At 43.7% G+C, this 71864-nt stretch overlaps 1 protein-coding gene across 3 annotated transcripts; it reads right to left on the bottom strand.

Moving 5' to 3' along the window:
• Positions 1 to 14641: 14641 nt before the first annotated feature.
• On the bottom strand, positions 14642 to 65512 carry PRKCQ (protein kinase C theta). Of its 3 annotated transcripts, none has more exons than XM_005526073.3 (19): positions 65180 to 65512; positions 51544 to 51937; positions 50268 to 50393; positions 44346 to 44545; positions 43181 to 43241; positions 41421 to 41583; positions 40803 to 40834; positions 40623 to 40708; positions 39427 to 39556; positions 38662 to 38771; positions 38390 to 38507; positions 37197 to 37372; positions 33944 to 34117; positions 24466 to 24557; positions 22951 to 23013; positions 19240 to 19378; positions 16402 to 16590; positions 15729 to 15857; positions 14642 to 15002 (listed from the first exon to the last, which is right to left on the bottom strand). In XM_005526073.3, exons 3-19 carry the CDS (start codon positions 50383 to 50385, stop codon positions 14847 to 14849), a joined length of 2136 nt encoding a protein of 711 aa, XP_005526130.2. In that variant the 5' UTR covers positions 50386 to 50393; positions 51544 to 51937; positions 65180 to 65512; the 3' UTR covers positions 14642 to 14846. The 3 variants fall into 3 exon arrangements, with proteins under 3 accessions (XP_005526130.2, XP_014110682.2, XP_014110683.2); XM_014255207.2 differs by lacking the exon at positions 65180 to 65512 and adding an exon at positions 59057 to 59125; XM_014255208.2 differs by lacking the exons at positions 51544 to 51937; positions 65180 to 65512 and adding an exon at positions 45754 to 45829 and having other exon boundaries at positions 50268 to 50316.
• Between the last annotated feature and the right edge of the window lie 6352 nt (positions 65513 to 71864).

Genomic DNA, 71864 nt, shown 5'->3' with positions numbered 1-71864 from the left:
TTCAATGTTTGGCTGAGCACTGATAGCAGGGAAGAAATGTGTATTTCAGAGAGTGACTCCACAGCGACCAGTCTTTATTTCTTTGTACCATGAAAAAATGCACATTTTCTCCTGCAGTGTCCTTCTGTAGCCTCAGCCTTGAATTCTCCTTGTCACCTTCTCAGCTATGTCTAGATGTAAGACTTTGGAAGGCTTTGGAAGCACAAGATCTTAATCTCCCATATGTTCCTGTGCCCAGAGCTCCATTGGAGACCCTGAATTTGCAACGTGGGAAGTGCTGCAAGGTGGTTGCTGCTCCTAAAAGCAGTGTCTTGAGCTGTTACAGCTGTCTCTTTTTACTGGTTATTCCACATAACTCTCTGCAAGTGTTGCTGATTCTCAACAAGGCATTTAATTGAAATATTAAGGCACTTAGTCCTCATTTCAGAAAGTTCAAGCCCTGCTTTTTTGCTTTTTTTCAGCCAAAGCTGCTGTGGTCTTTTGTGGAGGTTTTCTATTTATTCCTTTCTTTTCAGTACACCAAAGAATAAGAAGCAAGTCTCTGATTTGGTGTAGAGACAGCTCAGCACAAAGGGAAAAACTAGCATTCCTCTTCCCATCTGAATTCCAGTGTCACTGGATCTCCTGAAGAACCAAACCACATTATTAAGCTTTAACATCTTTATGAGAAAGGTCACTTGGTGTCACTGCTGACCTCTACCTCACTATCTCAAAAATGCCACTGTGCCCAGGGATTTATTATCCCTATGATGAGTGTGTGCTCCATTTCCCCCATTTTGTCAGGTTTTTTCACTCTTTTCATTCTGCCCAGAATTACCAGAACTGAGTTGATTTGCTGGGTGGATTATTGTTCCTTTTCAATGAGCATTGTTATTCTGTGCCTTTTTCTCCACTGCTTTGGCCCCATGACATTTTCTGGGCAGGAAGAGGGGAGGCAATGAGAGGTTATATCTTGAAAAATTTCACCCTGGTGGAAAATACCAATAACTTAAAATAAATATGCTCACTGAGATATCACATTATCCTTCTGAGCTCATGTACAGCAGAGATAAAATGGCTTTTTTAGAACTGATTTTCCTTTCTCCACCAACTGAATGGAATATGAAAATACACAATTTAAAGTAACTGTTAGAAAAAGGTTACACACGATGCTATGAACAGAAGGGAGCTGAAAATTAAATGGAAATGATTACTGAAGAACTCATTCCCTTTGCTACTGGGAGGCTAACAACAATAATAAAATAGAATTTAGAACTGAAAGCTAAGATTCTTCCTTTGATGTCTGAATATTTTCGGTTTATGTTCCTTTAAAATAAAAGGCCACATCATAAATTAAATGTGATACTTAATTTTTATTTTCTCTCCACTCAAGCAGCATGTTTTCCTCTAGGTGATTATTAAAATAATGATTCACCTCCCCAGCTGCTGTGCACTGGCAGGTTTTTGTTTAGGCAGAGGAGCAGCAGGAGTTGGGCAATAGCTGGGTCCCAGACAGGCAGAATCCATTTGACTCTTGGAACAGAGATTAAGGGTTGTTTTTTTTTTTTAAATTCAACGTGTAAAAATGCAGAATGAGAAAGAGCTGATGCCCTTGAGCTTAATCGTAACTGAGCATCTCCTACGATCTATCTCCTCTGCTTGAATCACAGAATGGTTTGGGTTGGAAAGGACCTTAAAGCCCATTTCATTCCACCCCCTGCCATGGGCAGGGACACCTTCCACTATCCCAGGTTGCTCCGTGTCGCATCCAGCCTCGCCTTGGACACTTCCAGGGACCCAGGTACAGCCTGGGCCGGGGCCTCACTACCATCTAAGTGAAAAAAAAAATAAAAAATTCTTAACATCTGATCTAAACCTACCTTCTTTTAGCTTAAATTTGTTTCCCTTCAAGAGCAAAACACTTCTCAAAACACCGTAACTACTGAGCGTTGTGTCTCTCTCATCACTGCTTTAGTATGGGAGAAGGGAATATACTTGCCAGTGAAAATGGGAATGCAGTGCCCTCTGGTCCCCCTTAACGAGGATGTACCAGGAGGATGGAGGATTCCTTCATGAAGTTTCTTTAGCAACTGCAGAAAACATGGTGATAACTAATTTTTGATGTTTCTTCTTACAAGACTTGACTGGTTGAGTGCAGGTGCCTGCTGGGGGACGAACTCTAGGCCTGATTTGCTGTTTACAGAGAGATGCCCATGGCTGCTGGGGGTATTTTGGGGAAATAGGGCTATAGGGTAAGTCACAGGTTGTAGGACAGACCCATTGTCATGGAGTTACTTTACCTTTAAGAAAGTTTAAGTTGCTGGGATCTGCCTGGCGTCTTTTCTCCTGACCAATTATCGGTCATTGCTGAGAACTGACAGCAGTTTAGGCCATTGAAAAGTGGGATCAACTTGTGAACCCTACCTTAAAGTGTAAAACCAGAGCTCTCTTGGTTCTCTTTTTGTTTCCTGGCTGGGAAGGGCGGCAGAGCTCCAGGCCTCCCGTTCCCTGCCCAGGCCATGCGGCCGGGCGGGGACTGGGCTGGGCCCAGCGTCTCCCGGCCGGGGGATGCGGGCCCTGTGGAGGGGGTTTTCTCCGGGCTCCGGCCGGGCCGGGCCGAGCCGATCTCTGGCTCGGCTGCAGGTTTTTTGCTGTGGCTGGATTCACTGGAGACTGCTGAGTGAAGAAGGAGAGAGGCTCTGGGCCTGCAGCGGGCTGGGCACGGCGACTGCACTCTCCAGAGCAGCCATGAGGAGCTTTCCATCGCAGACAGCTCCAGCTCCTGCACCGGCCGAGGCCACAGAACTACCTACAACAGCCTGGGCAAGATTTTAACTCTTTCATTACCCAGATGAGACTTGCGGATTAATCTTTTTATCCAGACAGAGAAAAGAGAGTGATCAACATGAAAAGAGACTTTATAAACTACCAGTGACAGGAAAGAAAAGGAGCTTCAGAAAAGGTAGAGAATTAAGATGCTTTAATTAAGCTGAAATATCTTTCTGTTAAAACTATGGAAATGGACAATAAGGTCTTGAAAACACTCCTTTAATTCATGACAGTATATAGGGAGGAATAGAGTGTTCAAAGTGTAAATTTTGAGTAAAAAAGTAGAGTAATTATGGTACAGTGAAGTGCTGGAAGATTTGAAGCCTTGAGAGGCAATGAGAAAACTGTTTTCTAGTGATGCTCACAGAAACAGATGAAGAAGACTTTTTGCCTTTGAATAACTTATCCTTAAAAATCCCATCCCTAGACTCATGGCCCATACACACTTGAGAGTGATGTGAAAAATGGGAGGAGTGGGCTCTAATAACAGCAGCTCTGGGCAGCTAACATTAGAGCAATGGAAAACTATAACAAAAATAGTTTTTCTTGTGAGAAACTCCATAAATTAACAGGAAGAAACTTCTGTTTCTCTATAAAGACTGGTGAAAAGACTGTAGCAAGAATTGGGACTGTTTTAACCATCAAAGTTCCAAAGGTTTTGTCTCTTTTGTCATGTGAACAAGGGAATAGTGGGTAGACAGGGGATGAAAAGGTTTTTCTGGAAGTTTATTCTGGTGTTCTTATTGTAGTTTGTCAATAAACTTTCTTTTTTTTCCCTTTTAAGTTTTATGCCTGTTTTGCTCTTGTTCTAATCCATATCTCACAGCAAGAAATAAGTAATTTTCTTAGTTATTGGTTTAAAACCACGACACCCATATTTAGCAAAAGTCCTCCAGGATAGCCCAAGGTGTCTCTGACATGCTACTTGACTAAAAGCAAGCAGTTAAACTTCATTCCTCTGCTATAGACAGCCTAATTAAAATACTTGAATTGGGACCTGAATCCAGATTCAAAGCAGAAATATTTGGATTTCTAGGGGAGATGTCGGAGCAGGAATCGCAGTTCTGTGCTACCTGGGTGTAGTGGTTTAGTTTTGCCAATTTTGTTTCTTGGCCAATGCACCAAATAAATGTTGTGGTTTTAAAGCAGTAACTAAAAAATTACTAGAAAACTTACTTATTTCTTGCTGTGAGATATGGATTAGAACAAGAGCAAAACAGGCTTAAAACTTAAAAGGAATAAAGAAAGTTTATTAACAGAACTACAAGAATAAGAAAAACAGAATAACTTCCAGAAAACCTCTTTCTCCCCCATTACTCAACCATTTGTTCACAGATTCAACAATCTTTGTTTACATGACAATATAGAGACAAAAAATTTGGAACTTTGGTGTTTAAATCAGTCCACATTGCTGTTAGAGTCTTTTCATCAGTCTTTGTAGAGAAACAGAAGTCTTCTTCTGCTAATCTATGGAGTCTTTCACAAGAAAACTATTTCTGCTATAGTTTCTTATTTCTCTGATGCCAGCTGCCCAGAAATCCTGCCTTCAGTTCACTCTTCCCATTTCACATCACTCTAAGGTGTGTATGGGTCATGAGTCTAGGGATGTCATTTTCAAGGATGAGTTATTCAAAGGCAAAAGTTCTCTTCATCTGTGTCTGTGAGCCTCCCTGGAAAACAGAAGTTTTCTCTTTGCCTAAAGTGGCCCCAAATCTTCAACTATTACTTCCCTCTTTCTGTTCCAGCACCTCACTGTATCACAACTACTCCACTGTTTGCTCAAAATCTACACTTTGAACTACTCTATTCCTCCCAATATACTCTGTCATGAATTAAAGGAGTTTTTTCAGAACACTATTGTCTATCTCCATAGCTTTAACAGAAAAATATTTCAGCTTATAAAGCATCTCCTTATTTTCTCTTCTCCATCTAAAACTTAACTCTTTTCTTCACTGTCTTTGATGGTTTTATGATGTTTTCTTCACGTTGATTGTCTCTCTCTCTCTGTCTCTCTGGGAAAAAGAAGTATTCTGTAAGTCTCATCCAGGTAGTAAAAGAGTTAAAGTCTTGGAAAGCTGCAGGTGTTCATGGTGTCAGGATTCAGTCCAGCAGCAGAAACTACAAACCAAGCCAGGGCGGCCGGCTCCATTTCTCCCCCCGCCCTCTGCGGCCTTGTCCGGCCTGGAGGTGGGGGAGGAGGCCGAGACAGAGCCTGTTACCTCTTCAGAAGCCGGAAACCAAAGAAAACAAGAAAATACTGGCTTTACATCTTAAGGTGGTGTTCACAAGTTGATCTCACTTCTCAGTGGTCAAAACTGCTGTCAGTTCTTAGAAATGACTAATAATTGGTCACAAGAAAAGACTCCCATCAGCCACCAGCAGCTTTAACTTCCTCCCAGCTCCCGAAGCTATCTTAAAGGTAAAGTCACCCCATGACACTGGGAGGCCAGATCAGAGCCATTCTGGTCTCAGGCTGTCCCATCTGAAATCTTCAAAAGTTCTGTGCTTTGGCTAGAAAAGCGACTCTAGGATGGTACTGATGGCTTTGAAGGAAAACAGTAGAACTCTAATTGAAACCAGTGGATGAAGGGAAGTATTACAACCTATATCCCTCTTTTCTTACTTACTTGCCCTTTCTGCACTTGCTTCACCTTCCTCAACGTTCTTTTTTTGTTTCACGTCTCATCTATTTTTCAATTCTGTCTTTGCATACATAAGCATTGAGGTGATGTAGAAGATATAGGACTCCACAGTGCCTGTTAACAACAGTGGAATGGACCCCACTACAGCAGGTGCAGTCACTGTGCTACACCCAGTGCCAGTTACAGCAGAGCCAAAAATACACTTATTTCCTGTATTTCACCAGCTCTACTTGTGCTGTGTGTACCAGAGATAAAATTTCTGTAAGCAAGGAAGGTAGAAAAGCTTCCTGAGCTCTGCGCTGAGACCTCCGCTGGCTTCACACCACAAGGCACGCTTTGAGGCACACAGTGATGATGATCTGGTGGCTGCAGGTGATGTGGCATCCCTGGAGTGAGGGAGCAGCTTAGGTCCCAGTTGGGATCTCTTATGTGGGTTTTAGATGTCTAAAGTAGAAATATAATTACAAACAGAGGAGCGTTTCAACTGCCAGGACCCACTCTTCAAGGTTGTGTTGTCAGACAGGGATTTTTGGTGACACCTCTGTACTGTAAGAGTGTCCTGTAACACCGGGGCAAAGTTGTCTTTCAGCACAGGCTGCAAGGAGCATGGTGGGGTGCAGGACAGAGCTTGGTTTTCTCTGAATGCTGAGGAGCTGTGAGACCAACTCACCTCCTTTTGGAAGTCTTTGCAGGAATGCTGAAATCAGGGCTGCATTTACAGGTGACTCCCACTCATCCTGATTTGGTGGATGCTAACAAGTAGGAATTCATACATCCATCAAGTGAGGCAGCAAGACTGAGGAAGGAACGCTTGGGTGCTGGGGTCTCCCAAAACTTGAGTTGAAGCAGGTGGTGCTGGAAATCAAACCCTGATGTTTGCTGGTACCGTGGTCCTGCAGTAGTAATGTGATCCCATGGGGCTCCAGAACAGGACTGAGCCTTCAGCAAACGAATAACCAAACTTGTCAAGCCCCATCTACTATGCCATAAAATGAACATTTTATGGCAGAGGGAAGAGAAAGAAAGAGAAATAAGATGGGAATGGAGGTTCCAGGTTCAGCTAAGGCAAAGGATCATCTCTGGGTACCTGGGCTGCTCATTTCTGCATGGGTGTTTGGCTTTCAGCCCTCCCTGGCTGTTATCTCCCAATCACTGTCACCACAGGAAAGCGTTTGCTGCTTCCACGTCACCCTTCACACCCCACAGGCACAGCTGGGACGTACAGTGAGCATGTTTGTGGTGGCTTGTACCCACCTCACCCCATCTCCCTGCCCCCATCCTCAATGGGTTTTTTGGGTTTTCAAGCTGAAGATGCCTTGCAGAGAAGCAGGTGCTTCTTGTGGTTTGTATCAAAAGCTTCACACTAATCCTAATGCTGTGCCTGCTCTAGCAGTTACTCAACGAGTTCCTTCACAAGTCATACTCACTTGTGGTTCTGTAGGTCTACAGATGGAGTGCAGAGAGCCCTCCTTCTGATCAGAGCAGTGTTAAAACCTGCTTCTCTTCTGTGACTTAACCATGAGAGGTGAACCAGCACCCTACTTCCTTAGTCTCTGCTCTTGGGCTGTCCCTGAATTGGTGTCAAGGCCAAACTGCTGTGCCGCTGCAAAGAGAACATCCCTAATAGTCCTTCAGAGATACTGCCAGTATTCAAACACTTAGAAATGCAGTCTCTAGTCTGGATCAGGCTGGCCAGACTCCATCAGAGTCATGGACACACTCAGGCCCTCACAGGACTTGTCTGGCCCAGCCTCATTCGGGTGTCAAAGGAAGATGTCCTAAGTCACTGTCTTTTAATAATGACCTCTGCACATCTCCTCTGCAACCCCTCTGAGATACCAGACCCCATTCAGAGCTGTGTCACCTTCTGGTAGTAAAAAGGAACATTTCACTCTCTTCCTGGATACCTTTGCACAGCACCAAATGCTTGGTTTAGATACTGCCTTGTGGAGTAGTTACAGTTGTTCAAGTGCTTGCTGCTGCTATGTATTTAGGGGTCGAAATTCCCCTGGGGGATGTTCCCCAGACAGCACAGAGCCACTTTAATGGCTTTTCTAAGCACCTCTTCTTTGTCCCTATTTAATCACTTCAATGCCTGTTGAAAGACCCCCGAGCTATTCACCAGTCTTCACAGAAGTAATTGTGAATGCCGTTTATTTCTATCTTTAGCACACCTTTTATAGGGTTCTACAGGGTCTGCAGGCAAAGCAAGCTACTATTGGCTAGTACACACAAGTTTACATTCTTATCCTTGTACACAGGAACATTGTTTTACTTTCTACAGGCACGTTTCAAGGATTTTAGCCTTTAATATTGCAACTTATCCCAGAGGCTGGTTTGTGCAGACAGACCTTTACCAATATATAAAATACAGCAACAATTCCCCCTTTCTCTTTTTGCACAAACCAGGCTTTGGATAAGATAACACACAACTTAAACTGTCATCTCAATTAACATTGTAAGTAAAGTCTGTCCCCCTTCTAACACAAGAGACCTTAACCATCCGGTGATGCCCCAGCTGGCAAACCAACTTCCGATGGGGTCACTATCTTCTTTCAGGGCATGTAACTCATCCTGTAGCTGTTGTAGTTGCTTATGGATGGAAGCTGAATGATCAGTAAGATTCAAGCAGCACATGCCTTCAAACTCTTCACCACCATGTCCTTGTGCTAAGAGCAAAAAGTCAATTGCAGCTTGATTTCATAATACTGCATGACAGACTACTCACATCGGCTGAAAGCTCACTTAACATCGTGGATGTTAAGTTCAATCCTTCCTTAGTCTAGCAGGCGAGCCTTTTTAGAGTTGCTAGGCCTTAATTCATTCAGGCTTCGCTTTGACTGTTTGATGTTTTTCATTTTGCTAGTTACATTCAACAATTGATGTAAACTTGGGTGGAACAAAGTGAGTTTCCCAAGATAACAGGGTCCTCTGTGGATTAGCAGGAATATAATTCCATGCTCTATCTCCACAGATGAGGAAGATGGAACTAGGTAATCGCTTTGGTAATTGTCCTATAAGATTGCACCACAAATAAAGGCTTTACTTTCAATGGTAGTAACAAGATCAGCTATAGGGCTGACTGCAGCTCAGTGCTACATTACTTTGTTAGAATGACTTTTTGTCGGGGGTTCAAACATTATCCATCCACCTGAGGTATTGGTGGAACTTAACAAATCTAATTCTTCTGAGGGTTGTAATATTGAGAACTTTGGTAATTTTTGCTTGCTAACAGGCTTCAAGTTGTCTTAATGTGAAGCCAACAGTGCGATTGCACTCTTGCAGCATTGCCAATCGATTCAGTTGAGTCTCATTACTAATTAAACCTTTAAATGCTGGAGGATCCCATTCAGGGACTCCCATGAGACAGGTGCAAAAAGGATCTCCAGGTGTGGCTAGGCTCAAACACATTGACCTTTGGCCAGTTCAATGTGCCAAAGTGACCCATATGTTCTGTCACTTTTGGATGTTAGTTAGCAGACAGTTGGTTGGGACTATACACATCACAATTACCATAAGCAGTTGGTTCCATGTAAATGACATCATATTTGCAAACTCACAGCTAAAACTTCAATCGTTAAATGAACTTTCAAAGATGCTTACACTAGCTCTTGAAGGGGGAATAATTATACTTTATACTAACATAACAATTACTACACAGGCTAAACTCTATCTTAGACTATTATCTAACTATTTTTAACACACGTGCTCTGGTATATATGTAGTCTAAGCGTGAAAGCAATTTGCTGAAAGGATAAAAACACAACTACAATTTGCTTTATATACAGTTAAATGGAGTCTCTACACTTCTTAGATCTTCTACAGAATTTCTCTAACACGATTCAGTCCTGGAATGTTCACTGCTCCCGTGATGTCAGCTGGCAGCTGATCAGTGACTGAGGGCTTTGATGTTCAGGTTGTTCTTCAGATCCTTCTAAATCTTAAAACAAAGGATACCTGAAAAATTGGTAGAGACACAACATCATAATAACAACATAAAATTTCTGTTGGCAACTGTCTGTATAGTGTTCAGACACAACTGTGTCCTGACAGGTCCACTTTTGATCCATGTCTGGAGTACCAAGGCTGTGTGATGACATCTCTGTTCACTGGATCTCATGTGTTCAGAGGCACACAGTCTGGTCAGATGGACAGGTGACCTTTTTGAACCTGCCAACAAAACACAGACACTTCTCTCCTTGAAGTTAATGAATTACACTAATCAAATCCTTTTAGGGCATCCATTTCCCCCGTTTTCTTAAAAAAAAAAAATAAAAGGAGATGTACTTCTGTTATAAACATCAACATCAACACAAAACCATATACACAATTAAGAACTTATACCAGTTAAAAATAAATTAAATCATAAACATTATTAATAACATATGTAATATAAAACTACTATTAATTACTAAAACACTGCACCAGCATCCCATAGTTAGCAAACAAACAGAAACAAAAAAAGATCAGTGAAGGATTGGGTAATCATCTCCGGAAATGATTCTCCAAGCCCACTTCAAAATTGATCCAGCTGTCATATTAATAGGGTCAAATTGTTGAGTCAAAAAGTGACTCAAATACTGATTTGGTGCAAAAAACATCTGGATCTGCTGGCAAACATTTCATCCAGGTAAAGTCAAGGCTTGGCCAGGGCCTGGCTTTAAACTGGAAAGATGCCTCTTAACTCATTTCTAAAACAAGGTTCTCAATAGTAGCAGCTATGAGATGCTTACAGCACAGCAAACTGTTAAAATGCATTTGGACAAATCAAATGATCAGAAGCCTTAGGTACCAGACCAATTAAACCATGCAGCAGTTGGTTTAATCTGAAGCCTCCCCCATGGCAGCTGATCTTCAACAATGATACATCTTCTTAAAATTCTGGAAACACTGAAAAATAAGAAAGCTATAACAAACAAAAACTGCAGATATTGCAACAACCAATAGAACTCCCAGTGAAGTCAAGGGTGTCACAGACTGCATTCACTTCCATCCACAAACAGGTGTTCACCAGTGTTCCATCACTGCTGTTTCAGTTGTGGTTGTCTTCATCTCTCTAGGAAAATAACTATACTTTGCAGTTTAGACAAGTGTCTCCAATAAAACATAAAACAATTTAAATTAAACAATATTTAAACCTAACAATAATTATTTATGACAAAAGGAAATAACAAACTTAACCTTAAAAGAATATCTAAGTTAGAAAACTTAACTTAAAAACATTCAAGCCTAAACATTATAAAACTTGACTATCCTTAATTCTATTAACACTTAATCTATACTAAATAAAAACATAACTTAATCTTATTCTGTTACTACGAAAAGGCAGATAAAAGTTTGATATATACCTTTCAAACACAATATAACAATAACATGGATTCACTATAAAGATTATAAAAATGTAACAAATCCATCACAATTTTATGTCATCTAGCTTTGAGAATAACCCACAATAACTGCAAATGTTACTAAAAATACTTATTCATAACAGAAATTTACCTAGTATATGCTTAAATTGGTTAGGATTTAAAAGTGTAGTTTTTCTAGAGAAAAACCACAACAACATGGGATTTGGTGAGCTGCCATCCAGCTTTTGTAGCACTTTTCAGAAGCATCAAGTCCAATTTTTAAACTAAAATCCAAAATCCAAATTGGTATATATACAGTTATATGTGTTTTATATAACAAAAGGACTCACATTAAAATTACCTTATTAAAACTGTGGAAAAAACAAGCAAATGGATAATATATACTTTAACTTAACTTTGTCTTGTACAGTAAAGTTCTCTTAACTAATTATTTTTTAAACCATAAATCTCTTCTGTAGATAACATTAATTGGAAGGTTTTCCTAGAAGCTGTAAATCACACCATATTTTAACCTTGGGTTCTAAAACCAATTATTGCAAGGCAACTTCTGTTAAACACTTTTTCTCTCTCTCTTTTTTTTTTTTTTTCTATTTTTTTTTTTTTCACTTTCAAAGACAATAATTTCTCCACTAACACTCTAAAAACTGCAATTGCATAAACTCATAATTACTTAAAACACAGAATTAACTCTAAAATGGTATATAAAAACATTTTGAAAACCCAATAAATCGCAACTTTTTAACAAACTGGGTATAATCCCGATGCTTTTTCTTAGAGAGGGAGCGGGGGGGGGGTTTGACTGCCCGCCCTGCTGCTGCTCTCTGCTGCTCTTATCTTTCTTCACATTCTCCATATACTCTCGCAGAGAGGAAAAACGGAGAGAAAGAAAAAAAAAAACCTCACAAAGTTAACTCTAACAAATGCAGTTTTTTCTCTCAATCTCTCTTGTTGTTCGCCAATAGAGGAAAAGGGGCACAATTTTACAGAAGCAGGTGATGTTACACGAAAAGTCTCTCACGGCCAGGTGCTAACAGCGGCGATCATTGCAGCTTATCAGCGTGGCCTTGGAACTTTTCTTGCGCTGCTTCTACCCCCGGGGTGCCTTTGTTCTCTGCACCCACCTCGCTCCCCCAGGTCCCCCTGGTTCAGGTGGAAACCAATCTAAATTTGGCTTCTTTTCTTCCAGGGTGGTAAAGATGGAACTTAAATAAGATTGTAATGCTAAAAGTGACTCCAAAAATGAAGTAAATATTTCTGGATGTATCACATCCTGCCATAACTGAACAGATTCTGTTCGTTGTTTCAACGTTCGCTGTGGAACTTTTTTTTTTTCTCATTATTTTCTTCTCTTTGACTCTCCCTCCCTCTCTCCATGGGCAGCATAGATAGGAGTGCTTGCCCAGCAGTGGGAGGTAAAGGCATCTGCCGCTGTGACACAGGTAGAATTACGGGGCTCACAGCCTCAGCATATCTCGCTTTTCTGTTTTTTAAGGTATTAATTACAATCTGCCAAGTTCGACCGAGAGACACAGTGTCCTTGCTCTTTTCCGTGATTGCCGTTTCCCATATCAGAGCCGATATATCAGTCCGTTCTTGCACCGCAAAAGGCAGTGTGGGCACTGCAAATGCCCATGACAATTAGCCCATATAATGAGCATATCCAGGTCCTTTTCCTGGGCTGCTTCGCCTCATTTAACGAGGATGCAGAGAAGCAGTTTATCTGCCGCCGCAAATTCCACATCCATGCTGACGGCAACCCGCAAGGGGGAAGGTTGCGACCCTTCTACTACGCCCTTGCCTGCCTGGGCCCCCCCCAGCAGCCTGACTTTCCACGTCCTACCGCTCAGCATCTCACCGCGCTCAGGCTGCCTATCCGGTGCTGATCCAAGCCCGCGACGTCTAATGCCCAGATCCACTCGGCTGACTCCAAAGCCCCTCTGCCCGCAGGGGTGTCCTTGGTCGGAGCGCCAGATGTTGAAAGACCCCCGAGCTATTCACCAGTCTTCACAGAAGTAATTGTGAATGCCGTTTATTTCTATCTTTAGCACACCTTTTATAGGGTTCTACAGGGTCTGCAGGCAGAGCAAGCTACTATTGGCTAGTACACACAAGTTTACATTCTTATCCTTGTACACAGGAACATTGTTTTACTTTCTACAGGCACGTTTCAAGGATTTTAGCCTTTAATATTGCAACTTATCCCAGAGGCTGGTTTGTGTAGACAGACCTTTACCAATATATAAAATACAGCAACAAATGCCCATTTCCCAATTATACACAACATTTTATTAAACTGTACAAACAGCACTGGCATTTAAAAAGTTCATGTTAACCGTTCTAATTAAACATGATGACCAGCTCCACAAACTGCAAGCACAGATGCCCCCTCCTGCATTTCATAGAGCACAAACAAGGATTTCATCAGAGTCATTGGACTGAAACCTTTCTCAGGGTGTTCTGCTCTTCTTGTTAACTTCAGGCACTTCAGCCCTTGCTCCTTCTGGATTCTGTGCCTGCAGTCACTGCCAGTGATATCCCAGCACTGCTTGCAAGGCTGCATTCATCCTGTTGGGAGGTCCAAATTGACAGCCTGAGCCAGCAGAACCAGGAAGGCACCTCTGAAGGGAACCTGATTTTGGGATAACTTACCTTCTGGAGCTTTTCTTCTCCATGGACTGGAGGTTGATGCAACAAAGCTTCAAATGTATGACCTTCAAATGGATCCGAACACCAATTCGAGTGACTGCCTAAGCCTATATTGTTATAAAATTTTCTTTTTAAGCTCTGACGTGATTTTGACAATTTTTCATGGGTATCTCAGTGACAAGCAGTAACTGTGTGGTTTCACAAATCTCCAGCCTCAGGAAACAGTGCATCTTTATTTAAAAGGATCCCATGATGAAAGGATCACAGGAAAGACTTTTTTTTTAAACCCGCCTACATTCCCACAGACTTCAAAGGGATAGAACACACAGCAAAATGTCACAAGGTGGAGGTGAGGGCCACCCTCACCTGATGTGTCTCCTGCCCTGTGACCATCGTGTGCAGCTCATTGACCTGTGCCATAGAGCTGGGACATCATTTAGAGAATGTTAAATCAGCCTTTGCAGGACCCATTAGTGCCTTTCAAGTGAAATACCCCAATTCTGTGACTGGAAGGCCACTTTTACAATGCTTAAACAATGGTTTGAGAAAACATATTGCATTTTTCTCATGTGGTTTTAGGTTAAAATGCCAGAAAGCCCCATGGAGATCTTGCCCTGAGTCTGGTGTGTGAGAAGACACTTAAAGCTTTAGAATAGGGTTCTCAAAGCAATGTGCAACCTCTCATTCTTCCTGCTCAGGAAGCACTAAGTGTAAACCTCTGGTATTCTGTACCAAACTTGGCACTTCCTTTGGTAGCAATCCATTGAGAGGTGCAGATGGTGGAATGGGCACCTGAAAAAAGTCTCTTCATCCCATGGAGAAAAATTGAGTCCTAACACCTGTGAACAGCATTTTTAAAGGGTGTAGGGAGCAAATTTCTTCTTCAAAGCTGTGCACACTTTGACAATTCTGCACGTGTACAAGTGGGGGTTACCAAAGCATCCAACCTGAGTCTCCCCTGACACCCTCAGGCCTTGAGCAAACCACTTTTCCTTCAGAAGAAGGTGGGTCTGGGTCAGAGTTGCAGAAATAGGCACTGACATCACCAGAAGCTCAAATATACTTATTTTTCCTTACAGAGAAACCTGTTGGCTCTGTGTACAAGTAGTGAGGAACACATTTTGGCACCTCCACATTTTCAGAGCATTGGGAAGAGAGAGAAGAGAGACCAAAAGATACCACAAAGAAACTTTATCATCAATGAGGAGTGGGCTGGCTTCTGCTATTGACTGGAATAAGTCAGAAGCCTCCAGGCATGGTACAAACTTTCACTGAGGTGCTTTCTTTCTGGAGGGTTCTTGATAAAAATAACCATGCACAGTCTTCAGTTGACAAAGTGCTACTCAAATCATTACAGAGAATTCCTTCAGTAAGGCAGATCTCAGGAAAATATTTTCTCCATTTTAGGGTTCACAAAAGAGAAGTTGCTGAACATATTTTGGTCCATGCTGTTAATCAGTGCTCTGTCAGCACAGGACAGTCTGGGTTTTTCATTTAGGAATTCCTTGTCGAAGTTGCTACAGTCACTTGGAGATTTCTTCAAGAAAAGTAAAAAAAATTGATGTCAAACCACTAACAGTCAGATCTTTATTACCATAGTACTAGCCCTATCAGGCTGCTTCCTATGGGCTCAGCTCAACCTTTAGTTGGGAGCCAGTAAATAAATATAAATATAAATATAAATATAAATATAAATATAAATATAAATATAAATATAAATATAAATATAAATATAAATATAAATATAAATATAAATATAAATATAAATATAATAAAGGAGGCACTGAGCCTGTGATCCAGGAATTCTGCCAGGCAGGAATGTTACAGCTTTGTAACATGACAGACTGAACTCACCAATTGTATAACAGTTGTAGAAGACTGTAAAATGAAAGTATGATGTGCTTGTCAAATTAAGTTCTATTATTGTTATTAATAGGACTTTAATAATTTAATAAGACTGTTACTAATAGTCAGAATTATTCTGATTTAGCCAAACATCTGGTTCTTGAATTGTTTTACCTTCTGCAGTGCTAGGAAAGATAATCCCTTCAGAATGGGCTGCAGTTACGTGGTGAAGGGAAGGTATTACCCTGCTACAGTAACTGAGAAAGCAATAAGTAATTTATGGTTTCTCAGGTATGGGCATGCCAGACCTGGGCTTGCAGCCACCACAAAGCTGTAGTGCGAGGATCAGGTCAGGCAACCAGTAGAAATGAAGAGTTTAGAAGACCTGAGATGGGTGGAACTGAAAGAAGATCCTTACCACTCTCGGTTTGAAAGGAGGCTCCATCCTTCTCTCTTCTAAAGCTTCCCAGCTGATTTCCTGGAAAAAGGCGTGCTGGCGGATGTTCCCTCTTGCTCCCAGTCTCCTCTCAGGCTCTCTTACAAAAAGCTGGAATGTTGATTCCATAGGTTAAATTCTCTGATGATAATACAAGCATAAAGCAGGGTGGAATGTGTAATTATCCAGACAGTACAATGGGAAGAGGCCATAATGGAGAAAACATTGGGATTTTTTTTTTCCTAAACCAGGCAGTTTGCTGATTGGTATAAAGATGATTACTACCTCCAATTCTGACAGAAGTACAGGCTGTTTGGGCAGAAAGACGGCAGCATGTGCCCCAAAAAGAGATGTTCAACATCTCAGTCTGATGTATTTCTTAGTTTGAAGTTTTTTCTGGGAGTTAATAAGCCTTGCACCTTAGGGACTCTTCTGCAAAGAAACTGATCTCTGCTGGTGTCTGTGAGGAGCCACCATCACAAATCAGGAGAAGGAAGACACACAAACGTCCTTATGGGAGAGGTGTGGTTTGATGCCCACAGGAAAGACAGTAACTAAACTAAATTTGTTGCTCTCTACAGCAGCTGAAAATAAACAAATTAAAGACAATAATTCTGGCAGAAAGACTTTTCATTTGGTGGGTGGTGATTCTTACCTTCACCAAAATGTCCTTTGCATCCTTGTTCAGCCAGCGAGGGTAGAAGGGGTTATCCATACGGATGGACTGGAAAAGCTCCTCCTCATCTTGGCCGTGGAAAGGGGATTGGCCAATGAGCATCTCATACAGGAGGACACCAAAGGACCACCAGTCAACGGAGGTGTTGTACTTCTGCCCCAGCAGTATCTGCCCAGAAAGAGGAGCCACAAAGGCAGAAGTAAAATGTCTGACATGAGTTTTTCAACTTCAGGGGAAGGCCCAGACCATGGCCTTGCAACAGCTGCTCTGCAGAGTGGGCTTTCAGAGTGCTTCCCACTGCCTGCAGCAGGAGCCAGAAATCTGCCAGTGGTGCAGGGCCTGTGGCTCCTGGAGCAACAAGGCACAGCCACGCCTGGGTGCCAAAACAGTCCCTGGCAGTACAGACAACAGGCTGCATGTAACCCTTAAGTTACTTGAACAAATCCTTGGCTACCAGAGAGATCTCAAACTTAAAAGATGAGACAAGTAATCTTTAACCTTCTCTCCGAGGGTTCAAATCAGGCTTGTGAAGTCCAGGAAGGCAAATGGCCAGGTATTAGCATTTTGGGATTGATTCCAGTGACACAAGCTGAGTTTCAAAATTACAAATGTGGCAGCATTAAGGTACTTCAGGACTATCAGTCACTTAAAACGGTGTGACTCTACCCCAGCAAAATGTTCACCCAGGAAAAACATGAAAGGGGTTGCTGATCTGTCCTCTTGAGACCAACTGGGCTTTAGATGGAGGAATGGGAATTTGTCCTCAGTCAGTCCCTTGGTTTTTGCCTTTCAGTGTCACCTATAAAATGACATCCAGCTGGAGGGACGACCTCCCCAGGGTCTAAAGGACCACCACCAAGTTCTCAAACTTTCTCTGTGAAGAAGCAAAATTAATCTCACCTGCCTTTAGGTATCTGTTGTTAAGATATCTAGAGCTGAACCAGCTATCACTAGCTCCTAGCCAAGGAAAGCAATTTGCCCAATTTTAAACATTCAGATAAATATCCACCTGCTGTAAAATACAACCCCTGTTTGTCTCCTTTGGCTCTCAAAGAGCCTCAAAAACTTGCTCATATATAGATTTTTGTGTTGCAGATACCTGAAGGTTCACATGATGACTGTGGTGTGTAGGATTCTTATCAGAATTTGAGAGCTGTAGAGGGGAAAATTTAATTTTGAGGCACAGTCTTTAGTCTTGAGCCCACATCTTGGTTGCAATGGGATAATCTGTACTACATCTGTCTCCAAAAGAGGAGATGCCAAAAAGACAAAAAAGAGATTTGAATATATGATGTAATATATGCAATGAGTTCTACTCAGAGCCAAAAAAATAAATCAGCAAGACCCCTTAATATATTTTTTCTGGATCACTTACAAACAAAATCATCCCAGCCTTTCCTTCTGAAAAGAGAAATTATTTTATAAGGCTTTATCTTTTAAAGTCTAAAGTATCTGGAAATTGAAATTGAAGTGTTTTATGGCAGTCAGAAAGAAAAGGGTTTATTTTATTTGTGGTTCTCTGGGAAAAAAAATAAACTCAGCAATTTAATTTCAGGCTTTTTTTTTTTTTTTTTGGCAGGTAGTTTTTTAAATGAAAAAAATTTGCTTGTCTACTGACCCAAGCCCCCCCTTATCTGCATGGCTGTGGCCAAGGTGCTGGGTCTGTAACAAATTACAGTGGTAGCAACTGCAGTGAAATACTGACAGAGTCCAGTGCTCCTGCCTGTGGTAGGAGGGATGATCCATAAACTTAGAAGTGCTTTCAATTTAGAGGTAAAACGTTTTATATGCACTCGTTGAATCCCTAAAATAAACAAGGTGCAGAAATGAAACTCTGAGCTATTTCAGTTTCTCTCTTTTCTATAAAATAAAATCACAGATAATGGATCAACAGTTGACTATCTGTTTGGTTTTTTTTTTTAGGACCAAAAACCAGCATTTTTTTTCTTAAATAAAGGCATACTGAAGTGGGATAAAAGACAATTGCAGCTTGATTTCAAAGCACACTTACACCCATTCTTAGGCAATAGAAATCAAATTGATTTGAAGAGACCCTTGAGCCAGCAGTGGTGTAACCTCAGCCAGAATCGAGCCCTTAGTGCACAGTGAAGGACCAATGAATTACAGTGGAGAGAAAAAAACCCTAAAGGCTTTGACGGCTCTTTGGAAAATACCAATATCCATCATGAAAACACTAAAATTATGAAATGGGATCTTGAAAGCTAAATAAATGGATTTCAGACTGATGTGAGACATGATGCATGGATGACTTGCAGGTTTTTCTCTGAGCTAAAAAATATTTTCTTTGGCCACCTAATTAGTCAAAGCTTCTCCATAGTAAGATCTATCATTGTGTGAAGTCATCAGGTTAGGGAAACTTTCTCTTTTCTGGAGGGATCTAGTTCTAAAATTTCTAGGGTGAAAAAAAATCAACAACCAAGTTTCTGTCTGTTGAAAAATTGAAAGAAATAAGGGAAAGGGCACAGTCATCATTCCTCATGCTGTGTCTGTCCCTCAATTGCAGGACCCCTTGGAGTTTCTTCTGCCATGTCTCAAAAAGAATTTCCATTAAGCATTCTCTTTCTTGGTTTAAATCAAGTTCCACCTGCACCAAAAAATGAATTAGCCACAAAAATAAGCAATGCCTAACAGCAACACAGACTCCAAGCCATGCTGAAATCCAGTTTCTGGCCTGGAACTGCTCCAAACCAGGTTATTACTCTTTGCAACCTCCACCACTGCATTAGGGTCACGTCTTAAGTAAGACATGTTTCCTGTCCCACAGCACTTGATGACCTCCCTGTGCCCCACACCTACCTCAGGGGCAATATAGTCAGGAGTCCCACAGAAAGTGCTTGTCTTTGCATCTCCAAACATGTTCTCCTTGCACATCCCAAAGTCAGCAATTTTGATGTGCCCCTCATTGTCCAGGAGGACATTGTCCAGCTTCAAGTCTCTGTGGAGGAAGAGAAAAAAACCCCATTCTTCAAAGTGTAAAGCACACAAGTTATTTTAGCAGGTTACACTTACTACACTTGTTCTCTGCCTCTATGTAGTGCCTACATACTGGAAATACAAAGGAAGGCTGAGGGCTAAATCAGCTGCTCCCAACTGCTCCCTTGGGCTTCAGCTTCCCTCTTCTGCATTTCTCCTGTCCCAGCACTGATTTATCTGCTGGAGAAGACACAGAACCATGGAATCACAGAATGGTTTGACTTGGAAGGGACCTTAAAGATCACCCAGTTCCAACCCCCTGCCATGGGCAGGGACACCTCCCACTAGACCAGGTTTCTCCAAGTCACATCCAGCCTGGCCTTGAACACTTCCAGGGATCACATGACCCAAGATATCTTCTAAAAGCTGTTTCCTTCGAGGATGCAGAATAGTGAAGCTAAGAAGGGCTTTGTGCCAGGTGGTGCTTCTGCCCTAACACAGCCTGGAGAATGAGAGCAGGTAACTCTCACTCTCTCCTCCCCTGGGAATCTCAATATTCTCTCTGAAGCTGCTGCCAGATCTCCCTCGTAGTGCAGGATCTACAAATGTCAGAAGAGATAGGGATCCACAAGCCCTGTAGAGGGTCAGAGTAATCCCAGACATCAGCAAAGCCCTCACCACTGCCGGGCTGCACCATCTGAACCCCAGGATTTACAAAACCTTTCACACTCAGCTGCCAGGCTGTTGCCTGAGCTTTCAGGCTCTGAGCTACTCTGGGAAGCAAAGAGCCCAGAGAGAAGAAGAAAACAGAAATGCTCAGACAAGCATATAAAATAAAAGCAAATATTTGCAATTACTATATTATTTATTGCTCATTTGCAATAAAAGCAAATGAGCCGATGAATCATGTCCATTGGTGGAGAACAAAGATGTCCTCAAGTGGGAACTAACTCTGAAAGGAGAGAAAAGCTTGTAAAGAAGAAAAAGGCAGAGAGAAATGAAGGCTGGCATGGTTTCCATGTTAATTTTCTTAAACGTCACCTAAAGGTTTTATCTAAGATAATGATCCAGGTAAAATGTTTGGATCAGTGATGCTGCACTTAACCAAGGATGTGGGTAGAATTTGGGTCATCTGGTCTATGAGCACACACATTCCTACACTGCCTGGTTTGTGCTGTCAATCACTGCTCCTTCTCAGGGCTCCCAAGGCATCCAGACACATCTGCTTGTAGCCACAGCTGAGGTGTAACTTTCATTATTCATACTAATTCACAGCCTACACATATTTTGGCCAAAAGGCCAAGTGGAATGGGGCCTGATCCAGTGGATGGCATCCCTGCCCATGGCTGGAACCAGGTGATTTTTAAGGGTAATCCCAAACCAAACCACTCTGTGAATCTGTAATTCTGTGGTTTTCCACATCTCAGACAAGAGGCCTAGCCACGAGGCTACTGCACGGACACCCTCCTGCCGACAACTGCTTTATGATGCGGGGTTCTTTTCAGAAATATTCCTTAAAGAAGGCAATTTCTAATGCTTGATGCTCCTGGGATGATGGCCTGCAATTGCAGGGAAGATGATTTTTCAGCCTCCCTCTGTGCAAAGCTCCTTGTCTTGCTTGGGCCAGGTCCTCATCAGGGCGGGGGACATTGCAGTGTTTATACACTAAATTGTTGTCATGGGGAAATTGTTCTCTGCTGCAAGAATATGGCCCAAAACAAAATGGGAGTCATCAATCAAAGAGAAATACAGAGAAAACGGAGACATTTGCCTTCCAAGTGGCAGACACTCATGTTGTCACAATTTCCAGCTGGAATGACTTATTTTAGTTACAACGTTGAGATCAATCTCAGGCTGCCAGCACTGCTTTTATTCATCCAGTAGATCGAAGCAAAACAAAAAAACCCATCACCTACAGTTTGCTTTCATTATTTTGATGAGTCTCAAATTCACTGGCTCCAGGGACTGGAGTTTCTGCCAAAAAATGCCTTGGCTCATTTGTTAAAATTTAAGCCAATGTTTCCGAACGTGGGTGCATGAGATAGAACAGCTGGATTCATTATCCTTACGACATCATGAGAGATGTAGTTTCAAAAATTATTACTATTCACTTTTCTAAGTGCTTAGTTTGCTCTGACAGAGATACTGATGACTCTGTGTTCGCAGCTGACCTCCTTGTCATTGTCCTCAGTGAAAAAGGGAAAAGAAAGTAGGACTGGTTAAACCTTTTCTCTCAATGCTTGATACCCAAAGCAGTATCACCAACTCCTGGGAATGAGGTATTTCTTCCTATCCACATGCTACCCAGTGCCCAGATGTCCCAGTTTTCCCTCAATTCCCAAGGCTCCAGACTCTAAACACCCCTCTCCTTTCAGGAGGAAATGGGTCCCAAACCCCAACACAGCACTGCTGCAGTGATTCCAAGTAAAAATGTGAATTATAAATAAAATGTCAGCATTAGCTGTCCTGCCATAAAGTCACTATGTCCTGCAGATATTTTTAATCAGATTTTCTGAGAAGACTGACTAAAAATAACAGACACGGGCAAGTGATTTGGGCACTTCAGAAATTTTTTCCCATCACTCATGGAGAATAATAATTAGAGCCAGAAAAGTTGCTGAAGCCCCTGAGATCATCTTAGCTTAATGCCACTGACATTGATCTCATGTTTATGCAGTCACCATTATCAGTCAATAAAGACTATAAATGGCTCCCCCATGAGTACTAACCAGAATCAAAGCTCATGTTTTAAAGGAAGAATGGATTGAGAGCAAGTCATCAACTTTCAGCATTTGCTCTAATGTTCACACTACATGACAAACATTGAACAAGCTTATTTTGGGTTCAGCAAACATCACTGCTGTAAGGAGCTTTCTTATTTATTTGTGATGAGTTATTTGTTTTCTGCTTTTAAAGAAGGCTGCAATGTAGTAACTGAATTTTGTCATGAAGTTCAGGTTAACCAGAGCTCCTCAGAAATTAAGTTCCTCCTTTTGGCCATGGGAAATCAGACTGTGGCCTAATTTCTGGTAGAACTGGGTAGTTCCCATACACATTTTAACACAGGCTTAATGAACCTAAAAATGCTCTCTGCTCTCTGCTTACTACAAGAAGAACTTAATAGACAACTCAGATTCATGATGGTGAGATGAATCTCATCTCCCCATTGTGCACAAGATTAATCCAAAATTAAGATACATCACTGTCTCCCTTGTCACCACTGTCCCAAAGTAACCAGCACAGCAGTTGGACCAAATTTCTTGTGTCTGACTTGACCTTAATATACCTTGAGATACTGAAAGGTTAAACAAGGTGCTTACACTGGGTGTATTTACATTTACTCCCTGTAAATGCATCCAAGGACTTGTTTTAATGTTAAATGAAATAGGACTGGGTTCTGAAACAAGGACCAAAACTGCCTTTTCTATACTCTCTCTTCAAAATAAAACACCCAAACTCTGTAAAAGGGAAATCGGCAGAGAATGCCAGTAAGTACAGCCAAGAAATAGCGTCTCTGTTGCCATTGGTGCTTGCAGGGGAAAGCAGAAAAGGTTTAGCATTTAGCATATTAATTACACTAAAGAGTAAAATTACCTGTATATTATGCCCTTGGAATGGAGGAACTGGAGCCCACAAATGATTTCAGCAGCATAAAACCTGAATGACAGAAGGCACGCGTTAGAGCAGGAGCTTCCCAAAAGTTTTTTCAAATAGACTGAAAAAGATGGAAACCTTGTGTCCACAAGAGCCAAAATTTCATTTTTTTAGGTTCCCAGAAGGTTTGAAGTATCTCCAGAAGGCTTGGAGTGACTGTGTTTTACTGATGGATGATGTGAGATTCCCAAAAGCAGGTGGGAGTCTGGGATGGGGAGCACAGACACACTCCCTGTCTTGTTGAACTGCCCTCTTCCCTGCCCAGATTTATGACCTGCTTTCCAAAGAATCCCCAAATTCTGGCATTGTTTAGGCTGGAAAACCCCTCTAGCATCGAGTCCAGCCATTAACTCAGCACTGCCAAAACTACCACTAAAATCCCCAAGTGCCACATTTCTTGAACACTTACAGGGACAGTGATTCCACCACTTCCCTGGACAGCCTGTTGCAATGACTGACCACACACAGTGAAGAATTTTTTTCCTGATTCTGAAAGCTTATCCATTGTATGGACTATGCAGCAGGTTGGTGGCCTTTCTCTGGAGCTTTTTGAGCTTGAAGTCATTGTTCTCAGCACATTTTTACCTAAAGGACACCACCACACCCTGCTGCAAAGAGGCAGCATCAGTGTGAAGAGTGAAAGTGCTGTCCCAGAAGAGAATGAAACCAGAGGATCATATCCCCTCCCTGTGTGGCACAGCTCTGCTCCCTCCTTCTTCAATGCATTGGCCCTTAGTTCTGGACATTCAAATGCATTTGAAAAAAATCATCAAACATTGATTTAAATGACAGTGTGGGTTTTATTATTAAATTATTAAATAAAGTAATTCCTATAGGGGTTTCAGTATTGACTTTCAAAATACCTTTTGCTTGCAGAAGGATCAAAAGCACCTTTCATTTATTCTAATTCTTGTATTTACTTTAATCAAAGCTAAATACATTTTTAATTCCCTGCTAGTATATTAATTTTTTGTTTAAATTTACCTTTTGTGCTTTTGATAGTTTTCACCCCACCTCCTTGAACTTTAAGGGGAAAAAAGGGAAAATCCCATTACTTCTAACAAACAACAGTTTCACCTCTGACCACTGGGCTGGGAACCTCAGTTTAAGCAGGTCCTGCAGCTTGGCTACAGAGTGTTGTAAAGAAGCAAGGTCATGTCTGAGAGAAACCAACTGTGTGGATGGAGTCTAAAAGCCTTCTGTGGGAGGGAAAAGAGGATGGGAAGTGACTCATTCCAGGTCCTTCACTGAGCTGGGAGGATGGCCTGTATGGACTTGGCTTCCAGCACAAGCATCATCCCCACTTTGCAGCTCGGCAAGGTGAAGAGAGGTCAAATAATCTGCCCAAGATTTCCTCTACAAGGCAGTAGCAGAGCTGGGAATAAAGTCAAGTCCTTGGTTTGCTCCTGTCTCGTGTGCACCCTGCAGACCCAAAGGCAATGATAAATGTCCTACGTTGCTCTGGGAAGGTCGAACTTATGGCAGCTCTGGATATGGAACATGAGGTCTCCTCCATTGAGGTATTCCATCACAAAAAAGAGGTTTTCCTAGAGAAGGAGATAAGGTGAGAATAAATAAGGAGTGGTGAAGAGTGAGGTAAAAGTTCAAATACTTAAAAAAAAAAATTGCTCAGAAAGCACTCAAAAAGAGGAAGGAAAATATTACTGTGAGGGTGTTCAAAAGAAAACAGTTTCTTTTTTAGATTCCTCATTTCTCCTCTTAGTTCCCTAAGCTCATACACTCCCTGCTCTGATTTCTATAAACACCATTAGCAAACACTACAAAGCCACTTCATAACCAGCTGGGGCCGTGGATTTTCACCAGCAGAGCTCCAGGCTCACAGAAAGGGCTCAGTAACTTTACAGTGCCTGTATAGCTGAAGGACAGGTGGACAAGCAAGGGACTAGTGGAAAAGGCAAAAATCCCTCCTCTGGTCCCCATCCCAGTACAATATCCATCCAGTGGTGTCACCTGCATTCCTGCACAGCTTCTGTGGAGGCACCTGGGTCTGACTTTTTCAAGTTATCAGAGACACTGACCAGACAAAGCAATTTGTTTTAAGCACATGCTTGATTTTAAGCCTGAAAGCTGCTCTGTGTAACTCATTGGTGGGAAAAGTAATGAATTAATCATATTTCTAGATACCCATTGAGAACTTGCATCCTGCAATTTTTCCAGGCTCAGAGAAACCTGGAAAAAGTTGAGTTCTTGTCCCTGGTTGCATGCAACCATCTGTTCTTCGACCAGGGCAGTGAAAATCTCTCCTGGTACATAGAAATGACAGAATCTCTCTATATATAATAAGCAGAACTGATCACTGAGGTTTCTTTTCCAATCCTTGATACAGAATCATGGAATCACAGAATGGTTTGGGTTGGAAAAGACCTTAAAGACCCCTAAAGTTCCAATCCCCTGCTATGGGAAGGGACACCTCCCACTAGACCAGGCTGCTCATGACATGACACTGATCCTCTCACAGCTTCTCAGCCAAAACTTCATAGCCAGAACCCTGTAGAAGCTGGTTTAGATTGATCCCTTCCATGCTGAATTGTCTCTACAAAGCAGTAAGGACAGGTTTTTTTCTGGAGGAAAAGGATCTGCACACTGAGATATGCTCGCAGATTAAACTTCTGTTTTGGGAATCTCACCTTTTGTGCAAAAATGCAGGAATAAAACAAAATGGATGTGGTATTTTTTCCCCTCAAAAACCTCTCTCAGTTCTGTACACACCTGAGGTCAGTCATCTCTAGGCTATGCTATAAAGGTTATGAATATCTTCCTTGTGTTGCCTATTGCCCATTACATTTTTTCTGGGGGGGAAATAGAGTTGTTTTCACTTATATTTTTAACAGTCGAAGGTTTTTATCCATAAGACCTAATGTAAGTATCTCTGGCAGCAAGCCAAGAGCTGGCTATGTTGAAAAACCACAAAAGTGCTTGTTCCTTTCAAACAACAGCTGTCTGCTCTAATTTGTGCAATTTCTTTAGCCAGATCCTCTTAATTACAGCACTCTTATTTAAATGGACTCACTGGAAACCCCACCTGTCATCCAACAAGCTCAAAGCCAGATCTGGCCTCCTGGGGAAAGAATACAAATTCCATCACTAAACCAAAAGGGTGCAGGTTTTCAGTATTTTTTGTATCTGCAGGGGACTGTGCACATAAATGAGTTCCAGCAAATAAAAAGACCAAAGAAAGGTGGGAAACTTAGTGAAGACGTATAAATCTTAGAAGCAGCGCAAGCTCAGGAGCCCATTCAGGAAAATAATTGAACAGATGCTCTTTGGGAGGGCACACAGGGAGGTGATGGGGTTTACCCAACAACACACCAACAACCACATGTGTCCTGCTGGGACTGAAGAAACCTCATGGGTCTTGAAATGGGCCAGACTCAGCTTTAGTGGGCTGGGAAGGAGAAAACTCCTCAGTTCCTCTGTAAAGTCCACTGATTTTGGCTGCACTTTATTGCACATCTCTAACTGTAACTTGATATCCATATTTATCTGGTAGAATGAGCAGTCACGCTCTGCTTGTTCATGGGTTTGAGCAACCATCTGATGTAGTTGTTTAACTGAACCCAGGGACTCTGGCTTGAAACTGCGGAGTCTGGCAGCATCCTCGAGTGAAGAAAAGATGGAGCAACCCCTCAGATTAATTTACATCCACATATACAAACCCTGTTGCTCAACTGCCTTTAGCTATGAAGCTGGAGAATACAAACTTAGGAATGTTTAGTACTGAAGTTTGTAATGTATCAGGTGCTCTTGAGTGGTACCTAAACCCTACTGAAAAGACAGACAGGATCACTCTGACTTTCCTGCTCTGGGGTTTGGAAGTTCCTCTTGGTTCTTAAGAAGTGCAGATGTCTGGAAGAGCTTGTGGAGGAGAACTGGTTGAGAGCAGCCCTACGTCATTATGAGTGGGGAGGTGTCACCAAGAAGGGCAAAGTGCAACAACTTATTGGAGTCAGCTTCCTATGTCTGAGATCTACAGAGCCACAGAGCACATTAAATATGGGAAGCGGCAAAACCCATTCTTGAAACCACCAAAATTTTCAAGAGAGTGATAGAGGTCAAAGGGTCAGAGTGGTGCGGAGGATGTTCTTGCAGACAGGCTTCAGCTCCATTTCCTCTTGTCCTGGAAAAGCTCACTGATGGCTCCTGCCTGCTGCTGAGAGACTCTGGAGTCTGTCAGCACTCGGAGCAGGCAAGGGGAGTTAAGAGGGTGTTATCTGGTTGAAAATGTCCCTGCTGACTGCAGGGCAGTTGGACTAGATGGCCTTTAAAGATCCTTTCTAACTCAAACCATTCTCTGATTCTCAAGGCTCTGCCATGCCCTTATCCCCTGCAATGGTCCTGCCTGTGGATGTTGAGCAAACAAGCAGGAGTGTTGTTTCTCAGTGGTGAGACCCCCCACAGCTCTGCAGGAGGCCTGGAAAGAGTGCCCTGCCCCTCTGTCCTGCAGGCAGGTGACAGCTTGCTGAGCACCTGCAGGACCATCCCTGTGGATGCTAACTCTGAAACAGAGAGCTTGTGAAACTGCAGGCCATATAGCTTCTCAGTCTTGCCTGAGAAGCTAGTCTGGGAATTCATAAGGAGGATTCAAAACAATCCTCAAAGACAGAAAACAGCCTTGCAGGTGTTGTTGTCTGTCTCTTGTTTTCTTTGCAGGAGAAAGTCAGGGGGTAGTGTGCCCCACTGACCAATGATGGTAATGTAGTAGTTTGCTAACTACTGTACTTTCCACGTATCAGTCTATAAAACAAACCTGAAGTAATAAACTACGAGACATTCTCCTAATCGACTCCTAGAGAGTCTATGTCGCTCTTCTTGCCGTTCCTAATAGAGCGACACATCCCTGTGTGGCAAATGCTCAAGCCAAACTTTTGGTCATGGCTCTAGACTCACACAACAGAAAATGTTTGGTCTCATGGCAGACCTCAGGAGCATCTTATACAACCACAGAGCTTAAGGAGGACTGGAAAAGCACTTACTGCACTCAGGGATGGTCACTTCACCAGGATAGTTATAAAATCATAAAAACATCTGAGTTGGAAAGGATCAACAAGGATCGTCAAAATCCAACTCCTGGCCCTGCACAGGACACCCCTGAGAATCACACCACGTGCCTGGGAGCATTGTCCAAACACTTCCTGATGCATTTGACACATTGTCTTAAGAACATCCATGTATCAGCCATTCCCTTCTTCTAGACCATCTTCCAAGGACTTTTTCCATTGCAGCATGAGGAACAGGACAAACCCTTCTATGGGAGGGTGAAGTGCTGCTCCTACAGCAGACAGAGCCCTACAACAGGAGGTGGTACAGCACACAGACATGGCAGCTGTGTCCTGCACAAAATAACACAGCTCCTGCACACAAAATAACACTGTTCCCCAGCTGAGTCAGTCCTGTCAGGTGCTGAAAGCCTGGATTACTGTAAGAACTCAATTTCCTGCCCTTTCAATCCCTCAGTGCCTGAGCTGAGCTCCTCCCTACAGAGCCACCTGCTCCCTCTGCCTCTCCAGGACAAGGCAGGGATGGAGTTAAACCAACCTGCTCCTGCTCTGGGCGACTGCTGTGAGAAAGAATAGTCACTATCAGAGATGCTTTCAACTTTATAAACAATGAGTATAAAGCAGGCAGCATTTAAATTGATCTTTTGAAGGTACATCCTTTAACAGGCTCTTAAAATCCTTTAACCAGCTGGAAGCCCTCCAGAGCACTTTTCTGCAGAGATTTTCAGATTTTGTTTTCTTTGCACTTTGAAAGCACTTGCATACATACAAATAGACAATTTAACACCATTTATTGAGGAGCAAAAATTCTTCTTCCCAGGGATTCCAGGAGGATAAATGTCAGAACAATTAATGCTGCAGGACAGTGTGGCTATTCCTGTGTTTAGAGCAGGTACCCTAACAAATGTCTCCAAGTGGAAAAGGCTCCGGATTAAGTGACTGAATCCTTTTTAATTCTAATTGCCATTGAATTAGGCTGTTCCTAGCCAAGAGAAAGGCTGGACTTGATGCAATTCCTGCAGCTGATTCTGGTCTCAACTTTTCATGCAACTCAGCACAGTCTGGGTGCTGATCCACACTTTAGATTTATTTTATTTCCTGGGATAGTTGGCAGCCAAAAGCCTCTCAGGCCTTTTCCACCACATCCCTCCATGCTGCAATCCCATCAGAGCATCCCACCCAGTGGGAAAGAGGGCAATGCAGTCCTCACTGTATCTGCTGTCACAAGGAACAGTTAACACAGGGTTACCCCATGCTAGGAGGTGACTACAGTTCACCTGCACTGCAATTTGCACCAGGGCAATCCAAGTTTTAATTCTGTTCTCTGGTTTAAAGACTTTTTCCTCCCTCTTGTGTAATATCAGCCTATCTTCTGGAGATGGCAGCATTTCTTACAGCTGTCCAATAATCCTGTCCAGTCCCTGCTCTCACTGTTTATTCCTCGTTCTGATCCTTGCATTGTCAGCATTTCTAGCTGCGGGTTGAGCTGCTCATTTGGGATGCTCAGCGTGGTGTGCCCATCTGCTTGCTACAAAGCATAGGAATATATTTATACACATAAATAAAATACATTTGCAGAGATAAAGGTGCAGATTTGGCTTCCACTCTGAGCTCTGAGATCCCAAGACCTTTACTCACACTCAGAGCAGAGTCCATCCCTCACTGATAAACTGAGGCACTATCAGCCCATGTCTTCCAAGAGGAAGTGGTCTTCCCTATCAGTGTCCAGCAGAATCTTGGAGAGAGATTAATTTTCTCAAGGCTAGAGAAAGATTTGTCTGAAGTTTTGCACATTAAAAAAAAATAAAAATCACCAGACCAAAAACTAAACAAAAAGCAAGCAAATCCCTGAAACATAAATATTTTAGCAGTTGAAAAACAGAAAAAAAAAGTTAAAGTTTTTATTTTAGGAAGTAATTTTTTTTTTTTTTTTCAGGATAAAGTGCAGCTAGACTGCAGATTTTTAGAAAACTCAGACAAAGCTGAATGCATTTTGGGCTGATTTTCCTCAGGCTGGACAATGAGGAGGCAATGAAAATATGTAAATTGAATATGGCAATCATCTTTTACTTAAAAATCCCCACTTGTGAGCTGTCCTCCTCTTTTCCTGGCCAATGCCTTTCCCCTGTTCACACCACATGGGCTGACATCACCTAGAAGTGTCTTGCAAAAACTTCATATATTTGATGTTATAATTACAGCTGCTCACACCTTCTCTGGCACAACCTCGTAGAAATCCCAAAGCTCTTCTGAGATGCTGCTATTTCTGCTAAACCACGTTGCAATTTTGGCCAGGATTGAACGAGACCTTGCCAGTTTTCCTGCCTGTTGGTTGCAAGAGGCAAAATCCTCAATGCTTTCCTAAATGTTCCCATCAGCGGCTTCAAATTTGGCCTTGAATCAGATTTTTCCCAAGTGCAAAGTACTCAAAATACTACGAGGATGGACAGATGTTTCCAAGCTGATGTATCACCCCCAAAAGAAGTAGGAGGATGGAGCTAGGGCTGTTCAGGAGGTCCATGGCACAACCAGGCAGTGGAGCTGAACATCCAAAAGGTGTGAAATGCCCACATGCCAACCCCATGCTCTGATCCAGGGCAAAGATATCAGCCCTGCCCCTCAACAGCCAGTTAGAGAGAGAAGAAAACTGAAATTGCACTTGGGAAAAAACGTAATTCCAGGAATTGAAATAACCTCTGAGGAGATATTTGAATGAGAAATCTGAAAATACTCAGATAAAACAGAGCCTAAGAATTTTCAAATTAGGACCACACTCCTGTTTCACAATTCTTTTATCCTTCCTGCCAGTGTAAGAGATTTTTTCAGTCAGTATTAAGCACACAAAATCAACAGAGCATGTGAAAAAGGCTCACCACCAGAAGAACAGATATAATACAAGAGTAAAGCAGAAAATAAACATTTCTGTAATATTTTCTTTTAAACTGCAGTAACGTTACTTCTCTTTTGGGTTGAGATAGTCTTCTCTGTTGCTATTTTGTGCTGCAAGTCAAACTGCCTCAAGATTTAATTTGCATTTAGGTAAAGGGTGTTAATAAAACTTGGTCAATGAAGTAAAGAAACAGAAATAAAAGTGACTTTCAAAAAGGGAAAGCCTATTTTTATGGCAGAAGATCAGTGAAATGCAAAGAAGAATAAAACATAAGCACTGGGATGCTAGTCACTGTTTTGGCATTACTGATTTTGGGATTTCACAGAATTATAAACGTGTTTTTCCTCATCTTTAGCATAACAGCGTCCCTTTAAATCTAATATAGCAGAATAGCTCTCTGAGCTTATTGCTAAAATTCACACTATGTAGTTATGTCAGCTGAATATCTGGATACAAAGATGACTGCAGTAAAATAAAACAGAATAAATCAAAAAGAGATTGGACAAAAAACCCCAAACACCATGGGCTTGCATTTATTCTCATGCAATAAAACAAGAAAAGTATTCTGAGTTTTGAAAGCACTGATCATTCAGACTCCACTGCAACAGGGTGGGGCATTAAGTGCCTGGTGACATCTAAAACCTGTCTGAAGGGCTATCCAGCTTTATATAATTGAGCAGTCACTCATTACCTGGGTGGAGGTGAGGAAGAAACTCATCCCACAGCTCAGAGAACTGTCAATAGATTAAAGGACTTTTTTTTTTTCCCCTCTGGAAACAAGTGGACTATCAAGGTCCTTGTTTTGGTGTAGGAATATTCCTGTTTTTACTGTTCTTTGCAGAGACACTCGGCACCTGGAGCAGCTCAGGTAAGCTAAAGCATGAGGGATTCGGAAAGGCACCAGCCCATATGTTTCTGTTTGAAACTCCTTATCTATCCAATGAAACTTGAAGAAACAAAAAATGTCATCTTTTCAATATTAAAATCCATAGAGGGACTCTACACAGCGGTGCCATGGCTTCTGCCCATGGCAGGGGAGTTGGAAACAGGTGATCTTTAAGGTCCCTTCCAACCCAAACCATTCCATAATCCTAAAATGATTGCCATAAAAGACATTCTGACAGCCTTGTCAGAAAAGACATTCTGACTGTCCTTTGAGCCGTGGAAAACCATCCAAGGTTGTCACAGCTCCCCTGCTCTGGGTGACCTTCCCACAGTGAGTGATCGCTACTGGCTTGCAAAGGTCAGAGGAGAAAAAACAGGAGCTGAAAATCAATCAGAGCCCAGAGCACCTTTGGCCTGGGCAGCCCCATTCCAGCTTGTCTCTCTGTGAAATCAAGATGGGGAGATCACACAGCTTTATACTGGCAACAATGGCTTGGGATGAGATGGATGGACATTCTTTCTCCATGACAGGAGGGCAATGCTGTTCTGCTGCCCAGAAGTGCAGAAGAAAAATAATCTGGCTTTTTGAGCCTGGCACCCATGAATTTTTCAGACACTCACTGCTTTTCCATCCTTCAGGTTTTCCGTGGCTGGAAGCACCCCCTTGAACAGACAGTAAATCCCACCTGGATCCTGACACGACTCCATTTGGTCTCTCCTCTTTTTGCCATGGTCTAATGAGGGAAGGGGACACTTGCATGCCTGCACTGCCTGAGCCTAAAGCTGCAGACTGTCCCTGCTGGGTCCATCCTGAGCCTGATCTACAGCTTCCAGGCCAGGCTGGACTATAGACAGCATAGTTCAGTTGCTGGCCTCAGTCAGTATCCCTCTGGAGATACAGGCAACAATCCCTGGAGGAAAAGCTCCCTCTTAGAGCTGTGACTGTTGTGAATGTTTTATCTCTTCAATTAAATCTTGATTTGCTTTGCTTTTGGAGTTGTGGCACTTGTATTTTCCTCTGAAAACTAGCCATCACCCCCCTCCTTCTCCCAAGTACGAAGTTAATTCCTTTCCTTGCCAGGCAAGGACCCATTCCCAGGACACGTTGTCCTCATTATCAGTCCCAAAGGTGTTAAACATGAGTGCCTGGGCTCAGTGTCACAGCACTTCCTAGATGTTCCCTGTTATAAATTTAACCTGTCTTGAAACACGTGCCACATCCCACAGATGGCTGGGATCTACCACAGAGACCCTCACCCTGCAGAAGAAGCTCCTACTGAGCAGGTCCTAGCCTTACACTGAGCAGTGCCTTGTGCCACTAAATCCTGGGGCTGAGCAAGGACTGGGAGCATCCTAACAAAATCCTGAACAAGAAGCCATGAGGCAGTGCTGCTCTGAATTTGAGCTAAGATATATCAATCATGTCTCAGGAATGGATTGTGTAGGTTGGACAGAGAAGACAAACTCAAACTTCCATTGTTTCTTTCTATGCCTTGTGTGTGCTTTGGTGTTAAGGCTGTTGGTTGTGGCTCTGGGAAGCTAAGCAGTTGGTGGTTGTTGGCATGTAGGGCCATGAAAATATGTGTATTACTTAAATGTCACTTTGGTTTTGGTTTGGAGTCACAAGTGAGATTTCGGGTGGTGCTTTCTGCTGCCCCTCTGAACTGCAGAACCACCAGTGTTGACACCACTTAACAGTAACTGGGGCCAAAGAAGTGAATGGCAGCGTGTTTATCCTCCAAAACCAGTGTTCCTTGAGTTGGCTTTGATCCAGGCTAGCTGCAGCACAATGCTTCGTGGTCCAAGAGGTTCAGATAACACATCAGTGTGGGCACCTTACCCTGGCTGTAGGTGCAGCCTTGGCCCAGGGTACCAGGATGCAGATTTTACCAGCAGATTTTACCTCAATGAGTCTTGGATGCCATAATCCTCAAATACACCATCCCATCCCCAGATTGATGTTGGGAAAGTAGATTAAATTTCTGGAGCCATTTCTTGTGTGATTAATCTGAAGATCCCTTCCCTCATCATCACTTCATGTCACAGGTGGACCCCAGCAGGATGAAGCCCTTCACTAAGTATCTGTATTTCAGTAAAGCGTTCTCAGCCTGTGGAAGAAAGTGGCAGATCCTTGTCTTACCTTGGTCTGGAACGTGCAGAAGACATGAGTGAGGAATGGATGCTCCCAAGCCAAGGAGAGGACTCTCTTCTCCACCATTGTACACTCAACATCATCATCCATCAACACCACGTCCTTCTTCAGGGCTTTCACAGCAAAATACTGGTCTGTGCTCTTCAGCTCGGCCAGGAACACCTAAAATGGAAACAGCTGCTCAGAAAGAGGGATTATCTCCTCTCAGAACAGCCATGTGAGCGTGGGAGCTGAGCTCCTGGGAATTCACTGGGGTACACCTGAAAAACCTTGATCCTTAAGGCTCCATTCTGCCATTGAAGACTTTGGGTTTGCTCCCCAGACCCAGAATAGTTTTATGAAGTCCTGGAGAAGGATGAGAAGTTCTTGGCAACTACAGAAGCAGGGTCCTCCATGCTTGGATGGACAGGACATGCCAGAGAGCCAAACACCTCTGATAACAAAAACCATCTTCATGCAAATGCTCCTGAGATACATTTCCTGTGTTCTGACTTCAAATAACAAAACACAGAATATTGCTTTGTCAGCATTTGAAATGCAAATACCTTGCACCAGAACTTCAGCAGGTGGAAAATTATGTCCACCAGTATCTAGACTGGTTTTATATAAGATGTCTTTCTCTCCTTCCTCCCAGTTTTCAGGTCTGAACACACAGGCTGGGTCTCCCATGCTTTTGCAGGAGTTCTTCTCTGAAAATGGGAAAACACATCCCAGAGGAGTTATGACCTCTGTCTATTTTTATAGACAGGGAAAATGAGCCCTGGAGCAGCAAAGAGTTTTCTAGAGACCACAGAGCAAAGAGGTCTCTGCTGGAAGGCAGTGACAGCACTGATCTTCACACTAACAACCTGCTGACCCTGTTTCTATAGACTGAATAAATGTATAAGATTCATCAAAGAGGTCTTTGAAGTTCTCTACCAGACGCTATTTACTGAGTAGGCTCGGACAAGTTTTAGCCCTGACAAAAGTTTTATTTACCCTTTTGGCTACTGCTGCATTTCACTTTGTAGCACCAGACAGAGAGTAGAGCCTAGAGCCCCCCTCTGTCTCTGCACTGAATGACCAGAAATGCTCACAGTGCTGATGCTGCAGGCACCCTTTTACCCTGATGTTTGTGCTGGGCACTGCTCTCCTGGGGAAACTGGGGAATGTGCTGCATTTGTGACCTGTGCTGTGACTTACAAGGAGCAGATAGGCAATGCCAGATCACGTACAGAGGTGGTAGTGGGAGATATCCTCATGGATCTTCCCCTCAACCTCCCAGGATCACACAGAGCTGGAGAGACCCCTTGGGCACTGAGATCTGCACATTCTGTCCCCTCTGTGGGGAAGTGAATCTCGCTCCAAGCAAATGAGGGCACCAGGAGCGACACCAACACAGGAAACCTGTGGGTGAGTTTTTGTTGCAGAAAGGCACAAAATGGCCCATCTTCTCCACACCCACAATGTGCACTTTAGAGAGATGCAGAAGCTTGCAGACTTGGAGAGTCTATGTCAGCATGAGGGCTAAAACAAGGTACAGAATGTTCTTCAATGGAGGCATTCAAGACTTGAAAAGAACACCTGAGCAACCTCATCTCATAGACCTATTTTGAGGAATGCTTAGATTAGAAGACCTCCAGAGATGCTTTCCTTCCAATAAAAATGCATCTATTATATCTGAGCTCTTGGTTTCAGGATCGTCTGGAATGTGGGTTTGGGATATTCTGGTTTAGCTGTGAGATGCCTCAGCTCTGGTTCCCATGCAAACTGTGGACATAACAAGTAGACACAACACTTTCTAGTAGAAAGTTTCTATGTCCACTGAGTTGGAACTAGATGGTCTTTAAGGTCCCCTTCAACCCAAATCATTCTATGATTCTATTACTTTCAAGTATGAAAGGCCAAAACAGGAAATATTCCACCAGCTAAAGAACTGGCTGCGGCAATTGCTCCAGATCATTTAGCAGGCAAAAAGCAGCCCTTTGTCAAGGCATAGTTTCCCCCTTGGAAAGGTGCGGGATGCGAGCAATGTGATCCATACTCTTTCTCCTTATTGGCTGTGAAAATACAACGTGGAGTCCCTCTGAAATCACTTCTCGCAGCTTTGTGCTGGCACTGAGTAACATGAGTCCCCTCACAGGGGATATCTGCAGCAGGGAAGAACAATCCACAATTCATCAGGATTAATGAATCCACTGAAAACAGAACATCCTTGTTTTCAAAATCACAAATTCTTGGCTGTTGCAAAATTTGCTTTGGGCTCCAGCACAGATTAGAGCTGGGAAAGAGCAGTTACTGTTCCCAGCTGGGGACCTGCTGCTCTGGAGAGCAGAGGTGATCCACACTCAGCTTCTCAGCTCATGATGCCACCTCCCTGTGAAGAGGGACAGCATGGACTCCTTTCCCACCAGCTCTCTGGGGACATCCAGGATCCATCAACCTGCACAGAAGGGGAAGTTGAAGCCCTACCTGGGGCATTCCTGTCCTGTCATGGGCAGTCTCGAGAGAGCAACTAATGGGACAGGGAGAAGGACAAGGCGAGGAGAAGATGGAGTTCAGGATTCAGCCAGAGCAAGGATTTTATGAAGACTTGGAGATTTGTCAGCCATTGTGTGGCAGCAGGACTGAGGCAGTGACCTGTACTGGGCACTGGAGAGGCCACACCTCATATCCTGTATTCAGTTTTGGGTCCATCACTACAAGAAAGACACTGAGGTGCTGGAGTGTGTCCAGGGAAGGGAATAGAGCTGGGGAAGGGGCTGGAGCACCAGGAGCAGCTGAGGGAGCTAGGAAAGTGGCTCAGCCTGGAGAAAAGAAGGCTCAGGAGGGACCTTGTGGCTCTGCAAAACTCCCTGACAGGAGGGGACAGCAGGGAGAGGTCAGGACCTGCTCCCAGGGAACAGGGGCAGGACAAGACAAAATGGCCTCAAGTTGTTCCAAAGGAGGTTGAGATGGGATATTAGAAAAAATTTCTTTGCTAGAAGAGTGATCAGGCATTGGATGGGGCTGGCTAGGGAAATGGTGGAGTCACCTTCCCTGAAAGTGTTCAGAAAACACGTGGATGTGGCACTTGGGGACACAGTTTAGTGGTGGACTTGGCAGTGCTGGATTAGCAGTTGGATGCAATAAGCTTAGAGGTCTTTTCCAACCTAAACGATTCCATGCTTTTTCCTAAGTGTCCCTTCAAACCAGATGTTATTTAGTGCCACGCAAAGCAACATGTGAAAGCACACAGTAGTGTCCCAGTCCCAGTGCTTACCTTGCCAAAACTGCCCTTCCCCAGCATCTTGTGTAGGACAAAATCTTCAATGGTCAGTTTTAACTGCACTTGGTGCTCCTGCTGTTCCTGGGACTGTCCTCCCAAGTCTGACTCTATGAGAGACTCCCCCTTCACTGTGCCCTCCACTGGAGTCTCCCAGGAGATGCCTTGTGGCTCTGCAACACACATCAAAGCACTCAAATAAACCCCTGGACAGGAGCAGAAAATTCCCAGAACATTCACAGGTTTTCTGCTTAGAGGTTTAAAAGGGTATTTCAATCAAATGGAAGTGTGGTAGCCATCTCTAAGTAGATTGGCTCTGCTCCCACACTGTTTTCTCTCCAGAGGAAGCTTTACTCCAGTGAAAACTGCATCTTCTTCAGTAGCTTTTTTTAAATTTACAAACCACTTTATAAACTCCTTTATCTGTCTTTCTGTTTTGTGGCATCAAATCCTTAATTTCTGGCCACCTGTCTTCGCCAGTCCTTGCTGCTTGCCATTACAATGTGGTTCCATTTTTTCAAGGTCTTTTCAAAACCCTAGGCAAAGCTAGATGAAAAGGTGGGATGGCATTCCAGATGTGAGGCATTCCAGATGTGAAGCATTCCAGAGCAACCATTCCAGCCAGCCTGGAGTAGAATCACTCAGAGTTTTTTCAATACTCCACTAACCTGGATTTATAAGAACTTGTAAGAGACTTTGTCCCCCACTGGATCTATCCCATTGCTGTAGCTGTTCTAAACCACAGAACACTACCTAGCAGACAAACAGTGAACATGTGAAACAGTTGTGAAGCCACCTGAGGCTTTACTGTTTCACATCAGCATAGCCAATTCTACTTGTTGAACAGAACAAAAAGAAACAGAGATGGGGACATCATTTATTTCTCCTTGGGGTCCAAAGGAAGACAGTCTCTCATGTACCCTCCTACACATCTGTTCTTGTAGCATAGAGGGCTGTGACACCTAGATCAGCTCCTGGGTGAGTGGAGGTCTATCAGTGATTTTCAAAGCTACCAGAAGTCAACCTCCACCCAAAAATATGAAATCAGAAAGAAAATTTTCCATGGTGATCAGAAGAATTCCAAATATTCTGTTTAGAGATCAGTAATAAATTCCCCGCTCCCCTCCAACTAACCACGTACCAACCAAACAACAATAAAGCTGCTGCTCCATATTACCAGGAGGAATTACCTTTTTTTGTGGACGCTGGCAAGGCCTGAAGTGGTGTCACATCCTTCACAGGGACAGGGAAGCCGATTTCCAGAGGTCCATCCCTGGAGATCTGTTCACTGTCACGCTGGCAGCGAGCCTGGGGCACAAAAAGCAGCAAATTTTTGAGCCGAAAGTCTCGTGCTGAGCTTATGAACAATACCATGACTTCTTGAGCGTGACTCACAAAAACCAAGATGTAGAAGAGGTCTTTGCTTATGAGAAAAGCAACTAAAAATCTTTAAACCATTTACCTGCTGAGTGCTCTCTATCATTGCCAGAGCTTCAGCCATTAGTTTCTGGTTCACTCCACAAAGATTTGCTACTTTTGTCTGGCACTTGTGGTGGACGTTCATGCCACACTCTGAAAGAAAGAACATGAGGTGTCAGGACAGTGAAGGCTGTAAAGGGTTGGGCGGGAGCAAGTGCTGCTGTTGGTCAGGGGCAGAGATCAGCCACCTTTAGAGTTATTGAAATGGCACTCAGGTGATTTTTTGGTTCCCTATGGAGACTAGTTTTGTATTTTCTTCTGGCCAGAGGTTGCATTTCCACATCCATCAGCATTTGCAAGCACAGGCTACCAAAACTACAAGCCATTACCTCAGAGATAAACTGTAATCACAGAATAGGATTCTCCCATTGGTTTAGGATTATGAAGACAGTGAAATGTCTTGTGCCTGATAGGGGAAATAGAGCTTGCAAGTTCATACTGAGGGTGATTTGGGAAGATCAACAGTGTCACTGTGATGTTCTTTGTCTCTCTGGGAAGCAACTCATTGTCCTTTTGGATCAAATATCTCACAGTATATGGACAGTTGTCCTCATTCTTGAAGAATGATCCTCCTTGAAGGACAGTCCTGTAGACCACTCCTTCACCCTCCTGGGTGCCACCTCATACTGGTTTTGCAGAGAAGTGCGATAAATGAGATTTGGATTTTCAGACTGCCACCCTCCAGAGACAACAAAGGGTCTCTCATGAGTGCCATGCTCAGCTGGTGCCACCTTTGCCAGGGACTCACCATCACACTTCAGCCCCTGCCGTGCCAGGCCCCAGAGGAGGGTGCCACAGTGCTCACAGAAGGTGGGGCTCTTGTAGTTGTAGACTTTGAAGCGGTGAGGCATGTCTATCTTGAACCTCTCCTTGTGGAACTGCAAGACAAAAGCCAGGCTGAAAACCCTCATTTCCACCTCAGCTCCATGTGGAAAACCAAACGTGTGACACAAATGTTGGTTTGTCCATTGCCCTCTTATCCTCTGGTATGACTGCTAGGGAGAAACTGTCTATCAGGCACACAAACCCAAATTTTGATATATAGTAACTGCAATTTAGAGGGAATTGGGTCATTTCCTCCCTGGCCTTGACCAAAGGACTGCTTGTGCCTTATTTACATACCCAGGCTCCCCTAATCCTCAGTGGGAAAACATTGATACTTTTAAACATTATTCACCTCATCCTGCAATGGATGTCTACATTTGTTATCATGAATCACTCCTTGGAAGAGCCTGTTGTAATTCTTTTAGTACAAAAGGTGATGACAAAGTTGGTTACATCTACCCTGGAGATGTCAGAAGAGAAGTGAGAGCAATCTCATCTATAAAAATTGTAGAAGGAGAACAGGGTGGGACTGAGAGTGAAAAGAACCTGTAGGACACAAAGTAAAGGTAATAGTCCTATCAGGAGTTTAAAATCTTTTTTTGCCTACCAAAAAGAAAAGTTTAGAATAAACTGACATGAGAAAAATAAAGCAAATAATAGCAGAGTTATCAGATCTCTCACTGACTGTTTCAGATAACACAGAATGGGATGTTCAAACATAAATCTGAAAATCTGATGTCCAGCCTAACACTGGATAGTGAAGAGTTTTCTCCAGTAAATCTCCACCTTGTCTCCATGACTTGCCTCTGAGTTATACTTTATGAATTAGAAAAATGTCAGTTCTGATTCAGCAACTGCTTATTTTGCAGCTGCATTTGAGTAAATCTTAAGTAGGAGGTAATGAAATCACAGGGACCATAAAAAGCACAGGGCACAGATCAGATCACAGAGTCCTTAGCTCAGGACCTTTTTGCTTCATCAGAAGTTGCTTTGCAGTGATGTAGGAGAGATCTGAATGACACTCAAGTTTTTTAAAAAGGAATCATAATAATAAAATAAAATAACAATAATAATAATAATAATAATAATAATAATAATAATAGTAATAGCACCACCTACCATTGTTTCTCTGCTATTGACTGCTGATCCTGTACACTTGGCTATTACTTTGTCAATGCACTTCTTATGAATGGCAGCGTTACATTCTGCAACAGCGTGTCATGGTGTTAATAAAGAAATTCCTTAAGAAAAGATGAAGTAAATAATGACAATAAAAAACAAAAAAAAAAAGTTTCTTACGTCTGCATTGATAGCCTTGTTTATTCAGACCCCTGAAATGAACAGAGCAGTGGTTAGATGGGTTGTCTGACAGCCTCAGTAGAATAAAGGAGAGCAATAATTATCAAAGAAGGAGAATAAAATCACTTTGCTTTCTATCACTCTTTGTAGAGATTATTTAATTTCATTATCTTCATTCAATCAATGGCGGAGTGATTCTCTGTGGTTCTCACAGCCTTTTCAGCACACGTTCACGTCCTGAATTTCACGATATCCTAACAGCAAACTGGACTGATGAGAAATGCCTGTGCATTTCTCCAAACCCAAAAATATTGGTACACAATAAATTAAAAAGTGAGGGGAATTGTCACTGTTGGAATTGCAACTGCAAACTACATCCTTAAAGTGATGCAATAACTCTACATGTAAGATGCCAAGGGTCTTACAGGAGGAGCACTGATATTCATCAGGGAATCGTGGAATCTTTTGGGTTGGAAAAGACCTTTAAAGTCATCGAGTCCAACCATTAACCCAGATCTGCCATATCCAACACTAAACCACATTCCCAAGTGCCACACTGACACCAGAACTGCTTCCTAGGGCTTCAAGGAGAAGAAGCACAGATCCTTTTCCATTTACCACACAAACTCGTGGCACACAGAGCAGAAAGTGGGTTGTGGAAAGAAGGTGGCTGTAAACTCATGACACTTGACGTTGTGGATTTTGGCCTGTTTGATGGCTCCCCTGCGCTGGTGCAAGGAGAAGAAGCCTTCAGTCTCGCAGTCAGCCAGGTCCTTCGCATCTGGGAGGAGAAAAAAGATATTTAAGTGTACACTGTCCTGATCAGGTGCCTTCAGAAAATGCAGTTGCCCAAATACGACATGACTGAAGCTGATGATTCACTCACAGTAATGAATACTCAAAGAAATACCATTTTATGAAACCCACAAAAGTCTCATTTGGATGGTTTTTATCCACCATTCCTACATTAAAATGACTTTAGATTTGAGTGTCTGAGCTCCCTTGACTATTAATAATGCTGCTTTTGGAACACAGAATGAAAATTTCCCAAGGAGAGGTAATTTAAACATAAAATTCTAACTCTGTACGGCACTGAAGAAGCACACCCTAAAAAGGATAAAATTACATGAAAATTAATTATTACTGATATATGGGCACAAACACACTTGTGTATGTGTGTATATATATATAACAGAATCCTTTCTGTGTGCATAGCGCATATACATGTGTCACTAAGCAGATATTTATGTCCCTAGGATATTCTCCTTGTTATGTTTCCATGCCAACACTTACTTTGCTGTTTGCTGTGCCCTTGCTGTTATTCACAGTTATTTAAACTTTTTGGGACAGCAAACAAACCAATTCTGACTTCACGTGCTACATGCACTCGTGCCAACAAATCTGATATTCATGCAGGAAATCAGTGTCTGTTTCACTCCTGCACTGCACAGTGAGTCATAGAGGTGACCTGTGGGAACTGGCCCCCTGTGTGATCTGATGCTGATCTTGATATTTGTAATTGAAGCACAACTTGTATTTTCTGTGCTTTGGCCTCCGTAACACCTTATAACACACAAACAGCAGTCCAATCTATATTAAAGGTAGGGATAGTTAAGAAAATATCAGCATGGCCATGGCTGTTTTCAGTGCTTCTCTGTTTCTATAAACAGAAGAGCCTTCCAGATGTCTGCATCTCACAGCTTCACCCTGCACCTGAGGATATGAGAATTTTTGCAACAAAGATGGGAGAATAAGACCAAGCATTTGAATTAAACCCATTCTGTTCAACAAAGCAGAATGCAGCCCTTTAGACAAGAAATTTTCCCTAACAGCCAACCTGAACCTTCCCCTGGCCCAGCCTGAGGCTGTTCCCTCTCCTCCTGTCCCCTGGAAGCAGAGCCCAACCCCCCGGCTGTCCCCTCCTGTCAGGGAGTTGTGCAGAGCCACAGGGTCCCCCGATCCCCCTTTTCTCCAGGCTGAGCCCCTTCCCCAGCTCCCTCAACCCCTCCTGGTGCTCCAGACCTTTCCTCAGCTCCATTTCCTTCTCTGGACATGCTCCAGCACCTCCATGTATTCCTTACATAAAGCAGAATGATTTCAGAGAGAGCTGGCTCCTTCTGTATCTCTTCTGTCTTGTTTAGCATAATGGGAATATCTGCCATTTAATGGTAAGCCAGCCAAAAAAATCTGCCTTGCAAATCTCAGAAGAATAGTCACCATGCAATAAAAATTACTTTTCAGGAGTTTTCTTTTCAAAGAGTTGTGTTTGTTCTTATGGATCAGTCAGTAATAACATAGGCACTGCTTTTAGTGAAGAAACCATGTCTGCCCCACAGCCCAAAAATCACAGCTATAAATTAACAAACAGAATCACTTGCCACTTATTTCCAGGAAGTATCTTGCATTCATCAGCATTCGCCCTTGAGGCTTCAGTTCTAGCTGGTTGAGATAAGTGAAAAATAAGAAAAAAAGTCCATTAAACAGTCATTCAGAGAAGGAAAAATCATTTCAGACGACTTTCAAGCGATCTCCTTTTCCCAGTGGGAGCTGATGAATAGCAATGAATGCTAATTTTCAGGTTGCTCATACCCATGTGAGGCAACAAGGCAGGGTAGGAGCAACTACAGAGAGAGGAGGGCTGATCACCTTATATCAAACACTCAGAGCAGCATGATAGGAGAGATGAATGTGATTAAACCACAGAAGATGTAGGCAGCTTTTTAGACACCAAATTAGGACCAGCACTATCTATAGAGAACACTTGTTCCCAGTGGATCCTGTAAGGGGAAAGTGGGAGCAGTTCAAAAACCCCAACCAGTTTCAGACAGTTGATGCTGAAATTTTTTAGGCACTCAGTTCTGCAAGCCTAACTTCTTTACAGTCAACCTGAGGGATGCTACAAGCTTATTCAGGCACTTTCTGGGACTTGGCAATTCCCACCTGCCTGACTCATCATCCATAAGTACCTTTGCAAATCTGAATCCACTGGATTATGCATAATCTGGATGCTACAGTTTAAAGATTTCTGCCAAGATCTTTCTTGCTTGGACTACCAGGGAACACAGCTTTGCACTTAGCATTCTTGTGAAGAATGTTCAAATTTACACCACCGTAACGTAACTTCAGTGATTTTTAAGGAGTTGCTCTGACATAACTCTGAACTCAGGCAGCTGTGAATCAGCTACTTGATATTAGATAAAATTTTTAAAGCTGTTGCCCCAGAGAATATAAAATAACTCATGTTCAGCCAGTCATACTAGCACTTATTCCCAGTGGGTTTCCTCAGCAAAGATTAATACATGGGCACAGCTCACCTGAAGCAGGATCCTCACTAGCACAGGGCAGGTTTCAATTAAAATAAAAGTGCCAAGCTCTTCTCCTCTGACAAGTCTCTTCCTCAAATCACACCCAAGTAGTCTGAAAACATTATTCCAGCTAGTCCCCACTGGTGACAGCCATAGCCTGGCATGGGCACAAGGACACATCCCCTTACCCTGCAGCAGCTCCCCAGCACATCCTGCAGGAGGAGAGAGTGATGCTCACCCATATCTCTGTCTTCCCATTGCTCTTTTTGCACCTCTCTGCTAGCACCTTGAGCTCCACTGTGGTCTCCGAGACCATTTCAGCACTTTTATCCTTGACCACGATGTGCATGACCCGGCCATTGTTAATGTGGGCATCAAAAGTGCTGTTCCAGGGTGGGTACATGGTGGGCTTCTTCTGCACATACACTTGGCCATTCTCTGTCGAGAGGGAGAGTACAAATCCATGCTGTGAGGGTGGTTCATGAGACCAAACACAGATACTTACCCTAAAAAAAGTAATTTCCATCAGTTCTGTTGAGGAGATCTCTAATGCTAAATCCAACACCATAAATATCCACTTCTAATCAGGTGAACCCCATCCCAGACCACTCCCTTGTTTATCATTGTGATAGATTAGCATTTAAGAAAACAAAGAGAAACACCTAAAGAAGTTAAAGCTGCTGGAGGCTGGTGGGAGTTTTTCTCCCAGCCAACAACTAGCCACTTCTAAGAAGTGACAGCAGTTTTGACCATTGAAAAGTGAGATCAACCTGTGAACACCACCTTAAGACCTATGCCTAGGAATTTCTTTGTCTCTTTGTTTCCCGGCTGTGAAAGGTAACAGAGCTCCAGCTGGCTTCGCTATGCGGCCCGGGCAGGGGCTGGGCTGGGCCTGCTGCGGCTCCCGGCTGGGAGATGGGGCCTGCGGGGCTTGCCCTGGGCCCAGGCTGGGCCAGGCTGGTCCCTGGCTCGGCTGCAGTTTTTGCTGTGACTCAATTCACCAGAGACTGCCGAGTAAGGAAAGAAAAAAGCTCTTGACCTGCGGCGGGCTGAGATAGTGACTACACTCTCCAGAGCAGCCATGAAAAATCTTCCATTGCAGACGGCTCCAGCTCCTGCTCCGGCAGAGATCACAGAACCATCTACAAAGCCTGGGCAAGATTTTAACTCTTTCACTACCCAGATGAGACTTGCAGATTAATCCTTTTTTTTCCAGAGAGAGAAAGAGACAGTAATCAACATGTAAAGAAACTTTATAAACTATCAGAGACAGTAAAGAAAGAAATTAAGCTTCAGAAGAGGTAGAGAATAAGGAGATGCTTTAATAATCTGAAATATTTTTCTGTTAAAGCTATGGAGATGGACAATAGTGTTCTGAAAAAAACTCCTTTAATTCATGACAGAGTATATTGGGAGGAATAGAGTAGTTCAAAGTGTGGATTTTGAGCAACAAGTAAAGTGATTGTGATACAGTGAAGTGCTGGAACAGAGAGGGAGAAGTAATAGTTGAAGATTTGTAGCTTCGTAGAGGCAAAGAGAAAACTTCTGTTTCCAGGGAGTCTCACAGAGACAGAAGAAGAGAACTTTTGACTTTGAATAACTCATCCTTGAAAATGACATCCCTAGACTCATTGACCCATACACACCTCAGAGTGATGTGAAATGGGAGGAGACTACTGATGGAAGATTCTTCCGGGCGGCTGGCATCAGAGAAATAGAAAGCTATAACAGAAATAGTTTTCTTGTGAGAAACTCCACAGATTAGCAGAAGACTTCTGTTTCTCTGCAAAGACTGATGGAAAGACAATAGTAAGAACTGAGACTGTTTTAAACACCAAAGTTTTTTTGTCTCTATGTTGTCATGTGAACAACAGAATGGTTGGGTAGTGAGGGAAAAAAAGATTTTCTGGAAGTTTTATTCTGGTTTTCTTATTCTTGTAGTTTTGTTAATAAACTTTCTTTATTCCTTTTAAGTTTTAAGCCTGTTTTGCTCTTATTCTAATCCATATCTCACAGCAAAAAATAAGTAAGTTTTCTAATGATTTTTAGCTGCTGCTTTAAAACCACAACAATCATCTGTCCCAAGGCACTGCAAAATGACAGGTGTGCTTCAAACCCCCCCAAAGCTGGGTGCACTTTGGGATTAATGTCCAGTCCAGTAGCCAGCTAAGGGATGTTAAAACATGAACTGTCCTGCAGACTTGCAACCATCCCACAGGGATGTAGAGTTTTCAATGAAACAAACTCTCCCTAATGCTTTAATTCCTCTTCCTTCACAGCATCTTAATACGGTGATAGGTAAAAAAATGGGTATCTCTGAAGTTTGCAGAAGGTTCTTTCTAACTGGGTCTCTCTGAAGAGTCTCAGCCAGATTTACTTATCTCATAGAGCCAGGTTTACTTTATACAGCCCTGTAAAAGTCTTACTCAAGGTAAATTCTATATCACAGTTACCCTCTGCAAATGTCCAACCGATCAAATGCTGAAGCTGAAGGAATAAAAAAAAAACATCAACCTGTGATCCCTGTCTGAAGACCCTGCTCCTATTTCCAATAATCCCAGATGGAAAAGAACATGCAGCTGATAGCCTGGAATGTGACATGTGCTGAAGAAAATCTTTCCCTAAATGAGAGGACTAATTCACAAAATATCAGAGACAAAAATGAGACATAAACTTTCCAGCATCCCAGGAAACAGAAGTCTCAGTAAAGGACCATTGTTTCTTTACTGCATCAGTGAAAAAGCCACAGATGTGAGACACAGGACTTGCAAAACGAGTGCTTTCATTTGCCTTGCACTCCAGGACACCAGGCTTAAATAAACAAACCCTGGAATGTGAATGAGCTGCCCGATAGAGGGGATCAGACAGTCACCCTTGGTGCGTCCCCGCTGACGGCTGTGGAATTCTGCCAGGGATTAATCCAACCCTGGGTTCCTGAAAAACGAAATAGCAACTGTCTTTCCTGGGGAGCAGCTTCCACTGTAGCTGGGAGTGTTTTTCCTGGAGGCTTTGCTGAGTTCAAACCCAGAGCAGGATCCTTCATGAAGCAAATGTCACCAAGGCAGGTGGCAAAATGGCACTCGGCCAGGTGGCTTGTGAAGGCAGAAGGCACTTTTAAAGGGCAGACTCTTTTTATATCTCAGAGGCACATATAAGTTCTGAAATATTTTGTCTTCAGTTATAAATTACTGTAACACCTCCAACTGTATGGAGGTATGGTTTGTTTTTTGGAGTTTCTTTTGTTGTTTTGTTTTTTTTTTTTCAGATTGTATTATAATGTGCCAGGGTCCCTTTTACAAAATAAACAAGTGGAAAAATGTAAAAGGCTGCCAAAGATCTATCCAGAACTTCTGAAATTCTTCACTGTGGTTTTGCTGTGACATCCTTGTGCCCACAGAGGATGTTCATAACTCCCAGATCCCTGGGGACTTCTGTCCCAATAACATTGTCACTATGGCTGGTTGACAAGGGACAGCCTTTGGCATGAACCCGAAGTCAAACTCCCTGTTTTTGGAAACCAAATACATTTATCATCTACCATTGTTCTGTTTGCAAAATCCCAACCAACAAAAAACAAAACCAAAAAACCTCACGCTTTGCCAGTGCTAGACATAGAACCACAGAATGGTTCATTTTGTAAGGGACCTTAAAAGCCATCCAGTTCCACCTCCCTGACGCAGGCAGGGACAACTTCCACTATCCCAGGTTGCTCCAAGCCCTGTCCAACCTGGCCTTGGACACTTAGGCATGTCCTGCCCTGCTTAGCAGTCATTTCTGCTGTGAAAAACTTCTTCATGGCCAAGTGTCAGAGCACAAGGCTGGTGGTCAGGATGATTTGCATCTCTCTCCAGCTGTGCAGCTGGTCCACTCCTACTCCTTGGTCATGCCAAATTTTTAGCCTATATATATGTATATATATTTATTTATTATTATTTTTTTTTATCCCATTACAACTGAGTAGCACGTGCTTGGTCAAACCAGGGAGCTGGAGAGCAAATTATGAGGAAAAGAAAAATAATCATGAAGCAGGGATAAGACACAATTTAGTGGTGGAACTGGCAGTGTTGGATTAACAGCTGGACTTGATGTTCTTGGAGGTCTTGCCCACTCTTAATGATTCCATGATTCTACCTCAAATGTATTTAGTTAATGTTTGTCTGGAGACCTTTTGCCTTCTTGAAGCCTGTTAAGAGCATGACAGCCCCTTGGGATGGTGACGCTGAGAGCGTTCTTGGCATTTAGAGCCACGCTCATCTCCCTGCAGGTCAGACACAGACTTTGGAGTGGTCTGTCCTGCACGGGGCTTTTCCAGGTGTGATTCACCACACTCACCTCTGGCTGGGATGGCTCACGCATCAGCACCTGGGAATTACAGGGAGGATGGATTCTGTGGTGGCCTCACCTTTCTCACTTACCCTTAAGGTAAAGTTTGCCATCCACACATTTAAACACCCTCCAACAGCAGCAGATTAACACCTCCCATGAGTCTTCAGCCCACCCCAGGAGGGGAGTCAGAGGTGAATCAGTCCCAGGAGGTTCACTGATGAGATGAGTCCCTCTGGCTGTCCCACCATGCTCTGAGCCAGCACCAGATGAAATTACATCCCAGCAAATAGAAATCTCCTCATAGCAGAAAGTCACTTTTCCTACATTCAGCCCTCACTAATGGGGAAAAGGTCCCTCAAACGCAATTTTTAATTGATTTTTGGTAGTGGATTTATTAGAATAATAATTAAAATAATTATAATTATTACAGTAATAAATAAAATAACAATAATTATTATAATAATTATGATTATTGACTCTGAGGAGCACAAAAGTAACATCCCCCATAAAATACTTTTGTGCTTGTTGGATACCAGAAAACACTTTCAGCTCTGTGTCAGACGAATAAATATAGGTCTGTTCTGACCAAATTGGTTTTATACACTTTTGAAGTGACAGAGATTTCAATTTGAGTTATGGCTTTCAAAAGTCTCATTAAAGCAAACAGCCAAACTCTGCACAGAGCTAAAATAGAACATATTTTCTGATAAAAGTGAGATCTTAGGGATATCTTGTCATGCAGTATTTTCTTTCCTTTTGAATTTCCTATTCACCACATCTTCCATTATTATTTAAAGTATCATTTAAGGCAAGACAAAGTTCAATGTGATAAATCCTGACTCTTAAACAAAAGATGAACCCTGGTGAAATACTGAACTATTTTAAAATTCTAATTTTTTTAAACTACTTTAACATCCTCTGGGGATTACAGTCATAGGGATTCTCAATAAATAGGGATTTCTGAGTGGATTTTATTTTTCAAAGTATCACAGCAGTCAAATTAGAAATTTATCAAAGATTTAAGCTAATATCAGCCAACAGAGTAATTCTCTAACACTGAAGGTCTTGCTCTTCATGATTCTTCAAAAGCACAACCAGAAAACTTTTCATCCTTCCACTGGAATTATTCTCATGCATAAGACATATGATAAATGTTTTCCAAAGGAGGACTCATCAGTGTTGTTCAATCAGGATAAATGTGCAACAATCCGTAGATCCAGACACAGCAAGCAGCTTTTCAGGAGGTTTCATTTTCCAGCCTTTTACACAGCACAGCAATTACACAGAGAAATTAACTCTCTCTGCAGAGACTGGGCTGTTTGAGTGCCTTTTTTTTTTTTTTTAAATAATTATGGAAGTGGATGGATCTGTCAGTTTCCCCCCAAAAGGTGATTAACAAAGATGGCCCTGCCAGAATATTTTAGCACACTCAGTTTTCACCTGTCTGGTTTGTACCACTGTCAAACCAACAACTGCTCGTGGAAAGGTGAAACCAAATACAGCTCATCTGCTCTGTCACATGCTGGGGCTTGTAATGCAGCTGATAATATCCTCAAATTGAAGACACAGATTTGTTTGGCATCATCTTAAAGTCAGATTGCCTTATAGACCACACCAAACCCAAACTTGCACTGTGCTGGGACCCACAAAGGGCTTCACAAATCTTTTTAACGTGGGGTTAGAAATGGATGATCTTTGAGGTCTCTTCCAAGCCAACCTATTTTATGGTTCATTCTATCATTTACCAGTGCATTACCCACACACAGGAAATGACAGAAAAGCACAGACATGACTTATAAAAGCCCCCATTCACACTTCACCCCTCCCCACTCACCTGACTCCACGGCTTCTTTAACCATTACAGCACAGTAGGGGTTAATCACCTCCCCCTGGGACGGCAGGTAAGGGCCACTGTCATAGTTGGACAAACCAATACGCAGGAAGGGAGACATGACAAGTCCTGTGCCAAACAAAAGACAGGCAACACTTGGGAGAGAGTCTAAAAATTGTCCTGGTTTTAGCCAGCCCCTTATCTCTGTCGGACAGCGGGACGCCGGCCGCTAGTTATCCATCCAGCTGGAGCCTCTCTGACTTCCTTCCACCGACTGACCCGGCCCTGCTGGACGTGCCCAAGGTACTGAAACTCAGCTGCTGGCTTAACCACAGAGCTGAACTCATCACAGGACTGGAAAAACCCACAGGAGCAGCTCTGAGCACTGATGACTTCACACCGACCGTCGGGAACAAGGATGACAATGCACAGGAGTCACAAATCAGAGCTTTCTTGGCTTGGGATAAACCTCTGCTGTAGTTTATGTTGAGTCACATCAAGAGCCTGAATGCTATGGGAATAGAGAGGGATTTGGGAATACTGTTGGAAGCCTGCAAGCTGAACGTGAAACTGTGAAATAACTGTGCACTATTTATATACAGCATGGAAAGGAGCTCAGGCATTCCTGGGTGCTGAACCATATTCACAAGTGAAGCTATAAAGAGAAAGTTCAGCTCATATGAACCACGTTCTATAGACAGTGAAACAAAATACCCCACCAGAAAAAACAGCACTTTGGGATTTATTTTAAGCAGCTGAAAACAGAAACAAATACAGTCAAGGTGCCAGGAAACACTACAAAAGCCTTTGACTTGAAACAGTACAAAACTTTCTCTGCCTGGTCTTTCAAAGCCTTCAGAGAGAAGATTTAGTGAAACCAGAAATTATTAACTGCTGCAGCTAGTGCCCATCATTATACCATCTGGGCCCAAAACTGGGATTTACCACCCAACTTTTGTCTCATCATCTGAGCTTGTCATTCCTGGATTCTCTTCCAATCAATGGGGGGCAAGAGGCACTTTGAACTCAGCTGCAGATGTCTGTCTTGGACCACCAGAGTTAAAAGACATCAGTGCTATCACCAGCTGTTATCTGTCAAATATATTGACAATGACACATTGTTCAAGCACAACAGCAAAAGGATGAATGACTTGTGGTGTGGGATGCAGCCAAGTCTCTTCTGCATTTTACACATAAAAATGATCTTTCTGAAGGGAAGCTTCTCTAGCCTCACATGGAAGAAGTTCCATGTTCTTTGCTGGGAACAGCATTTTCTTACCTGTAAATGGTATTCTTCTGACAGATAAGTTCAGTCTCTGAGAGGGGCTTCTCTTTTCATCACTGTTGTGGACAGCATGGAAAGGTTTTTCTCAGCTGAAGAAATAACTGCTCCTCTGGCCAGGCTGACTTCAAAACCTGCCTCTCTGTTCAAGGACACAGGAGGCAAGACCATCAAGGAGAGAGGAAAACTTGAGGAACCAAGAGAAGCCCTTTTGCTTGAGTGTCTTCTCTCCTCCCCAGCAGTGTGGGGCAATGAGTTTCCATCAGCCCCTCGTACAAAAGTCTGGGGCTGCTACAAAACCCAGAACAACTTTTCATCAGCGCACAGCCAGGTTGCAGCAGGTTGTTGTTCCACTTGTATCCTGGATCTGATGAGATCTTCTCCTTCCTTCCTGTTTTATAAAACAAACAGCTGCAGTTATTGCTTGGTCTGGAACAACAAATCTTCTGGCTGAGTATTCACAAGCACTGAGCACTCACATTCCAACATTTTCCGACACAGATGGCTCATGAAGCCAACTGTCCATGTTCTCTGACAAAGAATTTGCCTTCCCAGAAGGTTTCCCTGAATTTACTACTCTACATCAGGCCAATTTATACGATAAACAGCATCTGAAGACTCTCGTTCCCATTTGAGCTCCTGGATGTGTTAGCCAACAACCAGGCTGAGTTTTCAGGAAAACAGGAAAAAGTCACAAACTCTCTTGGATACTGCACTTAAAAGAGAAGAAAACCATCATTCTGGGGAAGAGAGAATGGAGCAGAGAAAGAGGAAAATGTCCTGTGACTCATGTCCATTGTGTATCTCTAGGAATGCAGAGGTCATGGATCTCTGCATGTGGCATTGCCCTTGACCAGGAAAACATCAGGCTTCTGCAAATTCCCAGAAGCTGGTGGGGAAGGCAAAGCACCAGGTGGTGCTGGATATAGGCAGTCAGAACAATCCTGTTCTCCTCTGAATGAGGGCAGCATCTCTGAAGGATGTTTCACATTAGCCAAGTCCCCGATGAAGCTGCTTTGGAGAGCCACTTGCATTTAGATAGATCCTCGAGCAGAGACCTGTGGCACTGCAGAGAAGTACAGTGAGTGGTTTGTGAGTGCCCCATGGCAAGAAAAGGCTAGAAGTTCTGCCTCAGCTGTCAGAAGCAGAGAAACCTGATCAAATTAAAGGAAAAATCTCTTCAGTGGAAAGAAATATATGTATGTTTATTTTCTCTCTCTGTGTGATGCAGACATTTATTATTACTTAGACATTTCCTTTGTTACAAAAAACAAGAAGCCTATGAAATCTAAAGACTAAAGGAAAAGCAAATCAAAGGGTTTCTGGCAGCAGAAGAGAAATCCAAGGAGCTGTATATACTATAGCATCAGTGTGGAAAGCTAAAGATGGCCAAAGACTAAAACCAACAGGCAAAACATCTTCATTGAAACTCTGTGTGAACAGAAATGTCCTCTCTGCCTTTACCATACTCCACCAATTCTGGTCACTGCTGGGCAAGAGAAAATTATGATCCTCTTCCAAATCCCTATTTCCTACACCTCTGGCTTTAAGAACCTGATTTTCCGCAAGCAGGAGCAGGAGAAAGTGCAAGGGGTTAAGCATTCCCTTACCAGGACTTTCCAAATTCAACTTTAAAAGCTCAGAGTGCCAGTCAGAATTATTAGTCAGTATGCTGGTCATCTAAGAACATGAGTGCTGCTAAAAGAATCCAAAGATCTTTTGATGGCTCCTCAGCAGTAAAATGCGGTGACACTATCGACTCAGGTGCTAAAGAAATAAAATCAGGACTAAATGTCTGAGTTGAAATTTATCACACTTCAATTAAATCAATGTATTCACAACATAGGTAGAACTGTGAAAGCATCTTGTCCTGCTAAATACTCCTACCTCTGTTCCAAAAATTACTGCTTGGATGTGCTACAAGGCACCTGTTCAGGTCTGTGGATCAGTTCCACAAGCAGTGACATTTAAAATTTTCCTTCATCTTAAATGCTGGATGTTCCCTCCCTCCCCTCCAGTGCCACACTTCATTTTGGTTCTGTGCAATCAAGCACCTCCTGATCAGGTATCCCAGAAATGTGGAATCTTCACTCCTGAAATATTCAAAAGCCATCTGGGCAGGATCCAGGGCAGCTCCCAGTGTCCCTGTTTGGATGGGAGAGTGGGACACGGAGAGGTCACTTCAAAGCTCACACAACCCATGGTTCTGTGAAGACACAGTGGGATAGATCTCACCAAGAGCCAGATGTCTGCAGCATCTGCATCCCCATGTCAGGCAGTCACCTGCACTCCTGAGAGAGGAACAGAGGGGAATTGGCACCCTCAGATCCTGAGCTGGAACCACCTGTGTGAGATTCCCCTCCTTTGAGAGCCAGTGGGAATATCTGGGAATGATTTATTCACAGGAAGCACCTTCACTGAAAGACCTGGTTTTGATCTGATTCCTCAAACCATTAAAATTTCAATGGATCCCTTCAATGTATCAAATCTAAAAGACTTGTGCTGGGACTTCACACAAACCAGTTTATTACAGGAGATGCTCTGCAGCCTCCAGCAAACAGATGAGAATTTTTCACCAGCTGCAAAGCACGTGGGTTTGGCACAGCCAGACTCAGCACTGATACCAACAGCTGCCCTTCTAAGCTTTGCAAAGGCTGGCTCAAGCTTGCTAAAACCAGAGTTTACTGCCATACCAGCCTCGTGTGAGCACTCTGCTCTGGGGTGGATTTCTTTACCCTGCCCAATAAATCAGACAGATAACTGGTTTCCTGCTTCTCTCCCACTCTTTCCTGAAACCACCTTGGCTTTGGCCCAAACATCTGTTTTCCAGGTCAGATTTCCAGTGTTTGCCACTACAGGACTGCTACTTGGCTGGCATCCACGGCCATAAACAATTAAGCAACAACACAGCTCCAGCACGGCTCACTGTAATAGCAGCAGTTTAATTTAACACGAGAAACAGCTGCACTGGATATGGAGAGTGTCTGCTTAATTTCCCAGTGGAAAGGATACTGTGAGGAATCTGAAAACCAAGGATGAAATGCAGCTTTCTGTAAGAGGCCACCTGCAACCTCTCCTACAGTGAAACATTAAATACAGAGTAATTGGGGTTCAGCAATGCTGCACCCCACTTTGCTGGCACAGGGGAGCTCTGCCCACTCTGGAGAATAATGCAACATATGGAAATCATTGCCAGATGATATTAGGAAGTAATAAACTCCTTAACATCCTTAATCAATTGTGGTTAAGTAGAGAGGAAGAAATGAGCTCCTGCTCCTAGCCAGCAGAAGATCTGGATGGAGCACAGCTGCCTGTGATGCCTGTGCTTTTGCCTTTCACTGACTGAAAAAGAATGCATGTATGACACAGTAAAGATGGCAATTTACTGAACAAGGGCCAACTGAAAAGGGAAATATTTCTGGATTTGAGATGCTGCTTTCCTAATGTCATCAAACTGTCATTTTCTCGAGGTCAGAGGGAATATTTCTAGCTGTCTCTCCTTTTTTTTTCATGCAAAGCTGCTTGCAAAATGAGTTCATAATCTCCAGATCAGCATCACTAAGAGGGAAAGGATCCAGAAGTTATAGCTGGAGGGTATGAACTTTCTTTCACCCCCTTCCCAAGGCATCCCCGAGGCAGGTTCTGACCCATCAGAGATCTGTTTGTAAGGCTGGTGGAGATCTGCACATGAGCATTACACACCTCAAGGCCTTCTTGCAGGTTTCAAGAGCGACACTGAACACCAGCAGTGATGGCTGAAGTCCCTTTCTCCACCCCCCGAGTCCTCCTATCCCACAGACCAAGCAGGAGGGAATGGGGATCTAAATAACTCCCCTGACTCATTCTGGGTGCCTCTATCAGCTGCTATTTCAAAGGAGATCAAACCAGCCTGCTCATGAAGGAGGAAGTTCAGAACCCCTCTGGGTGCCATCCAACATTTCTCACACTTTCTTTTGACAGGGATGTGGATCAGAGGAGGAAAAGGAAGGGAATTTGCAGAGCCCTTTGATTTTCCCTCTCTCTGTAGTCAACCACCCCATCTCCAACATCTCACAAAGGCAGAGGAGGGAGAGAGTGAGGCAAGCCAGGACCAGCAGTCTCTGATGGGATTGGCACCATACCAGACTCCATGCAACTGAAGAGCCTCCCAAAACTTCCTGAAACCACTCGATTTCAAAACAGAGGTGGTGTTCCCCACACAAACCCTTTCTTTCCCCCACTTACAGATGTGGCAGACCTGAGCAAAGCATTTCATTCCCTCTGGAAATGAGGCTTGCAGGCTTTTCTAGGACCAGTGCCAGGCACAGGGATGGGAATTTCTCTTTAAAACCCTCTGGGATGTCTTGTGAAGCTGTGTTTTGAGTGAGTGGTGTATGGTGGTACCTATCTCCTGTGTATATCCTGCAAAATCTGTCTGGACTCTGCTGAGCTGGGGTTTTCTTTTGTTGCATTTGTGGTGCACAAGGTAAGACCAGAGCCTCAGGTCTCTTTTCAGATCTTAAACATGATTAAGCCACAGTGGAGTTAACACAGGTGAACAGATTTACACCTGCAGAAGGGTTGGTGTCCATCCCACTGGGGAATAGCAGGAAATAGCTTCTGGGAATGCCACTGGTCACTACATCCACCCATGGACTGTAGGATGGACTTCTCTTTCTAGAGACACATTTTTAGCTGGGCCTTCAAACCAATTTGTGCTTTGCTACCCCTTGGCTCTCCACATAATAATTCCTTCAACACGACCTAAACACAGGCTATGCCCAAGGATTTTGTTCAGTTTTTCACCCCCTGTCAAGCCTGATGTCTCTCTAGAGCAGATTTCTCTAAAAGCAACCCCTCTTTTCTCTGCTTGACCAGCCGAGTTTGCAGCTGCAGTTATCCCCTGTTCTGACTGACCCAGCAGGGACATGGGGCCTGTCCTAAGCAGGAGTGATGATGATGATGATGATGATGATGATGATGATGATGATGATGATGATGATGATGTGGGGGTGGGGGGAGGGGCGTGCAGCAACTGCCCTTTGGTTTAGATAAAGAGTGGGAAATCCTAGCCTGGCTGCCTGTGAAGTGATGAAGGGTGGATTCAGAGGAATGTACAGAGACAACTGCAGCGCACTGCCAGCCTAGCTCCCAGAACATCCAGTAGAGAAACATTTGTAGGGGGTGCATCTTCCCATCCTAAAGAGGGTATTTCAAATAAAGCCAAACCTATCCTGGAACTGCTGTTTCTGCTCCACAAAGGTGGCCAAGGTCAGTCCTAGCACTGATGTTCAGCTGTCCAGTGAAAAGAACCCAGATTTTAGGGTTTGATCCAGGAGCAGATGCATTCGTGTCTAATGGTGATGACAGCTTGGAGAGACTGAAAAACATCTGGGTGAGGGCCCCACACCAAAACCATCCACTCTGGAATCTGCTTAGAAAAGGAAAAAGGGTCCTGTGCACAGGAACACCCCTGAGCACTTTTTAATTTGCTCATCAAGGAGACAAATTCTTACACCAAAAGAAGGATCTCAGACATCCCTTTTGTTTTCCAGCAGACAACTGAATTTATCTACCTTGGCAGGGCTTTTAAAGCTGAAATCCTTGTTATTTGTGCGAACTGGAAAGAGAAGCAGAGCAGACCCACCAAATCTTTATTTTGATTAAACCCCTCCAGGTCCTGTCCCCAAAGACAGGTCAGATCCCTTTTTTCCTCACATTTAATGAATTTTTTCATGTGTGGTTCTGAAGCAAAGCAATCTTCCTGACTTGTACTGTTGGAAAAATCCCCTTTCTAAAACATTCTCTTTTTTTTGTGCATTTTTGGGGTCCAATGTATTAAGAGCAACTTGTCAATGTTGTTTTTCTATTTTCCTGGAAAACTTCTGGTTAATTCATTTTCCTGTATCCCTTCATTTCTGTAACACCTGGACCACACAAGCTCAAAATAAATGTTTTCAAAGTAATTATCCCTGTTGTATCTGTTTATAATTTTTCATCTCTATTTTCAGGTTTTAATTGTCTGCTAACAAATACCGACCAAACCAGAAGTGGCAGAACATTAACAAACACCAAACACAAAATCCTTTCAAGAGCTTTTCAATGTAATGAGGAAAATAAAAAATATCCTGAACTGAGATGTAGCTACAATATATCCTTCCCTTTTGCCTCCTGTTCATTAGCACAGAAATTTCTCTATTTCTGCGTGATTTTGGCACAGGTTCACAGATATCTTGCTGTCTTTTGGGGGCTTTTTTGGTGCTTTTTTTAATGACACAGGTGGAGTGTTCCTTAAATACTTCACCATCTTGTACCAGGACATCTTTTAATGCGCTGACTTCCTGCCAGTGCCAGCATCTGCACCTATTTTTTTAATTTTCTTTCTTTTAAAAAGAAAGAGAAAAGTCCCAGAGAGGGGTACAGATTTATGAACATCCTTCCTTGTGCAGTGTCATGCTGTGATGAACCCAATTCAGCAGTGCAGGCATTTAAGGTTTTTGTTTAATCCAGAAATCTGCTCAGGGTATTTGGACCCTGGATTACAGAAATGTTGGGCTGGAAAAGGGCATTTCACTCACCCCTCTGTCACCCAGCAGACCATGTCTACCTCATCCCTGAGGTGTCTGTCTGGCCATCTGTCAGCACTGAAGCTTCTTCTGTGCTTGGTGTCACCACACAGGGCTCAGAAAAGCAGGCAGATTTGTCACAGGAGTCACAGATCATAACTGGAGTCCCCACTGGACATGGACACCTGATTTCTGTGTGACAAAGTGACTTTGGAGATGTTGGCCAGGCTGGATAGGGCTTGGAGCAACCTAGGACAGTGGAAGGTATCCCTGCCCATGGCAGGGGCTTGGAATGAGATGGTCTTTAAGGTCCCTTCCAACCCAAACCATTCCATGATTCGATGTATTTTAGGAAACTAATTTTGATCTAGGATTGTCTCATGTTTCTCCAGAGCTTGCACCACTATTTAAAGAGAATCACTGTTTTCTCCTCACTCCTCTGCAGCACTGGACATTTTTTTTTATCAGGCTCAGCATACAGGAACTGCAAAAAATGTCTGACCACCCACGTAATTCATTTTAGGCACCCCAACACCATGAGCCCAGCTCTGGTCCACAGGCCTGAGCTGCCTCCTCCTCACCTGAAATCCTCCCAGGAAGTCTGCAGTAACCTCTGCTCTTGCAAACACCTGGCCCAGCTCACATTTTACACTGAACAGCACCAGGGATATCTCAGGTAATTTAGCCTTTTACACACCTTTGCAGTTTCATGTTTATTCTGCTAAATATAATTATTTAAATATATATTAGAATCAGAAATATTTCTTTTGTACAGCAGATGCTGGCAGACCTACAGTTTTTGCCTTCATTCTCTGCTCCATCAATTTTTGCTGCCATAGCTTCACCACAATCACCCCCAATTTGTTGTTGTTGTTTCCATCAATTTCAGCCTTCTACATCTTTCCCACTCCCACTGCCTCTGGACTTCAGCCACCTACTTGAATAAACTCAGATATATCACTTACTCTTCTTCAGTCATATCCAATTTAAAACTGAACTTCTACTTAAATAAAGGATCTCTGGCTCCAGTTATGCTGAAAGTCCCCTTCCCATTTATAGTCTGGTGTCCTATTCTCAGTGTCAGAATTCCTGGGAGTTCCAGATCAATTCCTGGGAGACTTTTCAGCTCTCCATATCTTCCCATTCCACTCACATCAACTTCATCATTCATCCACCAGTTTCTTTCTGTGCTTCTTCCCTTAGTTGTCTCTCTGCCTGGGAGGGATAGAGGACACACAGTGGGATGAAGAATGAAATATAAAAGACAGAATATTAATTTTAGACCAAAATGGTGAGAATCAGGTTTTTGGGATGTTTTGTTGTTGTTTTAGTTTTTAATTTAGTTTCTGGGCTTGGGAACTTTTTTTTTTTTTTTAATATTACCATATAGCTGCTTAAGCAAACCTTCATGAATTCATCTTCACACTGTGAGAAAAGCTAAATCATGAACATGCAGACAATATCTGCTTCACCTCAGCATCACTGTCCCAGCTCAGCAGAGCCCAGGGAATGTGCTGCTCCTCCTCAAAGACCACTGGCCAGAGAAAAGCTCGGTCACACACCCAGATGTCCAGGTGCACCCACAATCCCAAAATGGGACACACTGAAGGACCCTTCCCGCTCCTCTTCACCCAAATAAACCAATTCCTGACACCCAGCTGTAGAAATTAGCTCTCCTACCCCCTCCATACACATTTGCATGTGGACTGTTCACCCTGGGCCCCTTCACAAACAGCAGAAAGAAAGAGCTCTGCTGGGTTTTCAATTTCCATTATCTCCATGCCGCTGACTGAAATGGGTCAAATGCCTGGTGGCCTCAAATGCCTCCTTCCCCCACGGCTGGGGGGAGCCTGATTCAGGTGGAGCCTCTGAGACAAGAGGGGATGGCTCCCACATGGAGGGGTCTCACCTGCCAGAAGCTGAGTTAATTCAGAGATGGGCTTATGGGTGTTTTTTCTGCATTGAAACCCCTGTGAGCTATCACAGGTATTGCAGACAGGGACAAATAAGCTGAGGACAGGATGGTTTACAGCTCTCCCAACAACAGACTGAATCAAAATGTACTGAAACCTTTATTTACTTTCCACAGCGCTTGACTCTGGTCTATAAATAAGGCAGAAGGACAGTGCTAATGACTAGGAACTGGGAAAACCGACAGAAGCTGTATAATTGAATTTTCTAATGGAGAGATTTGGTAAAAGCACCATCCTCTCCAATTTCATTACAAAATACATTGCAGAGAATCACCTTGTTTTGATGGGAGGGGCGGGGAAGAGGGCAGGGAGAAGAAAAGCTGTTTCCAGGAGATTTTATTTACTTAAACAATATTTTAATTGTTTTAATAACAATGGCTGTAGTTGTCCTGACACCCTCCCCTGGCACGAGGGGGAGGAGGGACAGGGGAGCTGAAAACGGAAGCTGGAGGATGCACATTTTTTATTATTTCACCCCTGCTGTAAATCAAAACATAAATAGCAAATGTTACTATAAGGGTGGGAGGGGAAAACCTGGGTAAATTCAGCCCTCAACATGTGCACGGTCCTTCAAGACAAGCAACAGTGACTCCCACAACTGCACTTGTCTCTGTTCTCCGTGGATAAGCAGGGCACCACCTTGTTCAAATCCCATTCACAAGTCAGAGCAGATCTCCATAAGTCTCAGCTGCTCTTTCTGTTCTTTCTGTTCCTGACATGTCAGCCCCGAAATGCCTCCCCTCTCACTCGGGTTCTCCTCCCAACTCAGCTGTCCCTGGCTTCTGCTGCTGATTTAGGTGAGAAAGCAGAGCAGCCTCACCAGCACACAGAAACTGCACAGCAAAGTGAAATGACCACATCAAAAACCTCCTCGGAGGAAAACGCTCGGATCCAGGTGAAAAACTAATTATGTATAAGTTTAGATTTGAAACAAAAGAGAGGTAAAGCTTCTGTTCCCACCACAATTTGGAGTCATGTTCCTGGGGATTTATGGCACCAAGTGATCCCAAATCTTGGCCTCTATGGGAATGTGACAGTCATCCTGCTGCTGGCTGTGGTGTCCCTGAGTATCCCTGGGGATTGATACCTGCTATTTACAAAATCCTGTGGTCATTAAAAGACCAAGCTGAATCAGGGCTTCACTTATACCAAGGCAAAGCTGTGACACACTTGCATGGCTCAGGAAAGTCACTCCAGCTTGACGTGAGTGTGTGTGATCTCTTTCCCCATCCCTATTAGTGTTCCAGGCCAGAATCTGAGCAACCTGGCCTAGTGGAAGGTGTCCTTGACCATGGCAGGGGGGTTGGAACAATCTTTAAGAAGCCTTCCAACCCAAACCATTTTGTGATTCGATGGTTCTGTGACAATTCTGCTGCCACCCTCTACCAATTCTCTCTCTTTTACTTTTTTGGGGGTTTTTTTGGGTTAAAAAAATGAAATTAAGGCATTAATAGAAATAAGTCATGTTGAGTTATCCCCTGGACATCTCATGGGTCTTTACGGCTCAGATAAATATCAAGAAATTCACTTGAGGGATAATAGAGCCCTACATCCTCAGTACTCGTGGCACTGTGGTGTCAGACATGGGGCACAGTTTAACGAAAGCAGCACCAGTTTCTTTTCATCTCACCCTGGGTACATCCTTTAAAACCATACACTTACTCCACTCAGGATTTCTGCCCCAAAGGAGCAAACACAGAACACGTCCTTATGCATAGGTGGAGACAAAAATATCCCCAAAAGGGATGTCACCACTCTGCTCCAGAAAACTGCTCCAAAGCAATGGTGTTACTAAAAGGTATGATACAAACCAGAGGAATTATCCGTTGCTAAGACAGCTGGGAGTGATTTGAAAAGTAATTTGGGTCCCTTCCACTGTCACCACCACAGTTAATAAATATTATCTCTGCTGCTGGATGTGATCTGGCTGGTGGTGAGAGATGAAAAATCTCCAACAGGCCTGATAAATAACAGTATTAACACAAAGAAGCAACGATGCAGATAAATCACAAAATTGACACAAACAAGCCATGATACAATAAAAACACTGTGCAATTTGCTACAGAGACGGGTTTGCAGTTTGGGCTGCCTTTGCCAATGTTTTCCTCCCAACCAGGAGCTGAATGCAAGGCAAGGAGGCAAACAGAGAACAGCACGGGATGGAAACATTGTCAGTGAGTGTTTGCAGGCTGCTTCTGATGTCAATCACCAGCAAGATCCAGGGAACGTTTCTGTGTGAGAACAGGGACATGAGCAACCCTGGGAGGGAGCTGTGCAAAGCTCCTGGTACCTGCAACTACAGGCTCAAGGCTCTGATTAATCCTTTCCATGGTTTCACACATACAGGTTTTGGATGTTCATACTCCTGTGTTGACTTTCTCTTCCTTTTCTATTTTAAGAGTCACTTTCTCGAAGCTTAGGCAAAGAACAACACTCTGTTTACACAAATCCTGGCTTCAGCAAAATGGGAAGCAACAGCAGAACTTGCAGCCAAGTGTTTTAACTTGGATGCACAAACATATGCATTAAAAAAGCCAAGAGCAGAACAGCCTTCCTGGCAAAGCCCTGGAAGGTGCTTCATACTTCATCCCCCTCCCAGGCTGCAGCAGAGCTCATTGCAATTAAACTCAGATAATACAGGAAGAAACCAAAAAGTTGCCATCAGAAGTTATATTCAGCATATCACTTCCTTCAGAACAAAGTGGAAGGATAAACAGAGACTAAATTGGAAAATATCCCAAGGAAGAAAAATAAAAACTTGGCATACTGGGAAAGCTAAGCTGCTTCTCTTGTTCCCTCCATCCCTCCTTCCTTGTCTCTCACTCTGTCCTTTGAGCTCCCCGCCTCTGATGGGATACTGAGCCACGTGCTGCTTCTTTGAGAAGCTCTGAGTGACTTTCTTTGAAAGGAAACACACTTGAGGCAGGGAAAAAAAAAAAAAAAGCTTAGTTAGCTCCACCATGCCAGTGTAATAACCCTCACAAGCTCCCCTCAGGGTGGAAAAAAAATGACAGGGTTTCCCCAGTGTAGCAGCATGAGTACAAAACCAGCCTGGGTACAAGGAGCTGCTGAGCTGCAGGGCAGAGGGAGATCTGAATCTTCAATAGGGTCTTAAAAAACAAAATCACAAAATACATGTCAAAGAGAGGGGAAAGTCTAACCAAACTCTGCATTGCCTGTGCCAGTGCAGCTGTGGCATTATCTTAAGGCAGAGAGTCTATCCAGGCCAAAGCCCCTGCACAGGCTAAGAATCACTTGCTAAATTCACCTCATGTCCACACAGGGCTTGGCTAAAGAGTCATGTGAGGAAAACGAGAGGTCCAGCAGGGCTCAGGGAGCCTTGGCAACTAAAAGCTGGCAGACACCGAAGTCTCATGCTCAGCCGAGACAGCAAAAAAGAGACAGAGGCAACAATACTGGGATTCAGATTCAGCTCTGATGTCAGGGGTTCAGGCATGGTGAACTCCAGGAAAGCAGCAGCTTAGGAGGCCATCTGATACTCCCAGCTGAATGCAGTCCTGCTCCACCACAACCAGATGGGACAAGAACCTCTCTGGAGCAGATGCTCCTTGCTGGTCCCTCAACTCTGCTCCTAAAGCTCATTCCCTAGAAACTCACAATGCCAGGTGGCCTCAACAGGGATGTGAAATCTTTTCTTCAGTTGAAAATAAGGGCAAAATGAGAAATACAAAAAAAACACAAAACACGTGTGCAGGGCCTCAAGGACTTGGCTGTTCAAGAATACAAAAGTTCGAACGTTGCCCTTTTCACTGCAAATAGTTCTGCTGCTCCCCCTGCCTTTTTTTTTTTTTTTAATAACCAGTTCAGTGAAACTTTATCTCTTCCTGCCCTAGTAACCCTACTAAATAATCTGCTGTTAGCATGACTCAATTGAGTGGCTTTCAGCTGCTGAAGTTTTTTTTTTTTTTGCTACTGTTCTTTCATCGGTGCAAATGAAAAAAAAAAAAAAAAAAAAGAAGCTTGTAAAAAAAATATCTGTGATACTGAAAAGTATCACACTCCTGGAGATTAAAGTGCAGCCGAGAAGTTGGTTACTCGTCTTGTAGCTGCAATTAGGAAGGATGCGATTACACCCACGAGTTTAACTCCACTCGTGTCCAACCCACCCGCAGGGACCTCAGCCAGGCTGGGCTTCGAGCCCCCTCCTCCGAAAGGAAATGCAGCTCAAACACGGCGGAGTTTGATGGAGGGATGGAGGCCGTTCATGCCTCTTTAACTGCCCAAATCTGCTCTCAAACTTATGGCAGCTCTCGTTTCTAGAGCATTACAAACTGCACCCCAAAGATACAACATCGCATCTAAAACTACACTTCCGGCTGGCTGTCTTATCACATAGTGCTGTAACCATGAAACACCTACAAATCGTCACTGAGCCCAGCAGGAGAAAGGGTTTTCCCTCTCTATTTTCCCCAGTTTGTTCACTCTGTTGACTAAAACTGTTTGCAGTCGGTTTTCATTGTGTTTTTCACTTTCCCCTTTTCTCTGTTATATGAGGAAAACAACGCTCTTTCTAAAGGCAGGAAAATGTGATGGCAAAACCACAAACACTCGCTAGAGACATCAGAAAGTAATTTAGACTCTTATTTAAGGGGGAAAAGGCAAAATAATAAAACATAACTCTCTGGACAAACGTCAAGTTGCCACCTTTAAAATCCCGTACCAGCAGAGCCGATGGCTGCAGCGAAGCGCTCAGGGACAGTGAAATGCCGACTGCACCAAGCAGTGCCCTCAACTTTCCCGGTGCTGCTGCACAGGTTCTCCCTCCGGAGGTCCCACCCGGCCCCGGCACACCGCCCTGCAGCGGGGCACCCTGCCCGGCCCTGCCCGCGCATCCCCGGGCATCTCCGGGCATCTCCCGCGCATCCCCCGAGCATCCCCCCCGCATCCCCCCCGCCTCCCCCGCGCATCCCCCGAGCATCCCCCGAGCATCCCCCGCGCATCCCCCCCGCATCCCCCGCGCATCCTCCGCGCATCCCCCGAGCATCCCCCGAGCATCCCCCCCGCATCCTCCGCGCATCCCCCGAGCATCCCCCGCGCATCCCCCGAGCATCCTCCGAGCATCCTCCGCATCCCGCTCCGCTCCGCCGGCGGTACCTGCTGCCCGCGCAGCGCGGCTCGGCTCAGTCTGGTTCGGCTCAGTTCAGCTCGGCTTGGTTTAAGTCCGGTCCCTCCCGGCACAGCCCGGCTCTGCTCTGCCCGGCTTGGTTCAGCCCGGCTCAGCTGAGCTCCACCCGGCACAGCCCGGCTCGGTTCAGCCCGGCAGAGCTGAGCTCCGCCCGGCACAGCTCGGCTCAGCTGAGCTCCGCCCGGCACAGCCCAGCTCAGTTCAGCCCGGCACAGCTCGGGCTCAGCTGAGCTCCGCCCGGCACAGCCCAGCCCAGCCTAGCCCGGCTCTGCGCTCCCGCCGCCCCCGTAGGGAAGCAGTGCACTCCGGGCCGCCCGCAGCCACCAGCGGGGCAGCCCCGGCAGCCTCTTCCTCCTCCTCGTCCTCGGCACCACCCCCTCCCCGCCCCCGGTGTCCTCCCGAGTTTGCCCCTCGCATCCCGGGAGCCCGGCGTGGTGGCCGCCCTGCGCAGGACCCTGCTCTGGGGCTGGCGCACGGGGCCCTGTTGCCGGCAGGGAAGCAGCGGCTGCAGTGAAACTCTCTCCCAGAATAATGATATAGGACAACCTGGGTTTTTTTCCACGCTGCGAGGCGTTCTTGTGGCTGGCAGCAGCGGGATTGCTGAGGGGTGCAGAGGGAATGGCTGCAGGGAAGTCCTTTCCTCATTCCTCTCTCCCTTTGTGTTGTGTTCTCGGACACAGGCGTTAGAAACTTCAGGTTGTTGTGCAGAAGGACGGGTGGTACCTGGTTGGTGCACCTCTTTCATGGTGTCAAAAGTGAGTTGTGCTCAGGATATTTCCTAGGAGATCTCAATTCCTGTGCTCTCAGAAAAGCTGTGATGCTGGTGGTCATGGGTGGATGGATCTGGAGCAGGAAGCTGGCCCAGGAACATGGGAGAGGAGCCATAAGAAGGAAAGGAAACCCCAGAAATGTGGTGGCAAGGGATTCTGGAGAAGACAGTGGGAAATCCCCCCATCCTCCAGAGCCACACCAGCTCTGTGAGACTCGTGGGCTTTGCTGACAGACAAATCAATATGATCACAGCTACAGCAGGGAGATCTAAAGATGTCCTTCAGCTCCCTGCTGTACCCACAGAAAATATGGGACTATGTTCAGCCACCTTCTGTGGCTCCTACAGCTCCAGTGAAGGATCTCAGATAGTGTTTCTCTAAAAGGCCAATGTACAGAACAGGACACCCACCAGTTCTGTGAGATTTGAGATCTGTTTTGTTTCAGATCACCCAAATGAGGTGTCTAAAAATTCTAGGGCCTGTAAATGTTCACTTTGAGCAGGCTGGGATGGCCCTTTGAATATTATTGTGATTATTTTGCCATTGATGCTGATTTCTAAAATGTAAATTATGCATTAAAATAAAGAAAAGGGATGCAAGGCAAAGGGAAAGGCTGCTGGGATTTTGGAAATCGAGGAAAATTAATTGCTTTCAAAAAGTGGTTCTTTCCTATTTTCTAGGACAATTTGAGATGGCTGTAATACCTACTCCTGTCACTGGCAGGAGAGAAAAAGATATTTCATGAGGCAGATGATTTTGGATTTTAATTGTTCACACCCCATTAACTTACATATCCATCCTTCCTGTCTGTATCAGAGCCCATTATACCGGGCTGTTGATACCAAAAGTATATAGAGTAGGATCTTTCACCCCAACTGAAGGCGAGTTGTAGATAATTAAAACTGTGTATTCCCATCCCAAGCTTAAGCTTTCAGCCCTATTGGTTGCTGATGCTGTTGCTGAAATTTACACAGGAACCTGGTGTTTAGAGGACCATGACCACCTGCACTTTGGCTGGGCACAAGCTTTGGGAAGTGTACATCCACACATCCACAGCTGAGATGCAGCCCCATGGTCTGTCCCCCATTCCCTGACCCCATTGCTTCACTCACACAGGCCAGATCCAATCCCTGGAAGTGTTGAACACCATGTTGGATGGGGCTCTGAGTAACCTGGTCTAGTGGAAGGTCTCCCTGACGATGGCAGGGGGTTGGAATGTGATGATTTTTAAGATCCTTTCCAACCCAAACCATCCTAGGATTCTGTGATTCTGTGATCTGGGGGGCAGAGCATGACACAGCAAGTGGTTCTGTGAGCATCACTTTGCCTGTAGGAACTTGGCAGATGTGCAAACTTTTAGGCTCAGGGTTACTGTCCGTGTGTCACACACAAAACAGTGCACCAGGCCACTTAGCTCCAGCCTGGCAGAAGAAGGTTTGAGCCTGCATCCTCCCCCAGAAAAAACATTTGACTGTGCAGCAACAAGATCTCAGATCAGGGAAAACTGTTGGCCAGACAAGCTGAGGATTCCAATGCCTGCTGCAAGGGAAAATAAATCAACATGAGCCCTTTCTGAAGGGGCATTTACCCATCTTTTTACTCCCGGCCTCTGGTGACAGTTCCACACCTGCCTGCCACAGCCTGTCCCAAAGTTGTCCTTCACTGCCCTTCATGTGTAACCTAAACCTTCCTTGCTGGGATTTAAGCCCATTTCCTGTTACAGGGTCACAGAACCACAGGAAGGTTTGGATTGGAAAGGATCTTTGAAGGCTGTCAAGTCCACACCCCCTGCAATGATCAGGATCATCTGCTCCATCCTGTCCACCAGGGATACAGAGAACAGATTTTCCACTTCTTTTTTTTATTTCTTTTTTTTTTTTTTTCCACAGCAACTTTTTATCATATTTAAAAGCTCTGTGGTCTGGGAGGCAGCTGCCATATTAATTACCCAGACTCAGGATAATTACCTAGCTGACACAGAACTTCCACTGAAACACACACCGACTGCTGTGCATTGTTATTGTCATTTAACTTGACTCTTAAAACTAATCAGGCATCGCTTTCTACAACAGACAAGGCCACTCCTGTGGGTGGAGGTATCTGGAAACCAAAAGCCCTTAAAGCTGCATCTTTCTGGTGGAAAATATCACCACAAGTCATCGTGTTTTCTTTCCTGTATTTGAAAACCACCCACATTTTCAGTAAGAAAAAAAAAGTAAAATAAAAAAATCCAAAACTGATTGAGCATTTCGCCGGGGTAGTGGGCCTTTCTGAAGAGTTTCATTCTCAAAATATTTGGTTTCTGTTGTTTGTTTTTTTAAGGGTTGTTTGCAATTTATTGTTAATTTAGAGGAGGAAGAAGGGGAATAACAAGGGAACATATTTAATAACTGCTGTGAAAGCAGATTCAATATTCCTCTTGGTCTGGGCTTTGAATTCACTGAAATAAATGAATTAATGTGTTTGAAAAATAAAGAATAAAATATATCAGGTCAAGCTATTTTCAGAGTATTTTTGGTTTTTTTTCTTTTCACCCTCAAAGGTTTCTGTTTCTTCCATAAGTGTGCACTGCGTGTTACCATCAGGTTTATTTTACATTTCAGTCTCTTCTAGCAGTGACAACAAAAATGTCTTAGAAAGGAGCACAGAGGGCACTTCATCCCTTTTACCATACAGAGGGTCCAGCACTTCCCAAACCCCCCTGTTCCCATGAGAAGTCTGCCCAGCTGGAGGTTACACAATTCCAGCTCAGGGGTTCCCTGGCCTGCCCAGAAGAGGACAGGAAATGCAGTGAGCAAATCAAACCACTTGCAAAATGCTGTGTGACCATGCCCAGCACCCAGGCTTCACCAGAAAACATTGAGTAAATCTTTTTACAGGGTCCAGCCTGACTTTGCTTCCTTGGAACTCCTTGACTGGAGATATGTGTTGTCCCTTTCAGGCTATAAAGACAAATAAATCAACAGTGGTGCTGGTCCTATCACCGGTGGTGTTAAAAAAATCCATCAGGTTATTAGTCTCATGCCAAGGATCAACTGAGCATATGGTGCTAACTGTCTTCCCAGCCCATAAAGTTTTCTCATCTGTGATTTTATAAAGTTTCAAAGCTTTTTATCTGCCATTTTGGGCTCAATACTCTGGTTTGTCAGCAGCACTCAAAATAATCAATTTAAGCAGGTGTATAAAATGAATTTTAGGGCACAGGTTGAGGGAGACAAAGCCTCTGCCTACCTTCACCTGCTGGTTTCCACACTCTGCCACACTCTTGCCTGTCTCCTGCCTCCCCACTCCAGGCTGTGGCTCCCTCACTTTGCTGACTCAACCCATCACCTCACTGTGCTCTCAGCCAGAGCAGCACAACAGCCTGGATGTAAGAAACACAAGCAAAGCAAAACTGGAAAATGAAAAAAAAAACAAACTACCCAACAAAAAAAAAAACCAAAATAAAACAAAAAAAATAGGTGTTACCTTTTGCCTGTGAGAGGCATCATTTTCACAGAAAATGGCCAAGTGAAGAGCTGAGTGATCAGTGATGGGGGGAGAGAGTTGGAGGGGTGGGAGTGAGTGAAAACCTCCACATTTCCACAAGGTTCATGGTGTGTGAGGGTACACTGCAGGTGACCCTGCATGAGAGGTGAGCTGCTTTGAAACTGCTGGAAAAATGCTAAGTCACTTGTGATTGAAAGCTCCTCTCTTGTCCTGGAGAGCAGTCTCCCATTGCTTGTGTGGAAACAATATCCTCCCTCTGACTCCTGCAGCGACACCACCCCAGATAATTCTTCCTCAAGAATTCTTCCTGAAATGGGGATCATGGAAAGCCACTCCAAGCCTGGACTGGACATTACTCGTGACCATGCTTGGAGACAAAGTCCCTGGTCTGAGGGCTGCAGGACCATTTCTGTCCCTTTTGATGACATTAACTAATAACACAGGGAATCCGAAGCAAAATCAACAGACAAAAATCAGTTTAGAAATCACAGAGTCACAGAATGGCTGAGCTTGGAAGTGACCTCTGGAAGTCACCTTGTCCAACCTCTTTGCTCAAGCAGGGCCACAGAGACCTGAGTGCCCAGGACCGTGTCCAGGCAGCCTCTGAATGTCTCCAAGGATGGAGAGTCCATCTGAGTGACACTGGGTTCTTTTTGTTGTGTATTTATACAACCCCTGTATTGCTAATTAAAAGACCTTTTAGTTTCATTTGGAATCAGTAGAAAGCATTGCCCAGGGTGGTCACAGAGGTTAAGAGATCAGCAAGATTTCCACTATGCTTACATTTATCTTTGTTATCCTTTTTACCCCTCTAGAGGGTACTCAAAAGGCGACTGTGAGGCTGATTTTTTATTTTATTTTATTTTTTTAATTTTCAGTTTTAGATTTGGCTGCCTGAATTTTGTCCCTTTCTGCCAACAACTCACACCATGATGTCTTCCCATGACTGAGGTCTGTGCCAAGATTGAATCTGCAGCATAACTGAAATCCAAAATGAACATTGTGGCTGGAAGATGCTGCTGATGCTTGCAGAGGTGGGTCAAGGGGTCCTTGGAGTCACCTCCTTCAAACTAAAAGCTGGTAAGGGCTCTTGCATTTGATGTAGTGTGTGTGCACCCACAGCACATTTGGAAGCTCCTCCCACAAATCCAATTTTTTTTCTTTTTGTTTAATCTGTACAATTTCAGCAGAAACACAGTTGAAATAGTTGGCCAGAAAAAGCAATAAGATAGTAAATTTAGATCTTAGGTGCTTGCCCATCTCATATTATGGTGAGGAGGTGAGAGATTTTGCATGATAACTTTGATTCTGGGCTGTACACTGTAGTAAATCAAAGCAGTTTTCACTCATAATTGGGAAGTGCTGAGTGTCCAATACAAAAACCCCTTGTTCCAGGTCCTAAAAGGGACCAGCTTCTAACAGCAAATAATCTGGATGGGGAAAGACAGAGAGAACAAGATGTTTAAGGCAGGACCAAAGGTTTCCACATACATTATATTAGTATCTCCTAGTTTTTCATGCATTTATCCTCACTGATCCTGGAAAGGATCAGCCTTCCCTCTTTTACAGACAAGGAATCAAAGCCTTGGGACACAGAAGGGCCATGTCTGGATCTTGTGTAATCAAGCACACATCTCCACCTTTTAAGTCCCAGGATATTTTATTTCCAGGTGTCTTTTGCACTTGCACATATCTGTAAGACATGTAGTGAGAACTGACAAGTCAGGCCTGACAGGAGAAAGGTGGAGACCTGTCCCACTGGGGAGTCTTTCCTGAGGTGTGGCATAAGTTAATGACGTAATGGTTTGGTTTGGAAAGGACCTTAAAGATCTTTCCTGCCATGGACAGGGACACCTTCCACTATCCCAGGTTGCTCCAAGCCCCATCCAACCTGGCCCTGGACACTTCCAGGGATCCAGGGACAGCCACAGCTTCTCTGGGCACCCTGTGCCAGGGCCTCACCACCTGCTGCTTAAAGAATGAGGGAAACTGCTGCAGATGGTGAAGATTTAGGCAAAGGAAGAGCTGATTTAGCAAGGGAAAACTTGAGGAGATGTAGCAGGAGCTGGTAGATGTGCACACCACACTGATGAAGATGCAAGTACCAAACTTACCCCTTCACCAAAATTATATCAGGCACTCATTAGAGGCCTTCATGCTCAGTAGTGCTTTTTCCAAGAAAGGCTTTGAGACAAGTCATCATTAGTTTAGGAAATGGGTCTGTGAAACTGAGACAGAGTTTGGAAGGTGCTAAAGCTGACTCAGCCCATTCTGTCTCCCCCAACTCAACACAGGGTGCTGAGCAGCCCCTTGCTCCACTCCCACCCTGCTTCCCCTCTGTGTGCTGAGGCCATGCTGGCACCTTCTTGGTGCTGCAAAATGAGCTTTGATCTGC

Source organism: Pseudopodoces humilis, chromosome 5 (genome assembly GCF_049639895.1).
Source record: "Pseudopodoces humilis isolate 2021_Gansu_Grassland_sample_001 chromosome 5, ASM4963989v1, whole genome shotgun sequence".
Lineage (NCBI taxonomy): Eukaryota > Metazoa > Chordata > Aves > Passeriformes > Paridae > Pseudopodoces > Pseudopodoces humilis.
This window is presented reverse-complemented; position numbering and strand designations above follow the sequence as displayed.

Bases quoted from the DNA above. Each gene is read 5' to 3' on its own strand.
- PRKCQ (XM_005526073.3), bottom strand. From the start codon at position 50,385: ATGTCTCCCTTCCTGCGTATTGGTTTGTCCAACTATGACAGTGGCCCT. The intron at 38,772-39,426 runs GTGAGTCCCTGG...TCTTTCTTTCAG, and splicing joins GCAGGGGCTGAAGTGTGATG to AGTGTGGCATGAACGTCCAC. The intron at 19,379-22,950 runs GTAATTTTACTC...CTTCCTCCACAG, and splicing joins TCCAAGGGCATAATATACAG to AGACTTGAAGCTGGACAATG.